This window comes from Nicotiana tabacum, chromosome 17, assembly GCF_000715075.1.
Source record: "Nicotiana tabacum cultivar K326 chromosome 17, ASM71507v2, whole genome shotgun sequence".
Classification (NCBI taxonomy): domain Eukaryota; kingdom Viridiplantae; phylum Streptophyta; class Magnoliopsida; order Solanales; family Solanaceae; genus Nicotiana; species Nicotiana tabacum.
In genome coordinates this window covers 116644451-116716539 of record NC_134096.1, presented here as the reverse complement: position 1 = coordinate 116716539, position 72089 = coordinate 116644451, and the positions used below count along the sequence as shown (strand labels likewise).

General features: G+C 37.8%; 4 protein-coding genes and 1 long non-coding RNA gene across 6 annotated transcripts in view; 3 read left to right on the top strand and 2 right to left on the bottom strand.

The window, feature by feature from the left end:
• LOC107830473 (putative E3 ubiquitin-protein ligase RING1a) overlaps window positions 1–2222 on the bottom strand; it is an 8990-nt gene extending 6768 nt beyond the window's left edge. Inside the window, exons 1-2 of the mRNA XM_016658039.2 lie at window positions 1985–2222; window positions 1785–1827 (exon numbers count right to left, since the gene is read on the bottom strand). Coding sequence (XP_016513525.2) covers window positions 1785–1827; window positions 1985–2105 — 164 coding nt within the window. The 5' untranslated portion in view covers window positions 2106–2222. The remainder of the gene's footprint in view (window positions 1–1784; window positions 1828–1984) is intronic.
• A 20282-nt stretch (window positions 2223–22504) lies between these two features.
• LOC107810609 (glyoxysomal processing protease, glyoxysomal) lies at window positions 22505–41174 on the top strand. Its single transcript, XM_075234917.1, has 14 exons — window positions 22505–22842; window positions 22941–22987; window positions 23097–23283; window positions 23621–23668; window positions 23759–23839; window positions 24357–24500; window positions 31763–31885; window positions 32041–32144; window positions 37451–37536; window positions 37621–37715; window positions 37805–38546; window positions 39727–39913; window positions 40299–40390; window positions 40585–41174. Exons 1-14 carry the CDS (start codon window positions 22777–22779, stop codon window positions 40845–40847), a joined length of 2265 nt encoding a protein of 754 aa, XP_075091018.1. The 5' UTR covers window positions 22505–22776; the 3' UTR covers window positions 40848–41174.
• On the top strand, window positions 32706–34215 carry LOC142171621 (uncharacterized). Its single transcript, XM_075234918.1, has 2 exons — window positions 32706–33866; window positions 34099–34215. The coding sequence occupies exons 1-2, from the start codon at window positions 32810–32812 to the stop codon at window positions 34185–34187; spliced, it is 1146 nt and encodes a 381-aa protein (XP_075091019.1). The 5' UTR covers window positions 32706–32809; the 3' UTR covers window positions 34188–34215.
• An 11873-nt stretch (window positions 41175–53047) lies between the features above and the next one.
• Window positions 53048–60957, top strand: LOC107802558 (uncharacterized). The gene is made up of 3 exons (XR_001651847.2): window positions 53048–53363; window positions 54756–54868; window positions 56296–60957. It is a non-coding gene; the product is annotated as an uncharacterized LOC107802558 (long non-coding RNA).
• On the bottom strand, window positions 55609–64295 carry LOC107802557 (squamosa promoter-binding protein 1). 2 transcript variants are annotated; one of them, XM_075234916.1, is made up of 2 exons: window positions 63792–64295; window positions 55609–56021 (listed from the first exon to the last, which is right to left on the bottom strand). In XM_075234916.1, the coding sequence occupies exons 1-2, from the start codon at window positions 64082–64084 to the stop codon at window positions 55898–55900; spliced, it is 417 nt and encodes a 138-aa protein (XP_075091017.1). In that variant the 5' UTR covers window positions 64085–64295; the 3' UTR covers window positions 55609–55897. The 2 variants fall into 2 exon arrangements, with proteins under 2 accessions (XP_075091017.1, XP_016481556.1); XM_016626070.2 differs by having other exon boundaries at window positions 55609–56015; window positions 63792–64267.
• Window positions 64296–72089: the final 7794 nt, after the last annotated feature.

Genomic DNA, 72089 nt, shown 5'->3' with positions numbered 1-72089 from the left:
TTTTATTTATGTATTTTTGATAACGGTGGACCGGTGGTATACATGCCAACTTGCGAGCACCACAACTAATCCACCGGATCGCTTGGGTAACTCTACCCATGGAAGGAATTCACCTAGTTTCGCCTCTGCTGAGATTCGAATCTTAGTTCCAGAAGTTGTTACTCTAACTCTCTGTAAAATGCACAAGTTCCAGAAAACACAAGTATTCGCAACACAATTAACTATTTTGGAGGAATTATTAGGAAGCAAACTGCATGGCCCATACAGTTGTTCTAGGTAATTACACATCCATCACCAGATCAAGGAGGACCAAGTAATAGAGTCATCAAACGATTTGTTTTAATTAGAATTCAAATGAAATTCTACAAGTAAATGCAGTGAAAATTTTCTGCATAAAGACTAGTAATATTTGCCACAATTTTCAAATCGAAAAATAATTTGTAAAGGAAACATGCACTTTTTTTTTTTGGGAAAAGTACATAATATGAAAATCCTAAAGAAAAATAGGGACATGAATAGATTTTTCTCTACAACAGCTAAATACACGTACAGAGTATAATTGTTAAGCAGGCAGCTTTAAAAGATAAGAGGAAATACACTTAACAAAAAAAACAAAAACAAAAACAAATGTGTGTGTGTGTGTGTGGGGGGGGGGGGGGAGAGAGAAAAAATTAAACTACATTTTCAGGATTCATTATTATGTATGAGCTAGAAGTTCCAAAATTTATCAAGATTCAAGAACAAAACAACTTGGTCAAAGCATACAATTTTATTATTGGAATAACAAAATTTCTAATTCTAAGGAACAATTTTGGTATTTATGCTAAGCAATCCTAGACAGGGATGCGTAGAAGAAGGTAATGAACACCATGTCTTTTGCTAAAGCTGGGCCCTAGGTTTTGCTCAAAGAAATGGAGTCAATTCTAGTTCTATCATGAAATGGTTCCAGATCCAAGAGGATGTTTACGATCAGGAAGTGATTTCTGTCTATTTAACCATGACAAGATATGAATAGCTTGGGTCAAAAGAAAACACCATTTTGGAATCCAGTCAATAATCTGCTCATGGAAGGAGTCTATATTTTCTGAGTTCATGTATAAGGAATCACAACGCAAATGCTTTCACAAAGATGTGATTTAAGGAGAGCAGATTAATGATTCAGGAGATGTGTAGGAGCATTTTTTGAAATGGCAGGTTACAGATGGAATCAGAACAAGATGAGTGGAATGTTCTAGATTATGCAAAACAGATCTAAGAAATTGAGTTCGCACAATCTAATTCACACAAGTTCATGACTGAAACCTGCAATATCTTCACATAACTCAAGCAGCAGGATTTCTTATAATCATATCCAACCAAACCTAATTTACCCTAGCAAATTATAGCTTCCACCTGCATCTGGACATGCCACATGCAAGCAAACAATATTATGTATAAAATCAAGCTGATCAAAATTCAAATTTCTTGACCATTTTCAAACAAATACTATCAATCACTCTCCAACCTCCAAACAAACAAAATAAGCCACGGGAAGAAGAACCTACAGAGCTCCTTATAGCAATGTTCATAAGAAGCAAAATTACAAACTGAATTGCAAAACAAAACTAGTAGATCTCAAACTATGCGCCATCTCTAACATTCCACAAGGTCCTTAAATCACCAAATCACATCATTGAACTACAACGGGAAATAATCGTATACGTGTCGCGCTTACGTATATATAAGATGCATTATTCCATCAAAACATATACAAATGGAAAAATGAAAGATTAAGAGTGCATTACTCATCTTTCTCGCCGCCGCTCGAACAAGTAGTTCCATCCGAATCTGAAAGTCAAAACACGGAGCAAAATATCATAAAAATATCATGATATGCTGAGTGAAACTCGAGTCACTGCTGAAAATTGTTTGCATAGACAAATAAAATGTAAACATACGAATCTACAGACAATTATATACAACGCATCTCTATGTATACACGTACCGGCGCTGTCGTAGGCTTCTTCGTCGTGATTTTGATTACCTTGTAACGAATCATCGTTTTTTTCGTCCGGTGGCGGAGGAGGAGTAGGAGGAGTGTCGTACGAACGCTTTTGAGCAGGCATTGACTATTCAAAGCTAAAAGTGAGCTCGCCGGCGACGGTGGCGTTGGTGTGTGGTGGTGGACTGGGAAGAGAGGTGAAAAGGAAAATAGCTTCGTCCACGCTGTTATGTACTGGTTTAAAATGTACAAGTGTTGAAGCACGAGATACAGGATTCTTTATTCGGCAATTTCTTTATTACTCTATTCTTCACCGTAAAACGGAAAAGCCAAGGAATTTAACGTGGAAATCTGGGTTTGTGTTTTCCTTTTTATTATTGATATTGATTTAAGGCCCTTTTAGTAAGAACGATGCCTTTTGCGTTTAATTTTGTTCTTTGGAACTTTTAGAAATTTACCTTGGAAGGCCTTATTGCTCCTCCATAAATAATTTAACACTACTATGCCGGTAAAGAGTAAAGACTTCAAGTTCCTTCTATAGTTCTATTCAATCAAAACAAGGTAAAAATAATTCAATGATAGATAAATTCCTTTTATTTTGTATTTCATGTTTGCACCCAATCATATTAATATTAATTTATCATAATAAGCAATTCAGTGATGTCAGAATATATATTAATTGAAAAAGGGCCAAAATTGCCTATTTACTATTTGCCTAGGGACACGTTTGCCCTCTATTAATAGTTTGGATTTTTTTGCCTCTGTCATTACAAAGTTGGCACATATTTGCACTCGTGATATGCGAAAGGTTCACTTTTGTCCTTTTTCACTAATGAAGCCATTAAAAAATAAAAAATAAATATGAAACAGGTCCAAATTACCTCTCAAACGTTTGCAAAATGTTTACCTTTGCTCTCAATATTAAATTCTAATTAATGTTTTCTCTTTTCACTAAGGGGTCTATTTTAAACCTCAATTTGTGCACATTAAAATCACAAAATAAATACTAGCAATTAATATTTCTCCTCAATTTCGTAACGGCAGGGGCAAAAAAATACCCAAATATTAACGAATGACAAAAGTTTCCCTAGGCAGATAGTACATTGTAATTTTAGCCATCTTTCGTATATTAATTATTAACGAATGGCAAAAGTAAGCGTATATACATGAGTAAATTTGATCCTTTTTTAGTATATCAATTAAGCATAATTAAATGAGAGAAATCTATGACAAACATATGTTATGCATATGTTGATTTGATGTGAATAGGAAATACATTAAATATTTATAATATATATATATATATATATATATATATATATATATATAAAAGTTATATTCGATATATAGTCAAGTGGTAAGTTATTAACAAGCCACTTGCCAATCTTAAGGAGATTGTCATTTAAGAACTATATATGAAATCTCATTTACTGTAACTAAATTTTTAATTATTTTAGTTTTGTTTTGACTCTTATATGACAATCTTCAATTCACTTTTGTTATGGAAATTTAATCTATATTAAAATTATCTTTTTTCTTTAAAATACTTCAATCAAAAAAAAAAAGAATCACCGAAAACATTCAAAAAAATTCTTAGTTAGAAAACAAAATCTTTCGGATAAAAAAGAAACTGAGAAAATTTACAGAATCTCCAACTCGAAGTCTAAGCTAACAACATATAAATGTCTCTATAATTTACTTTATTCGGTTAATTATCATGTGCAATCATGTTAGAAACTTTTGTTATCTTTTATAATTAATTAAATACTACTTCACATCTGGCAAAAACAAAATGCTCCATATAACTATAAAACTCTTTCACATCTAAAATCCTATAATTATTTAAATGTATAGATATATACAAATTAATTTACTTAATATATTAGTATATGAATAATATTTTTAATTAAAATATTAGTATTTGATGTATATTTAAGTAACCTTTTATCCAATTTTATTGTAGCAAAAAAGGTTTATATTAACAAATAAATACTTTAAGTATAATTAATATAGTGGTGGTATGAATTAAATGTCATTTCTTAGTGGCGGAAAAAGTGAAACTAATAAATTTTATAATTATTATTAAAATTAAAACAAAAGCAAAAATATTTTTATTTTTTTATTATGAAAACAAATCAAGTCAATGGACATAAAAAAAATTAAAACATAAATTTACAGGCAAATTGGATAAATTGATAGAAGCTTCAGAATTAAAAACAATGTTGATGATGGTTATACGAAGTCAAAAGAGAAATGATGGTTATACGAAGTCAAAAACATTGTTGAAAATAATTTAAAATGTGATATATATTATAAAAATGTAAATAAATTTAATAGACTAATTTTTTTTATATGATATATATAAAAAGATTTCAAGCAATATTCATCGACATGCCAAAGAACTTGATGAGTGGACCAATCACCAATGGACATTAAATCTCTATATGCAATTTATTACAAGAATTTAATTATACAATATATATATATATATATATATATATATATATATATATATATGAATTTGAATTAAAAGATAAACGTCTTAGGTCTTGTTATTAGCGAATATTTCTATTTTAATTATGCATTAATTAGTTATATATGTTATTTATTTTTTCTACTTTTAGGAGATTATTATTTATATTTGTTGATAGATACTGACACAAATTATAATAAGATTAAAAAATATACAATTTAACGCACTAAGAAAGCTGATATTTCTTTATTTATTTATTTTTGTTTAAAAAAATAGAAAAACGTAAAGATAATCGCAACACATGACCAACTAGGTAAAATTCGCATTAGCATAAAGAAATCTAAAATATATACTCATTATCGTCTTATTTTTCCTAGCTCGAAAAATGATCTTGAAATTCTTTTTATGGTAGATTCAGTTGAAATTTTTCAAAAAGGCATGTGGACTTAAATTAATAAAAGAGGTAAAAGAATATTTAGACGACTCTAAATAACTAAAAAAAATTTAAAAAATCGATGGCATTCGTTTAGCTAATGTATAAGATTGTCAACCAAAAATAATTTAAGACATGGAAAACTTCAGTTGATAATTAGCCAATTTCAAGTGGAAATATAATAAAATTTAATGTGAAAAAAATATTAAACAATGAATAATACAATGACGATATGCAAGGAACAAAAAGAGAAAAAAGTAAAAAACATAGTGTAAAATAATAGACAGATAAGACCCATTTAAAATTAAATCAAAAAATATATTTTAATTATAATGAGAAAAGTAATACAATGCATAATATCACACAACTAAAATCTTAAAATATAAAATCTGAAAATATTAAATAATGAAAGAATTGTAAATAATAGAATTAAAATTTTTTATTCAAAAAATTTAATAATTAAAATTAAATCTCAAAGTTTAGGGATAAACAAAGGAAAATTTTAATTGCTTATTATCATACGAAGGTTATAATTATTAAAAATAATTGATAGATTTTTATGTAGTAGGTTTTGAATATTTCTTATTGCATATCATACAAGAGTATGCTTTCGGAGAATGGATCCTATGTGAGACATATTGATGATGATCTCAATGCATAATTTTCAGACAATGGTTAAAAGGTGAAGACCTAAAAAATAAATATTTTAAAGCTAAAGAATTAATATTTTAACCGTTTTAAGGAAAGTGAATGGTCACTATATGAAGAAGAAATATTCCTAAAATAAATTCTTTATTTATTTTTGATGTCCTGCTTGTATCAAAAATTTTATGCTTTATTTTAATAACAATATTGATTTGCTCAAATTAAGCCATATTCAAAGTACAATTACGATATATATTTGTGGTAACTTTCTTATTACCCTGTGTAGTTGAAGTGCGAAGTGAAAAATATAGTTTCATGAAAAATATAATTTCATTCATGTCTGTGTGTTTACTAATCTCAAGCTTGACATATCTTTTTGATTTATCTATTTTTAAATCTCTATTTATTATAGGGCAAAACTAGAGTTTGATTTGCATTTATTACAGTTTTGTGAATGACACAATATATATAGATATCCTAAAAAAAATTAACAAATTAACAGTAGAACAAGCGAAAAAGAAAAAACAGTGAAAAAAAATAAATGCATTATGTAGTAGTAACAACGTAAAAATTCAAAGTTGAGAAAATAATTTTGTCAAAGAAAAAAGGTAAGGTTGAAAATCCTTCCCCCTTCCCCCAAAAAAAGTAATCCAAAACTAAAACAAAAAGAAGCTTATCATAATACAAATTGAGGTCAATTATTGTCTCACGTGAGATTAGTTTTGAAGAAATCAGTATTGACAGAAGCACAATATTATATTGCTCTTTCACGATTGATAAATAGAAGGGGCTGAAGATTTTATCATGATAAATAATAGACAAATAATGAATGAAGATATAAATGCAATGTATAATTTTTTTTGCAATTCCATTTGAGGTGCCAGTAAATCTGTCTTTCATCTAATTAATATGTATTATTATGTATTTTTAATTGTTCAATTCAAATTATTTGTAACACAAACTATAAGTATATTTTTATTTTGTATTTTCATATCATTAAAATGCTATAATGGTAAAGTTAATATATTTTTTTTTACTTTAAGTAATAAAATTTTGATATGAGAAATTGGATCAATTTAAACACAATGCAAGCAGACAAATAATTGAGCTTTATTTTATACAAAAATATCGACAAACTTTATTTTATACAAAAACAATACATCATTTCTAACCAAAAAATAAATAGAATTTATTAATGTTTCATTAAAATTTGTGCTTTGGAACATTTGCAGTAACTTAGGGAGAAGGTCATTAGTAAAGAACTAATGACTGTAATATTCTTAAATAGAACTTACGGAGAAGGTCATTTGCAGTTTGAGCTGTTGCACTTGGTTGCTGAATTAACCACATAGAAATTAATACTTTGTTAAACTTATTTTTTAGTTTTAATTATGTTTACGCTCAAAATCGAATAACAATTGAATTTGTTAGTGGTTATAAGGACAAGTGGATTAACCTGATACAAAGCGATAAATTGGATTGCGATTGAAATAAATAACGATAGATTAACTGTAAACCTCGTGAGTTGGATGATTTCGGCTTAGGAAAGCAGGCACCCTTGAATTGAATGCATTTTATTTGACACCAAAATATCAAAGAGTAAGAACTTAGAGAATGTATTGATTATCAGTATATGTTACAACGTCCTTCATGGATTGCCAAGTCCCCTTTATATATTGGGGGAGACCTACCATTTAGGGTATTATTTAATTGTACTATAAAAAACATAAGTTCTTGATTTTGAAGACCGTTGGTTCCCTTTTTGACTAATTCCGTGATTTCTGTTATAATGATTGGTTAATGACAAGAATCACGGACCCTTGTCGGATGAGTTGGCAAAACTTTCTTCGAGACTGTTAGAAACAGGACCGTTTACGCCTTCGGTAGATTCGAGGGCAAATCTGATAATCTCAATGGCTAGTTTTGATGATGCTTTGGGTCCAATCTTGAATATTATATTCCGCCCTCGGCTGACCATGTTGGATGTCAAATTGAACCTCGGACTTCGATTTTTACTCTATTACAGATGTACCGACCTTTGGCCCTCCGTTTCTCAAGCTCGATCGAACACCGAGCTCGGTTTTACCCGTACACAAATAGTCCCCTCGTTTTTCGGAGAGTAGGTGACGAAAAACGATATGAGCCTTAGATTCTCATTTCGATATATCATGACGTAAGAGACAAAATACGACGTCAAATCCCCTTGTTTTTCGGAGAGTAAATGATGAGAAACGATACGGGCTTCCGATTTTCACTCCGATAAATCATGACGACGGATTCATGATGTAAGTGATAAAAACAGTTGAAAACGTACCGTCGGTCCAGTCTTCAAGGCATTAAATGGGTGTCAGTTGATGGTCGGCCGCTATAGGAAGTGAACCGTCGTTTGAGAAAACTATAAATACCCATTTCATTCATTCATTAGAACTTTTACATTCAAAGATTTGCTCTTGTGTTTTGAGAAAACTTCTTCACTCTCATCTACTAGTTTTCTGAAAGCTTAAGTTCAAACTTCTTCCCTTATGTTTTTCTAAGAGTTCTTATAAATCATCTGCTAATTATACCTTCTCTTCTAGTTCTTTTGAAAGTTTATATAAGTTATTTCGCTAAGCATGCTTCCTCTTTTACCAACACTTTCTTCTACATTGTTTATAAAAGGGGCAAAACTTCAAAATATGCTCCTAAAAAAGAAACACCTTCTTCCTTGAAACCATCTGAAAATATTTCGTCTGCTGCTAGTGAGGAATCAACACCGGAACCCCCTCTAAAGTTGTTTGTCCCTTCGGGGTGCCCAACCGGGGCCGACTTCAAGATCGAAAAAACTCGTTTGGTACTGGGTCGGTACGAGTCGGTCTCGAGGTATATATGTACTATTACTGCCAGCATCCTCGATAAGGTCAAAGAGGACTGCAACTGGGAAGATAAACTCGTACTGGTCCCTACCCCAGAGGAATCGATCACCACCCACGTTGAGGTTTTTTTAAGTGTTCACAATTACCCTTTCACGCTGGGTCCTTTAGACCCAGTTATCATAACCTTTTTGCAAAAGGTATGAAGTGACACTTGGGTAAATCCATCCTTCATTTTGGAATATTGTTATTCTGCTTCGTTTCTTTGTGAGCAAGCTCGGGGGGTGTCCATTTACCCTCGACCACCTCATGCGCATGTATAGTCCTCGACTTTACCGAGGGGGATTAATCAAGCTCGTACGTCGAGCCACTAAGGTCTTATTCTCGAGCATCGATGAGGATCGGGATCGGGGCTGGTTGGGCCGATTTGTTCGAGTGAGGACCTCGTATTTAATCTCGACTGCGGACATGCCATTTCCCGAGAAATGGAACATGAAACGTAAGTGTAACTTCGCCTTCAAATTTTCTTTTATTGCTTTTCGTTTCCCTCCCTTCTCATCGATGTTATGTGATGATGCAGTTGTTGCCCGGATGCCGGATGCTGTTCCTCGACTCAAGGAGTGGGTCGAGGGCATTGCGACATAGAGACCTTATTCCGAGCACTTATGGCATGAGCTCTCGAAGGGCCGATGGGAGGCCCGTAACCATGGTGAGAATTTTTTTTCTCTAAGTTTTATTTGATCTTACTTTCACATCATCGATCTCTGAATCGTTTTACTTTCTTTTTGCAGGTTTACCAAAAGATGTTAAAATGAGGCCTCCATCAGCGATGACAACATATACGCCGATTCCCCTGCTCCGAAGCAGGATAAAGAGAAGAAAAGAGGAAAAACTCTGAGTTCTTCGAGCCCTGAAAAGAAGAGACCGAGGAAGTGGTTGGCATGTAAACTTAAGAATGCTAGCGTCCGAGAACTCTCATCGGACTCACTCCATCGGTTGAGGGATGAGTAAGAAGAAGAAGAAGAAGAAGATTCTGAATTGGTGACCCGCGTAAGAAGTGGCTCCGAACTGCCTCAAGCCATGGAGGCCGTAGAAGAAGTAGTGGCTGAAGTCTCTGAACCAGGGAGGGTCGAGACCGTTTTACCCCGAGCTAGGGAGGTCGGAAAAGAAACTATGACCGGTACTTCTCGGTTAAAAGGTAATGTGCCTAAGGAGGCGCTTGGGTGATCGATCTCTCTAGATCACCTTCGTTTACTGATTCTATGATAAATGAGGCTCAGACGTTGAAAGGTAACTTCGGCGAAGGGGCCCAAGGAGCAACCGATTCTTTCCACAATTTCTTCAATGGCCTGGATTCTACTACTTCGGATGATGTCACCGGGTTGGGCGACTTACCGGTACCAAAGAAGATACCGTCCCCGGGAGCTGGCGGGTCTTCTTCAAGCCCAAAATTAGTGAATCAGTTCCCAGCTCCGAGTGTTGATCCTACTCGAAGACGAGCAATTTATATGTCCATTCCGGAGGACGCCTGAGTTCTCTCTGCCCCGGTGGGGATTACCAGTTACCTTCGGTGCTTAGTGACCGAAGAGAATCAAGCTAGAATGAACGAGGTGGAAGTGCCCTGCCTGTTCAACGAAGCTCAATAGGCGCTGAATCGGGTAATTTCGAATGTCCCTCCATTATGTACTTACATTTAATCATGAACAATCGTAACATTGTCCTTTGTGCTTGCAAACCTCAGTGCTTCATCATGAGGCCTTTATCTGATATCGGGAGGAGTTCAAGCGTCACGAGGTCGTGACTCGGGAGCTTGCTAAGAAGAATGATGCTTACAAACTTCTTAGTGAAAGGCTCCATGCCGAGTTAGAAGCGTCTCGGAAGGAGCATGCCGATTTGGTCAAACAGGTAAGACGAATATTCGAACTTAGTGATGATGATTCATACACATTGGATAATGATTCGAACACACAGGTTCAAAAGAGACTTGACCAGATCGAGCAGCTCCAGGTGGAATAGACACGGTGAAGGTTGAGGCCGAAGAATGGAAGAAAAATATGGACCACCTGGCCTCGGAAAAAGAGACTGCCCGGGCGTAGTTGGCTTCGGCTAAGGTTCAGCTTCGGGCTATAAGGGAGAAATACTAGGTGCAGGTCAATACGATCGAGGGACTCCAATCTCAGTTGAACTCAGCTATTTCTGGTCAATAGAACCTGGCCAAGGAGCTTGAGGCGGCCAAGTTAGAGGTTGTTGTGGTCAGAGCCGAGGCCGATAATATGGTGGCCCAATATAAAGTTGATGCCGAGGCGATTCAGGACCAAGCAAAAAACATGGTGAAGCATGTGAGGTAAAAATCCCGAAGGGAGGCCCTCGAGGGAGTCCATGCTCAAAATTTTGACGTATTGGCTGAAATCGAAAATGCCAAGATATACGAAGCCAAGGCCAGGAAGCTGGCTTATCCCGAGGAAGATTCTGAGGGGTTTGAAGAGTCGGGTGAGTCCGATGGTGAGGCTCCCGATGAAGATTATGCCATTTAGGATCTTCTTTTTTTTTGCACTATCTTTTTGTCGAGGCCGTTCGGCCGTTGTAAAAAATATGTATCGGGGCTATTCAGCCATTGTAAAGAAATTTGACATATATAAAGCTTTTCCCTTTCATAGCTTTTTGCACTATCTTTTTGCTTTTATTTGTTTTTGCAAAGGTCGAAATGCCTTAGCATGAAATACTTAGGTTATGTTCGAAGGTTCGAACAATTCTTGCCATTAACGTTACTTTGTGTTAAGGCATTGTAGGGATTCGGTGTTACAGAAAACTTTTTCCCAAAATAATTTAGGTTTATAGCTTGCCGAGGGTAGCCTTTAGAACCGGTTATAAGAATTTTTCGAAGGCCTTGTTTTTGTTACGTATCTGAGCTGTGTTAATATGGTCGTAGCCTTTTTAGTTCGGGTAATACCAAATAAGCTTCATGCCCTCGAGTTTTATTAACTAAGAACGGCCTTAGCCTTTTAATTCGGGCAATGCCAAATAAGCTTCATGCCCTCGAGTGTTTTTAACTCAGAACAGCCTTAACCTTTTAATTCGGGCAATGCCAAATAAGCTTTATGCCCTCGAGTATTTTTAACTCGGAATGACCTTAGCCTTTTAATTCGGGCAATGCCAAATAAGCTTCATGCCCTCGAGTATTTTTAACTCGGAACGACCTTAGCCTTTTAATTGGGGCAATGCCAAATAAGCTTCGTGACATCGAGTGTTATTAACTCGGAACGGCCTTAGCCTTTTAATTCGGGCAATACCAAATAAGCTTCATGCCCTCGAGTTTTATTAACTCGGAACGGCCTTAGCCTTTTAATTCGGGCAATGCCAAATAAGCTTCATGCCCTCGAGTGTTTTTAATTCAGAACAACCTTAGCCTTTTAATTCGGGCAATGCCAAATAAGCTTCATGCCCTCGAGTGTTATTAACTCGGAATGTCCTTAGCCTTTTAATTCGGGCAATGCCAAATAAGCTTCATGCCCTCGAGTATTTTTAACTCGGAACGACCTTAGCCTTTTAATTGGGGCAATGCCAAATAAGCTTCATGCCCTCGAGTGTTATTAACTCGGAATGGCCTTAGCCTTTTAATTCGGGCAACACCAAATAAGCTCCATGCCCTCGAGTGTTATTAACTCGGAACGACCTTAGCCTTTTAATTTGGGCAATGCCAAATAAGCTTCATGCCCTCGAGTGTTATTAACTCGGAACGACCTTAGCCTTTTAATTCGGGCAATGCCAAATAAGCTTCATGCCCTCGAGTGTTATTAACTCGGAATGGCCTTAGCCTTTTAATTCGGGCAATGCCAAATAAACTTAATGCCCTCGGGTGTTTTTAACTCGGAATGGCCTTGTCCTTTTAATTCGGGCAATGCCAAATAAGCTTCATGCCCTCGAGTGTTTTTAACTCGGAACGACCTTAGCCTTTTAATTCGAGCAATGCCAAATAAGCTTCATGCCCTCGAGTGTTATTAACTCGGAATGGCCTTAGCTTTTTAATTCGGGCAATGCAAAATAAGATTTATGACCTCGAGTGTTTTTAACTCGGAATGACCTTAGCCTTTTAATTAGGGCAATGGTAAATAAGTTTCATGCCCTAGAGTGTTTTTAACTCGGAACGACCTTAGCCTTTTAATTCGGGCAATGCCTACAGTCCCTGAGTGAAGTGAATGTTCGAACTCGGGTTAAGGTGGCCCTTGGACTCGATATCCTTGGCTTCTTGAAAGATGTAAGAAATATCTCAAAGAACAAGATGTTTATATGCAAGGAAGAATTTTCTTTTATATTCTTGTACATAATAGTTGTACATGTATACATGTTTTGTGCCAGGGCTCGAGCGGTTTGAGCGGGCACGATTCATTTGACCGTTTGGCCCTTACAATAAATACTATTGATTGAGACCCTTCAATCACGACGTTTCTTCCCTTGTCACTGGTTCGTAGCCGGCCTTCGATTCTAAGTTAGCACGATTTACTTGTTGCCTCGTTAAAAACCTTGCTGGAAAATCCATTTTGGACAAAGCCGATTTAAGGAAAAAAGAATGCAACGCGTGCTTCAAACCTAGGATCTCACATCATCCGTGCAAGTGTTAGTTTGAAATGTAAAATAAAAGAAAGAATGATATTGTACCTTAATAGTAATAGCATTTTAAATGAGTTATATTCCAGTTGTTCGGCAATTATTCGTCACTCATTGTTTCGAGCTTGTAGGAACCATTTTCGGTGATTTTGACAATTTGGTACGGTCCGTCACAGTTTTGCGCCAATTTTCCTTCGTTCGGGTTTTGGGTGTTTAGTGTAACTTTTCATAGTACTAAGTCCCCGTTATTAAAATATCGAAGGCCGGTCCTTCAATTATAATATCTCTCAATCCGCTGTTTTGGGGCGGCCAACCGGACAAGGGCGGCTTCGCGCCTTTCATCTAATAGTTCCAGGCTCGTACTCATAGCCTCGTCGTTCGATTCCTTTGTTGCATGACGAAATTTGACGCTCGGTTCTCCGACCTCGATCGGTATTAAAGCTTCGGTGCCATAAACCAAAGAAAACGGTGTGGATCCGGTACTGGAGTTCGAGGTTGTACGGTACACCCATAGGACCTCAGGTAGCATTTTCTTCTATTTTTCTTTGGCGTCGATCAACCTCTTTCTGAGATTTTGGATTATGGTTTTATTGGTAGATTCTGTTTGTCCGTTCCCACTAGGGTGGTAAGGAGTGGATAAGATACTTTTGATCTTATGGTCTTCAAGAAACTTGCTTACTTTTCTGCCAATAAACTATTTTTCGTTGTCGCACACAATCTCGGCCGGTATTCTGAATCGACATATAATGTGGTAGCATTCGGTACTTCGGTTCGATATTTAAGAACCCCGATTCGGTATTTCGGTATTCGATTTATTAATTATGTATACCAAATACCGCACCAAAGTAGTTCGGTACGGTTCAGTATTTCTTATTTTGGTTCGGTACGGTTTCAGTTTGATACATTAACGGAATTGTGTCTTTTAAAAGAAAATCATTTACAAACGTGAATAGATAATATAAATGGAGAGTGGACAGTGGACACAATATGCTAAGCTAGCAGGTTGTATGAAGCATTTCACAGATAAGTATTGTGTGTGAAATATGTGGAACCAAACAATTGAAGAAGAATATTAACGAGCAGCAACAACCAACAACATCAACTAACGAGCAGCAGAATTCAAGTTTATACAGCAACTAACGAGCAGCAGAATGCAACAGTATCTAACGAGCATCAACAGAATTAGACTAAGGCCTAACGAGAGTAAGCAGAAGCTAAGATACTGCCATATAATTCTAAGTCTCTAAGCCTAAGGGACTAACTAAGGCCTAAGATATTAGGGAATTAGTGGGCTTAGGGGGTTGGGCTTAGGCTTATTGGGCTGGAAAATAGAAATAGAGGTGGGTTGGACTTAAAATATTTCGGCATTTCGGAATACCGAAATATTAAAAACTCAATACCGAGTACCGTACCGAAATACCAAAAAATACCGAAATACCGAAAATACTGATACCGAAATACCAAATTAATTCAGTTCGGTTCGGTTCGGAATTCGGTTTTTTGGATTTTATGCTCATCCCTATAATGTGGTCCCAGATAAAATCGATGACTTCTTTTTCTCTGACCTTTTCATATGCCTGTGCTTCCACCCATTTAGAAAAGGCAGAATACATCGACAACCCCTTAAAGTTATCCTCACTTTTCACTTTGACACTCAATCTTAAGTCTGTTATATTTAAACACTCCAACCACAGCTCGAATGTGTCATTTAGACACAAAATTTATAGGCAGCCAAACACAAAAGGTACGTGAACTTCATACGCCACACTGACGAATAAAACAAGGACATGTGGATTTAACTTAAGCAAATGTAAAAAATTGGAAAATAATTAAATATAAAAATGAGAACCCCACCCACCCGTTGTCATCTTCCCCCATGACCATTCCTTGCCGGCAAAATCAATTTTCATCTATTTTTTCCAACTCTTCTCGAGAAAATTGGTCCTTTCTTTCTTCGTTTTCTTCTTTTTCTTCACATTGGAGCTTTGGCCGATTTTTTTTAAAGATCCAAATATGATTTTCTCCTTCTTTAGATTCGCGAAAATTCGCTGGGAAAAACAAAGCTTCTACCCTTTTTGAGATGTAAATCTAATTTTTCTTCAGATTCAAGTCACAAAGTTTAATTTCGTTAATGTTGAGAAAAATAAAACTTCGCCGGAAAAAATAAAGTTTCGCCGGAAATGTTATTATTCAAAATTTTCTTCTTAATATTAATTTTGTTGCTATTAAAATATCTAAATATTGTTCAAGAGAAGATGGAGGTAATAAAGTTTTTCTTTCTTGTTCTTGCTACTTTTGGACAACTTGCAAGATTTTTGTTATTTTTTGTGCTGAAGAGATAGCGATGAGTGCAACTTACATGATGTTTTTGTGCTTCTGTGCTCGAGTTATTTGATGGTGTTGGGGCTGTTCGATTTAAGGGGTTGCTAAACATAGTTGTTTTGGGTGTTATAGTGAAGTTTGGTAAAGCTCACATGATGTTAGTTAACAGGATATGGTGGATTGATAAGATGGAGAGGTGAGAGAAAGAAAGTTACTTTATTTTTTTATTTTTTCTCTATTGATATTTATTCTTTGGGATTCATAACAATAGCATCTCACGCTTTCTAAAGAGGTGGGCAACACACAATATGCCACATCACTGAATTATATTTAAATGACATATTTTACTTGTGGTTGAAGTGTTCAAATGGAATGAACTATGATGAAGTATCTAAGTGGAAAGTGAATACAACTTTAAGGGGATGTCGATATATTCTGCCTTTAGAAAAATAGTCAGTCATAAATAAAATAAATTGAGCCTTACCGGGTGCCCGTGAAGGGGGCCAACGATGTCCATCCTCCATTTCATGAACGACCATAGTGACAAGACCGAATGTAGCAACTCTCCTTCTCGATGAATTATTGGAGCATGCCTTTGGCATCCATCGCATTTTCGAACGAACTCCTTCGCGTCTTTTTCCATATCGATCCAGTAGTAACCGGCTTTGATTATTTTTTGAACCAGTGATTCGGCGCCCGAATGATTTCCACAGGTACCTTCGTGGATTTCCCTCAAAACGTATTCGGTGTCTCCTGGTCCCAAACATATCGCAATCGACCCATTGAACGTTCTTCTGACTAAGGTTCCATCCTCGGACAAACTAAACCGGGCTGCCTTTGTTCGTAGGGCCCTTGATTCCTTTGGGTCAGAGGGCAGTTTTTCGGTCTTGAGATATTCCACGTACTTATTCCTCCAGTCCCAAGTTAGGCTCGTTGAGTTGATTTCGGCATGGCCTTGTTCCACCATCGATTTTATAAGATGTATAATTTCTCTTGACTTGATCTCGTTGTCTTCGACCGACGATCCCAAATTAGCGAGGGCATCGGCTTCAATGTTTTGATCCCGAGGTACATGTTGCAAAGTCCATTCTTTGAACTGATGTAATGTCACTTGCAACTTGTCCAAGTATCTCTGCAATTCGTTCTTCCCTGACCTCGAATGTCCCATTAACTTGGTTTACCACAAAGAGTGAGTCACACTTGGCTTCGATCACCTCTGCCCCCAAGTTTTTGGCTAATTCAAGGCTTGTAATCATGGCCTCATATTCGGCCTCGTTGTTAGTCAATTTCACAGTCTTAATAGATTGCCTAATTATTTTACCTGTTGGTGGCTTTAGTACGATGCCAAGACCGGACCCTTTTGCATTTGAAGCGCCATCTGTAAAGAGGGTCCAGATTCCTGAGGAAGTCCCCGAGTTAATCAATAACTCTCTTTCGACCTCGGGTATTAAGGTCGGCGTAAAGTCGGCCACTAAGTCAGCCAAAATTTAGAAATTAATGGTGGTCTGGGGCCGGTACTCAATATCGTAACCACTTACTTCCACGGCCCATTTGACTAATCAGCCCGAGAGTTCAGGCTTATGCATCACGTTCCTTAACGGGTAAGTTGTTACGACACATATGTGGTGACATTGGAAGTATGGTTTTAGTTTCCTGGAGGCGCTTAGCAAGGCGAGCGCCATTTTTTCTAGGCGGGAGTACCTAGTTTCGGCCTCACCTAAGGTCTTACTAACATAATATATCGGAAATTGCGTACCTAGTTCCTCTCGAACTAGGACTCCACTTATCGCTATCTCCGAGACCGCCAAGTACAAGTACAGTTGTTTATCTGTCTTTGGTGTGTGAAGCAGTGATGGGCTCGATAAGTATCTTTTGAGCTCCTCTAGAGCTCGTTGACATTCGGGAGTCCATGAGAAGTTATTCTTCTTTTTCAATAGTGCGAAGAATCGGTGGCTCTTGTCGGACGACCTTGAAATAAATTGCCCCAGAGCGGTTATGCACCCGGTTAGCCATTGCACGACCTTTACGTTGTTAACGACCGTGATATCTTATATGACTTTGATCTTGTCGGGGTTGATCTCGATTCCTTGGTTGGATACCATGAACCCGAGGAATTTACCCGATCCAACTCCGCACACACATTTTTCCGGGTTCAACTTCATATTATACTTCTTCAATATGCTGAAGGTTTCCTGCAAATGTTTTAAATGGTCCTCTGCAAGCAGGGACTTAACCAACATATCGTCAATGTAAACTTCTATCGATTTTCCTATTTGTTCTTCGAACATCCGATTTACTAAGCGTTGGTATGCGGCACCGACATTTTTTAATACAAACGGCATTACATTATAACAGTATGTGCCGTATTTAGTGATGAAGGAGGTTTTCTCCCGATCACATGGGTCCATCCGTATTTGGTTGTACCTAGAATAGGCGTCGAGAAAACTGAGGATCTCGTGGCCGGCCGTGGTATCGATCATACGATCGATGTTGGGTAAAGGAAAAGAGTTTTTGGGGCATGCTTTATTCAAAATTTTGTAATCTACACACATTCTTAGTTTATTCCCTTTTTAGGGACTACCACTACGTTTGCTAACTAATCCGGGTATTTAACCTCCTGAATGGACCCTATTTTAAGGAGTTTAGATAACTCGTCCTTGATGAAAACATGTTTGACCTCGGACTGGGGCCTCCTCTTCTGCCTGACCGAATTGATTTTCGGGTCCAGGCTTAGTTTGTGAGTGCTTATCTCTGGTGAGATCCATGTCATATCAAGATGGTACCAAGCGAAACAATCTATATTAGTTACAAGAAATTGAATAACTTTTTTCCTGAGCTCGGGAGTTAACCTCGTGCCCGGGTATACCTTCTGATCGGGCAGATGCTCGACCAATATAACATGTTCCAGCTCTTCGACTGTTGATTTGGTTGCGTCGGAGTTATTAGGGATTATAAAAGATCGGAAGACCCCGTAATCATCGTCTTCATAAGTCCCATGCTCATCCGATTGGGTTGTGGCCGGTGTCGGTGATTGCTATTTGGCCTCTTGGTTTGCGTCCGAATTTGGTTCTTTCGATGTTGTGAGTATTGATATTGGAATCACTTTTTCGACTGCAAAAATCTCTTTTGCGGTCGGTTGTTCCCCATATAATGTCTTAATCCCTTTCGGAGTTGGGAATTTTAACACTTAGTGAAGAGTTTAGGGCACTGCCCTCATGTTGTGGATACACGAGCTTCCGAGGAGGGCGTTATACCTCATGTCTCCTTCGATCACATAAAACTTGGCCTCTCGTATGGTTCTGGTGATATTGACCGGTAATGTTATCTCCCCCTTAGTGGTTTCACATGCCATATTGAACCCGTTTAGAATTCGGACTGCATGCACGACTTTGTCTCGTAGACCGAGCTGTTCCACGACCCTCGACCGAATGATGTTGACTGAGCTACGTGGATGAATCAACACACGTTTAATTCTAGTTTTATTTACGAGTACATATGTTACCAGTGCATCATTGTGAGGCTGTATGATTCCTTCTGTATCCTCGTCGCTGAAAGATAAAATTCCTTCTTATACGTAGTCTCGAGTTCGTTTCTCCCTAGTAGTGGATACTTTGGTGCGTTTCAACATCGACCCTTGTGGGATATCGACTTCACCGATGATCATATTTATGACGTGTTGAGGTTCGGTATCTTCTTGTCCTGTCTGTTTGTTAGAATCCATGTTTCTAAAGTGGTTCTTGGCTCTGTCGCTCAAGAATTCTCGAAGGTGCCCATTGTTGAATAAACGGGCTACTTCTTCTCTCAATGGTTGACAATCTTCCGTTCTATGACCGTGAGTGCCATAATATTTACACATCTGGTTAGGGTCCCTTTTGAGCTGGATCGGATTATAGAGGTCGAGGCCATTTGGTATAATTGATGTGCCCGATAGCTGATATGATGGCGACAACATCGACATTGAAGTTGTATTCTGATAGCCTCGGTGCTTCTTTAGGCCCGATGGACCTGTCAAAGTTATTTTTGGTTATGAGCCCCCGGTTGCTTCGACCTTGATCATTTCTCCTTTCGTTTCTTACAGGGTTCCGCCCGGACCCACTGTTCCTCCGATCTCCATTATATGGTAGATATAGATCCCTGTTTGATCTTGGTTCACGATCGATGTCTCTCTTGTCTCTATGAGGGTTCTGACGGGATAAACAAACCCCGAGTGGGCCCCGAGTTGATCATCTTCAACTCTGATTTTTGATTGATACTGGTTATGTACATCTGCCCAGGTAACGGCAGAGTATTCTATCAGATTCTGCTTCAGTTGGTGTGAAGCCATCGAGCTTCGAATATTGAGTCCCTGAGTGAAAGCTTGAACAGCCCAATCATCGGCGACTGACGGCAGATCCATTCGTTCTATTTGGAAACGGGACATGAATTCTCTGAGCATCTCGTTATCTTTCTGTTTAACGTTGAAAAGGTCTGATTTTCTGGTTTCGACCTTGATGGCACCAACATGTGCTTTCACGAAGGAGTCTGAAAGCATAGTAAATGAATCAATAAAATTAGGGGGTAAGTTGTGATACTATGTCATAGCTCTTTTTGACAGGGTCTCCCCAATTTTTTTTAGTAGAACAGACTCGATCTCGTCGTCTTCTAAGTCGTTCCCTTTTATGGTGCACGTGTAAGAAGTTACATGTTCGTTTGGATCGGTTGTTCCGTTATACTTAGGTATTTCGGGTATACGGAATTTCTTGGGGATTGTCTTTGGAGCCGCGCTCGGAGGAAAAGGTTTTTGCACGAACTTCCTGGAATCCAATCCTTTCAATATCGGAGGTGCTCCTGGGATTTGATCTACCTTGGAGTTGTAGGTTTTCACTTTTTTATTGTTCGCTTCGATTTTCTTTTCCCCTAATTCTATTCGCTTTGTCAGTTCCTCGAGCATCTTTATAATCTCGGGGTTAGTACCCGATTCTTGCTCATTTGACCTTACTATGACCGGTTCATTTCTGCGGGTGACTTTACGGGGCAGATCAGGTTCAACCCTGCTTGACGTCTGACTTTGGCTCTGCAACTAAGATATCGCCACTTGTTGAGCTTGCAACATTTCGAAGGTCATCCGTAGGCTGATCCCGTCTTCTTCATTGTTGTTTTGTGTGTTTTGAGCGGCCGATCGGGACCCACCATGGATGCTATTTTCGGGGTCGACAGGCAAGTTGGCGTCGATCGCCACATGTGAATTAACATCAATCGGATATGCGATCGAAATTCCTACAGGACCAGCGGGTGGCCCTACGTTACCGGGCGCTATGTTGTTATTCTCACCCTGATGACCAGACTCGTTGTCGATATGTAAGGGTGCTAATTGAGAGTTTGACATTTTTAGCATAAAATCAAAGATACTTCAAAGAGCAAGCGTAAAGTAGTGTGTGTTATGAAGATTTGTATCAAATAACTAATATTATCCTTAGCTCCATGGTGGGCACCAAACTGTTTACCCTCAAAATCGGATAACAATTGAATTTGTTAGTGGTTATAAGGACATGTGGATTAACCTGATACAAAGTGATAAATTAGATTAAGATTGAAATAAATAACGATAGATTAACCGTAAACCTCGTGAGTTGGATTATTTCGACTTAGGCAAGCAGGCCACCCTTGAATTGAATGCACTTTATTTGACACCAAAATATCAAAGAGTAACAACTTAGAGAATGTATTACTTATCAGTATATGTTACAATGTCCTTCATGGATTGTCAAATCCCCTTTATATATTGAGGGAGACCTACTCTTTAGGGTATTATTTAATTGTACTATAAAAAATATAAGCCCTTGATTTTGAAGACCGTTGGTTCCCTTTTTGACTAATTCCGTAATTTCTGTCATAATGACTGGTTAATGACAAGAATCACGGACCCTTGTCGAATGAGTTGGCAGAGCTTTCTCCGAGACCATTAGAAACATGGCCGGTTATGCTTTCGGCAGACTCGAGGGCAAATCTGATAATCTCGATGGCTAGTTTTGATGATGCTTTGGGCCCGATTTTGAATATTATATTCCGCCCTCAGCTTACCATGTTGGATGTCAGATCGAACCTCGGACTTCGATTTTTACCCTATTACAGATGTACCGACCTTGGCCCTCCGTTTCTCAAGCTCGATCGAACACCGACCTCGGTTTTACCCGTACACAAATTACATATTTGAATTTTTCAAACTCGGCTTAGAAGCAAAAAATTGAGCATAACTTGCTTGCAATTTTTGTATGTTTTGAGTTAATTATACTACCAAATAAATAAAAAAAGGACTGCACTTGATCAGATATATAAATGAAAATGACTAAAGTTACTAACTAACTTGATATAATAAGCTTATGAGTATAATGCTGCCAGAACCTCTTGTGTGACTTACATTGTCACATTTCCCTTTAGTCAAAAGATTTTAACTTTGCTCCTTAAAAAAATGAAAAGCTCTTCCATCTTTCAATTAACCAGGGTAAGAAATTGCATGTTTAATGTATTCATTAAAATTAAAGTTTTATTTTAATCTAAAACTATATTTATTAGCAAAAAAAAAATGCTTGTTTTGTATGTTTTATTTTTTTGTGAAAATTTTTCTACACAAAATTTAAAAATATGTAATCATGCGTTGGAAATATCATGGAAGATTTTTGGAAAATATTTCCCATGGCTTCCATCCCTCTGCTAGAGAAGTTGTTTTTTTCATTATTTACAGAAAAAATATTTTATTTTAAGTAAATAATTTTTAAAACATTTAAGACAATCAAATATTAAAAATTAATCCTCTTAGTGTCGGGCTTTATCTACTGGTTATTGTTTTGTTATTCATCTATTTTCTGGTTCTGGTGATACTGTTATTTGTTTCATGGTTTCTATTGATGGTACTGGTATATTGCCTCTTTTCGTTTTTTTGATCAGGGTCTTTCGGAAACAACCTCTCTATCCCCTCTGGTAGGAGTAAGGTCTGTGTACACATTACCCTTCCCATACCCCACTATTAGATTTTACTGGATCGTCGTTGTTATTGTTATTATAGTAAATAAAAAAAATTGAAAGATATTTTTCAGAAAATAATTTCATTCTTACCAAACACAACTTTTTTTTCTTATTTTTACGTTTCTTATGTCCAAAGTGAATTTGCGCTGTATTCAAGTTCATGCGTCAAAAAGAAGGAAAAAGAACACAGAAAAAAGGGGGAAAATATTTTCCCTGCGATTCCCACTCTAGTCAACCCGAAAAATACAAAAACAAAAAGAAAAGGAAAAAGAACCGGAAACAGGACTAATAAATAAATATTTAATACTTGGTAAAAAAGCAGATAGTTCCGCTTGCCTCGAAAGTGGTGAACCGCAATCCAACTGCCGTGGTCAGCCCATAGCTTCCCGGCAACCATGTTTGGATTCACCAAATTATTGCCATAATTAAGCTCCCAGCGGCAGCAGACCCCTAAATTATTCTTGTCATGGGTCTTCCTGAAGTGGTCGATGTTGCCCGCAATTATGCCGTCATGGTCAGAATTCAAGGCCCGGTGAGTCCCTTTTCTTAAGTCAAGATACTATAATTTTAAATCACTTTGCTTATTTTACTAATTGGTTTTTGAAATAACAATAATTCTTCTTCTTGAAGGACCCGAAGGGTCTAAAAATGCGAAAACATGCTTTCCACCTGTACAAGTAAGTGATTTTACATAGCTCTCTCTCTCTATTTTTGTATATTACAGTTGTTTATTTTATGTATTTTGAACTGAAAATTTTAAATTTGGGTTGTAATTTTGTGGTGTAGTTCTGGGAAGACGACACTATCAGCATCTGGGATGCTTTTGCCCAGTTCCTTTGTTAATGCTTCAGTGTCTAAGCAGATTCAAGGTGAAAGCAAGTTGCACTCTTTTGGAGGTCACTTCTTGGTTTTAACTGTTGGTTCTGTTATTGAGCCATTTGTTGTACAACAGGATAGAGGGGACATATCAAAGGTTGGATCTTTAGTCTTTTTTCAGTTGATAATTACTCCCTCCGTTTGGTTTCATTGTATATGATGGTGTTTGATCGGAGGAGGAGTTTAATAAAGAAAGAACCACTTTTGACACATATTTAATTACATGTGTAAGAAGTTATGTAGTTGTCTTTAACATGCCATGTCAATTCCTATAAGAGCATGCCATTAAGTGCAAAACGAGAATTACAAGATTAAAAAAATTCTATGTATAGAAAGGTAGTTTTTTGAATGGATGTAGTATAAAATGGAACAACATGAGTATTTCTTTGTCGTTATGCTTTTTCATAATTCTTTTACGATGTACCATCTGGCAGGATAAGCCGGAGCTGATTCCTGGTACTCAAATTGATATACTGCGGGAGGTATTTATTTGAACCTACTGAAGAAAATACGTTTTTTTAGGTTCATTGATATATTAAATTGACATTGGATGTCCTACTCGTGGTTCACAGGGAGGAAATACATTGCAGAATGATATCAAAGTGACTAACAATGAGGGTTTGAACTGGCTACCTGCAGAACTCCTAAGAGTGGTAGGCTTTTAGTAGGAGACCGAAAAGGATTTTGTAATCTGAATGCTGATTATCATAAAACCTGTAACTTTATCATATATATGTTTTTTATTTGCAATATTGAATTGTTAAGTGCTCTCATTTTGATGCATGCATATAAATTCTAGTTTGATGTCATCTGGTGTTTTGTGAACAAAAGTTTTTTGACACATACCAAAGTACCTTTAGAAGTTGTGGTTTTAAACATTTCATAACACTTCTATGGCTATAAGATCATGTCATTAAGGTATAATGGGAAGTTTAAAGTTTTAAGATATTCCAAATAGAGAAGGGTTCTATTCTTTTTGGAACATACTAAAAAAGAAAATGTGCCGTATAAAATGGAGAAGGAGTACCTAGTTTTGAACCCCTTTATCCTAGTTTTTAGCATGGGTTAACTTATCACTTTTATGGCTGGTGTTCTTCTTTGTCGCTATTTTGTTACTGATGAAACGTAAAAGTTGCACTTGACACCGTCTATCTGGTGTTCTTGCTGAAGGTTGAAATCCCTGTGTCATCTGCTGCTGTCCAGTCCTTAGTTGAAGGTTCGTCTAGTTCAATTGAACATGGGTGGGAGGTTGGTTGGTCCCTAGCTGCCTATGGAAATTCCCGTCAATCATTTACTAACAATAAGCGGACACAGGTATGATGTTTCCTATGTTTGGCACTTACATGCAGTAAATGTGTACCCATAACAATCTCTGTACTTTTATGTATAAATGAGTAAATGTGGTAACCATAGTCTCTGTATCTTCATCTATATATGATTGGTACAACCTATTGATAGATGTGTCTGAGCGTCTCACTCGCTTTCTAAATACTCCTGACACTATCTAGCTGTGTTATTATTGAATAAGGTGATTGTTTCATTAATGCACAACATAGTCATAAATGTAATGAAACAATAAAGAAGAATATTGCAAAGAAAGAGAGAGAATTCTTATTGATTTGAGATGAATTACAATGGAATAGATCCCCTCTATTTATAGGGAAAAAGTGACTTAGCCACCAAGTAACAAACCCTAAAATCTCTCTAAAATATAGACATTCACCTTAAATACAATTCTATTTATAACATTCCCCCTTGAATGTCTATTCAACAGATAATGTGCCTCGTTAAAACCTTAACTAAAAATAAACCCAGTGGAAAAAAATTCTAGTGAAGGAAAAAGAGTACACATGTTTAATAATACGTTTTTTGATTGACTCGTTAAAAACCTTGCAAGGTAAACCCAGTGGGACAAAACCTTGTAAGGGAAAAAGAGTACAACGCGTATCAACTCCCCTGATGAGAGCATCAATTCACATTTTTAAGCCTTCGCATCCCAATCTTATACACTAGCTTCTTGAAGGTTGACGTCGGTAGAGATTTGGTGAACAAATCAGCCATATTATCACTTGAACGAATCTGTTGCACATTGATATCACCATTCTTTTGAAGATCATGTGTGAAAAATAACTTTGGTGAAATGTGCTTTGTCCTATCTTCTTTTATGAATCCTCCATTCAATTGGGCTATGTATGCTGCGCTGTCTTCATACAAAATCGTGGGTAGTTTGTCACACTTCAAACTACATTTGTCTTGAATAAGATGTATTATAGACCTCAACTATACACATTCTCGACTTGCTTCATTAATAGCAATTATCTCAGCATGATTAGATGAAGTAGCCACGATTGATTGCTTAGTCGACCGCCAAGATATGACAGTGCCTCCACATGTAAACGCATAAGCCTGTTTGAGATCGAGCCTTGTGTGGGTCGGATAAATACTCAGCGTCGGCATAACCAACAAGATTGGGACTGCAATCATTGCCATAAAATAAGCCCATATCGGTAGTCACTTTTAGATATCGCAATATGTGTTTGATTCTATTCCAATGTCTCCTTGTAGGAGCAAAGCTATATCTTGCTAAGACATTAACTGAAAAAGTTATGTCATGACTTGTAGTGTTAGCAAGATACATTAGTGCACCAATTGCACTAAGATATGGTACTTGAGGACCAAGTAGCTCTTCATTCTTTTCTTGAGGTCGGAACAGATCCTTATTCACATCAAGTGATCGAACAACCATCAGAGTGCTTAATGGATGTGCTTCATCCATGTAAAACCGTTTTAATACCTTTTCTGTGTAGGCAGATTGATGAACAAAAATCCCGTTTGCCAAATGTTCAATTTGCAAACCGAGACATAATTTTGTCTTTCCGATATCTTTCATATCGAATTCCTTCGTTAAATAATCAATTGCCTTTTGGAGTTCTATCGGAGTTCCAATACGGTTTATGCCATCGACATATACGGCATGTACAACAAATTTCGATGTTGTTTTCTTTAAAAAAACACATGGACAAATGACATCATTTATATAACCCTCCTTCAATAAATACTTACTAAGGCGGTTATACCACATTCTTCCTAATTGTTTTAGACCATACAAAGATCTTTGCAATTTTATTGAAAACATTTCCCGGGACTTTGAATTATGTGCGTCAGGCATTTTAAATCCTTCGGGAATTTTCATGTATATCTCATTATCAAGTGAGCCATAAAGGTAGGCTGTAACCACATCCGTTAAATGCATGTCAAGCTTTTCATGGACAACCAAGCTAATGAGATAACGAAACGTTATTGCATTCATAACAGGTGAATATGTCTTTTCATAATCGACACCAGGCCTTTGTGAAAATCCTTGTGCAACAAGGCGTGCCTTATATCTTTGCACCTCATTTTTCTCATTCCTCTTACGTACAAAGATCCATTTATAGCCAACAGGCTTAACATCATTAGGTGTTTGGACTACATGCCCAAAAACTTCACGTTTCGCAAGTGAATCCAACTCGGATTGGATTGCTTCTTGCCATTTTGGCCAATCACGTCTTTGTCGACATTCTCCAACAGATTGAGGTTCAAGATCCTCACTATCTTGCATAATGCTAGATGCAACATTATATGCAAAGACATAATCCACCACTATATCCAATCGATTCAAGTCTCAATATCAATTGGGTTTAGTGATAGTTCCTTATTTTCTTGAGTCAAGCTCATTGATTTTCTCTTGAATCTCAGGATTGGTTAGATCGTGGATTTCTTCATGAGACTCTTTCGCAGTGTCATCCTGATCATTTCTTTTTCTTTTTCTAGGATTTCGATCCTTAGAACCCAATGGTCTGCCAGACTTTAGGCGTGTTTTTGACTCATTAGCTATGACACTAGAAGATTGTCCAACAGAGACATTAATAAGGATTGGAACATTCTCTGCAGGGATATGTGATTTCGTTATCCTTTTCAGATTCGTAAATGCATCTGGCATTTGATTTGCTATTTTCTGTAAATGAATAATCTTTTGCACCTCTTTTTCACAAATAGAGGCACCTGGATCAAGATGAGACAATGATGGATTTTTCTACAAAATTTCATGTTTGGTTTCACCAATTTCTCCCCCTAATTTTGGGAAAAGTGTCTCATCGAATCGACAGTCTGCAAATCGAGCAGTGAACAAATTCCCCGTTAATGTTTCGAGGTAGCGAATAATGGAGGGCGATTCAAACCCAACATATATTCCTAACCTTCTTTGGGGACCCATTTTGGTGCGGTATGGCGGTGCTGCAGGCATATATACTGCGCATCCAAAAATTCTTAAATGGGATGTATTAGGTTCATGACCCAAAACTAATTGCAACGAAGAATATTTATGATAATTTGTCGGTCTGATACGAACCAGCATTGCTGCATGCAAAATGACATGACCCCAAACAGAAGTGGGCAACCTCGTTCATGAGTAGTGGTCTTGCTATTAACTGCAGACGTTTAATCAAAGACTCTGCAAGGCCATTTTGAGTGTGAACATGAGCTACAAGATGTTCCATTTTTATCCCAATTGATAAGCAATAATCATTAAATGCTTGGGATGAAAACTTAGCAGCATTATCGAGTCTAATAGACTTAATTGGATTATCGGGAAATTGTGACCGTAATCAGATGATTTGTGCCATTAATTTTGCAAACGCCAGGTTGCGAGATGACAATAGGCACACATGCGATCATCTAGAAGATGCATCTATTAAGACCATAAAGTATCTAAACGACACACTAGATGAGTGAATAGGTCCACAAATATCCCCTTGTATACGTTCCAAAAATGTAGGGGACTCAATCCCAACCTTTGTTTGTAATGGTCTAATAATTAACTTGCCTTGATAACAAGAAGTGCAAGAAAATTCATTATTTAAAAGAATCTTTACTTTAATGGATGCCCATTTGAGTTTTCTATAATCTGTCTCATTATAATTGATCCAGGATGTCCCAATCGATCATGCCAAATCACAAAAGTATTGGAATCATTAACCTTTTGGTTTACGATAGAATGTGCCTCAATTACACTAATTCTTGTCCAATACAGGCCACAAGACAAAGATGGGAACTTATTAGTAACCCTTTTCTAGCCAGATACATTCTTGGTAACGATGAGATATTCAAGGTTATTCTCATCTATTGTCTCAATATGATATCCATTTCGGCGGATATCTTTAAAACTCAACAAGTTCCTATTGGACTTGGAGGAGAACATTGTATTATCTATTATCTATGATAAGTATTGTTCCCCTATGCAGAGTTATAGTAGCTCTTCCAGAACCTTCAATTAGATTACTACTACCAGAAATTATAGTAACATCTGCCTTACACATACTTAAATGAGAGAAATATTTCTTCTCTTTTGAATATTGTATGTGTCGTACATGAATCAATTAAGCTAATATTTACAATTGAACTTTGATCCAAGTTTGCTTTGAGAGATATCCATATTTGCTTCCCATGGTTTGACATACAAAAGATGTATATGAATAAATATTAGTATTTTCAGAGAAAAAGGAAAGAAATAAAGTTAAACCAATGATGCAATAATGACTTTTTAATGCAATTTCGAGCAAACTCAAATTATGACTACAAATACTAAGTCAAACTCTCTAACCAGTATAAATACTCAAAGGTATAGAAGTTATATCATATATGTTGGTTGAAATAATTAAGTGATATATATTAAGACTTAAATATATGTGCAGAGAAAAATAGCTAGTTATGTGTATCAATGACGCAAGCTATAAATATGACGCAAGTCATTTCTATTCATTTGGTTTAAAAATTGACGTTTAAGAAATCAATTTGAAACAAAACAGTGTCAAATAGTTTTACCAACAAGTATGTTTTAGAAAAACCATTTGCTTGAAAACAAATATTATAAGTGCGGCATATTTTTTCAAGGTTCATCAACATTATCGAACTACTGTTGGTACTTTAAATAACTGAGTCATTATTGATAGAAAAAAAAGATCCAACATTTGTTTGGTACTACAAGTAAATATCGAAAAATCTGTTATAGAATACTAGAACTATATTTAATTAAAATGAACTAACACTATTCCATAAAATAAATAGTACTAATTGATACTAATGACTACTACTCATGTAAAGAACTGTGATTACATAATGTTTATTCACTAGTTGCTACGAATATGCAAAAAAAACATTAATCAAACTACTCAATCATCTTTAACCACGAATCCATCACCGATCAAGTGGTCTATTTTTCCATCAGGGTGCTAAAAGAAATCTGCCACATCCAAGTGGGCGATGTCAAATTCATTGTCATAGACAAAATTAACTTTATGACCTTTATTCTTTAGAGATGCTTGATAAAGTTCAACCAAATGTTTTGATGTACGACATATATTTGCCCAATGCCTTTTTCCACCGCAACGATAGCATTCAGTTTATGAACTCTTTGCCTTTGGCTTCTCATCTTTTCCTTTCCACTTTTGGTGGTTATTTTTCTTTGCGGGGTGATTAACACCAGGAAAATTTCTTCTTTCGCCACGGTCACGACCACGGCCTCGGCCACGAATAGGGCCACGATCTTGTCCACGCTTAGCATAATGGGAATGCACCTCATTCGCTTCAAGCAATGGTGTAGACCCAATAGGTCGATTATCGTGATTTCTCATGAGCAAGTCATCGTTTCGTTCAGCCACAAGGAGAAGAGAAATCAACTCAGATTACTTCTTGAAACTTTTCTCTCGGTACTGCTGTTGCAGGACCATATTGGAGGCATGAAATGTTGTGAACTTTTTTTCAAGCATATCATAGTCTGTGATACTATCTCCACAGAGTTTCAATTTAGAAGTAATTCTGAACATTGCAGAATTGTATTCAGAAACAGACTTAAAGTCTTGGAGCCTCATATGAGCCCAATTGTATCGTGATTGTGGAAGTGTGACCAACTTTAAGTTGTCATCTCTTTCTTTTAAGCCATTCCACAGAACACGTGGATCTTTGACTGAGAGATATTCTATTTTCAACCCTTCATCAAGGTGATGACGCAAGAAAATCAAGGCCTTGGCAGTCTTGGGTAGATGCTTTATTTTTATCTTTAATGGTGTCTCCAAGACCCATTGCATCTAAATGGATTTCAGCATCCAACACCCATGTCATATAGTTCTTGCCGAAATTTCACGGGCATCAAACTTTCTTTTCATAATATCAGTCATAATTAAAAGAGGAGAAAAGTTATACCTTAGTCTTCTCAAAGGGCTTCTTGAAACGGTAGAGTCTCGTGCTGATAACGTGTAATGAAACAATAAAGAAGAATATTGCAAAGAAAGAGAGAGAATTCTTATTGATTTGAGATGAATTACAATGGAATAAAACCCCTCTATTTATAGGGAAAAAGTAACTTAGCCACCATGTAGCTAACCCTAAAATCTCTCTAAAATATAGACATTCACTTTAAATACAATTCTATTTATATCAATAAATAGGATTAACATGACAATACTTCCATTCAAAGATAATTAAATGTCGCTGAGACCAAGATAAGCCAAATTCTCTTGCATGCATATTTTGATCGGATGCATCCTTGGTCATTTTTCATGAGCTAACTTCTGCTATGATCCCACTTTGTGGTTCAAATTTCAAAAGACTTCATCAAATAACTATAATTTTATCAGGCTAACATTTTAAAGTTCTATCAACTGAAAGGCACATTTATCATTCTTAAATGACTAAATAAATCATGCACCTATTTCTTTTGAGCAGAAATGCCATTTTATTTCCATCTTATGTCTAATCATGACCACTTTGCACTTTCAGGGTTCTGTTTTTTCTTTTCTCTTTTCTGGCATAAGAGCAGTATGGATTTGAACTAAGATGTGTTGCACACCACTTACTTCTTCGAGTTGTGGAACATGCAAGTTTCCTCCATATATTTAGCATTAATTGCATTATCAGTTGAGTTGTTTCCAAGCAGAACCTTTTATATGTTCTATAACCTCTTTTCATAGGAGAATAAAGGAAATTCATGTAATGAGTTCCTTATTTCATGCTCCCTATATTTACAATAGAGTGACATCATATTGTTTCATGTCTCTACTCATGCCAAAATAGTTGCCTCTTTATCATCATAGAATGTCTCACCACCTAATTCCAATTCAAAGATTAATGATTGGATATCACCTCCCCGCGTCTGAATACAAGGTAGTCTACCACCCCTAAAACTTGGAGGCATTTCTTAAAATAATTCATATTATGAACTCCAACTCAGTAAGCTACTCCGGTTACATATTTGTAATTGTATAAGCATTCGGCAGTGTTATTGGAAAGGAGCACATTTGAGTCTCACGCTGTCAAGTGCAAAATGGCATGACATAAGGAACTCTTACCGTGGTGTTCTTCGACGATGGCATCTCCAATTGTCCCTAGCACTATGTTCAAGATGGCCCAAGCAATGTTTGCACAAAGTATTCTAGTCTTCATAGCCAAAGGTCTATGAGATGATAGTCTCAAAGGACCACGGAGATTGATTTTGTAGATTGACTATTTTTTTAACAGGAACTGTCAACTTATAATTTCAGGTTGAGCAAATTTCTTTCCCAAGTCAAACTCCAATGATGGAGGCGCAGTCCAGCCTGCCAAGTGTGATAGGAACATCAACTACAAGAATTGCTCTTCTCAGAGTTTCTTCAAATCCATATGAGGTTTCAGGCTTTTACTGCACTAAGTGGCATCAAACTTGTGAAATGAAGCATGGCATTGCATTTTGCTGAATGGGCTTGCTTTTTTGCTGGTAATTTTTGAAAGCTCCATTTAGTAGGTTTTTGATGATAATGACTGCATAGGTATTTCCTTTCAGGACTTGCCTACATTAAAAGTGTCTACTTGGAGTAGGAGAGGTGATCTTCTTCTGGGCATGGGTTCTCCTTTCGGCATCTTGTCTCCCAGTCACTTTTTCAACAGGTAGTTGCTTTGCTATTGTTTCCGTTAGTTTGCACATCGGAATAAGAGTAATATGTCCTTATAAAGTATAGTTATAAATAAGGACCTCTTGTATTGTATTGAGTATCTAATATCAATAATATATTTCCTCCCGTGCTTTCTCACATGGTATCAGAGCAATCCTGAGAGATTTATCGTTGTGCATAAATTCCAGCGACTCCGGGAAGAGAAATCAGTCAACCAGAAGTCTTTTTTTCGGCAAACATAGGTTTGCCTTAGTAAAAAAAAAAGTCATTTTTCTTCAGTGTTGTGCAAAAACCAACACCACCACGAAGTAGATCAGCCTCCGGCGACCAACCCATAAAAATATCTCCGTCAGAAGACCCTCCACGCGCTCCCACGCGCCGCATGAAGAAAATTTTCCGGCGAAGTTCTGACGTCACGCGCCGGCGCGTGGGGCCCTTTCCGGTCACTTTTTGGAAAAATTTCCTTGGGACAGATTGTTCGCAAGGGAATTCCGAGCCTACCCCTTCAGGTTACACCAAATTCCGACCACTTTTATATTTTTCCGGCGTGAATAATGTTTTTTTTCCGGCAGCTATAGTGAGATTCCGACGACTACATTATTTCCTTACTCTGTTTCAGTGGATTACAGTTGATTCTCTCTTATTTGGTAATAATTTGCAATGATGTCTTTGAGATTTGATGTTTTTGGGTCTAGAAACATGAGTTATGGAAGCTCTAGTGTTATGATTACCTCGGAACCTTTAATGAGAAGTTCAAACTACTTAGCTTGGGCTTCGTTTGTCGAATTGTGGTGTAAAGGTCAAGGTGTTCAAGGTCATCTAATCAAACAGTCTAGCGAAGGAGATGAAAAGGCGATAGCACTTTGGGCAAAGATCGATGCTCAGTTATGTAGCATCTTGTGGCGATCTATTGATTTCAAGTTGATGCCCTTGTTTCGTCCATTCCAGACATGTTATTTAGTTTGGGCAAAGGCTCGTGCCTTATACACTAATGACATATCTCGCTTCTATGATATGATATCGCGGATGACAAACTTAAAGAAGCAGGAATTAGATATGTCTACTTACTTGGGTCAAGTACAGGCAGTCATGGAGGAATTTGAGAAGTTCATGCCAGTTTCTGCTAGTGTTGAAAAACAACAAGAGCAGCGACATAAGATGTTTCTAGTTCTTACACTCGCTGGACTTCCTAATGATCTTGATTCAGTATGCGACCAGATTTTGGCTAGTCTGACTGTCCCCACAGTTGATGAATTATTCTCTCGATTACTCCGCCTTGCTGCAGCACCAAGTCACCCAGTGATCTCATCACAAATACTTGATTCCTCTGTTCTCGCATCCCAGATAGTGGATGTTCGGGCGTCTCAAACTATGGAGAATAGACGAAGAGGAGGTCGTTTTGGAAGATCTAGACCCAAGTGTTCTTATTGTCACAAACTTGGACACACTCGTGAAATGTGCTATTTCTTACATGGTCGTTCACCCAAAAATGCTTACATTGCTCAGACCGAGACTACAGGTAATCAGGGATTTTCTTTATCTAAAGAAGAATATAATGAGCTCATTCAGTATCGTGCAAGTAAGAAGACATCTCCACAAGTAGCCTCGGTTGCTCAGACTGATACTTCTGTTGCTGGTAATTCTTTTGCTTGTGTTTCCCGGTCTAGTACTTTTGGACCATGGGTCATGGACTCAGGCGCTTCTGATCACATCTCTGGTAATATATCACTTTTGTCGAATATTGTATATTCACAGTCTCTTTCCACTGTTACTTTAGCCAATGGATGTCAAACTAAGGCAAAAGGAGTTGGACAAGCTAATCCTTGTCTTCTATCACCCTAGATTCCGTTCTTTATGTCTCTGGCTGTCCTTTTAGTCTTGCATCTGTTAGTCAGTTGACTCGTGCCCTCCATTGTATATATTTTATTGACGATTCTTTTATTATGCAGGACCGCAGTACGGGACACAATTGGTACAGGACGTGAATCAGAAGGCCTTTACTACCTTAACTCACTCAGTCCTTCCACAACATGTCTAGTTACAGATCCTCCAGAACTAATCCACAGACGTTTAGGACATCCGAGTTTATCCAAACTTCAGAAGATGGTGCCTAGTTTATCTAGTTTATCTACATTAGATTGTGAGTCGTGTCAGCTTGGGAAACATACCCGAGCCTCCTTTCCGCGTAGTGTTGAGAGTCATGCAGAGTCTGTTTTCTCCTTAGTTCATTCTGATATATGGGGTCCTAGTAGAGTCAGTTCAACCTTGGGATTTCGTTATTTTGTTAGTTTTATTGATGATTATTCAAGATGTACTTGGCTTTTCTTAATGAAAGATCGTTCTGAGTTATTTTCTATATTCCAGAGTTTCTGTGCTGAAATCAAAAACCAATTTGGTGTTTCTATTCGCATTTTTCGCAGTGATAATGCCTTAGAATATTTATCTTCTCAGTTTCAGCAGTTTATGACTTCTCAAGGAATTATTCATCAGACATCTTGTCCTTATACCCCTCAGCAAAATGGGGTTGCAGAGAGAAAGAATAGGCACCTTATTGAGACTGCTCGCACACTTCTAATTGAATCTCGTGTTCCGTTGCGTTTTTGGGGAGATGCAGTTCTCACAACGTGTTATTTGATTAATCGGATGCCTTCATCTCCCATCAAGGATCAGATTCCGCATTCAGTATTGTTTCCCCAATCTCCCTTATACTTTCTTCCACCTTGTGTTTTTGGGAGCACGTGTTTTGTTCATAACTTAGACCCTGGTAAAGATAAGTGTGTCTTCCTTGGTTATTCTCGTGTTCAGAAGGGATATCGTTGTTATTCCCCTGATCTTCGTAGGTACCTTATGTCAGCTGACGTCACATTTTTGAGTCTAAACCTTTCTTTACCTCTGCTGACCACCATGATATATTTGAGGTATTACCTATACCGACCTTTGAGGAGTTTGCTATAGCTCCTCCTCTACCTTCGACCATAGAAGTTTCACCCATACCAACCGTTGAGGAGTCTAGTGTTGTTCCTCCTACATCCCCAGTCACAGGAACATCACTCTTGACTTATCATTGTTGTCCGCGCCCTACATCAGGCCCAATTGGTTCTCGTCCTGCACCTGACCCTGCTCCTACTGCGGACTTGTCTCTTCCTTGTACACCGATTGCACTTCGGAAAAGTATACAGACCATACTTAATCCTAATCCCCATTATGTCGGTTTAAGTTATCATTGTCTGTCATCTCCCCATTATGCTTTTATATCTTCTTTGTCCTCGGTTTCCATCCCTAAGTCTACAGGTGAAGCGTTGTCTCATCCAAGATGGTGACAGGCTATAAGTGGCGAGATGTCTGCTTTACATACAAGTGGTACTTGGGAGCTTGTTCCTCTTCCTTAAGGTAAATCTACTGTTTGTTGTCGTTGAGTTTATGCAGTCAAAGTAGATCCCGATGGCCAAGTTGATTGACTTAAGGCCCGTATTGTTGCCAAAGGATATACTCAGATATTTGGGCTCGATTACAGTTATACCTTCTCTCCCGTGGCTAAAGTAGCATCAATCCGCCTTTTTCTATCCATGGCCACGATTCGTCATTGGCCTCTCTATCAGCTGGACATTAAGAATGCCTTTCTTCACAGTGATCTTGAGGATGAGGTTTATATGGAGCAACCACCTAGTTTTGTTATTCGGGGGGGTCTCGTGACCTTGTATGTCGCTTGCGTCAGTCACTTTATGGTCTAAAGCAGTCTACTCGAGCCTGGTTTGGTAAGTTCAGCATGGTTATCCAGGAGTTTGGCATGAATCGTAGTGAAGCTGATCACTCTGTGTTTTATCGGCACTCTGCTTCAAGTCTCTGTATTTATCTGGTAGTCTATGTTGATGATATTGTTATTACTGGCAATGATCAGGATAGTATTACCAATCTGAAGCAGCATCTCTTCCAGCACTTACAAACTAAGGATCTAGGTAGATTGAAGTACTTTCTAGGTATTGAGGTTGCTCAGTCTAGCGCAGGTATTGTTATTTCTCAAAGAAAATATGCTTTAGACATTCTTGAGGAGACATGGATGATAGGTTGCAGACCTGTTGACACTCCGATGGATCTGAATTCTAAACTTCTGCCAGGACAGGGGGAGCCGCTTAGCGATCCTGCAAGCTATAGGCGGCTGGTTGGTAAATTAAATTATCTCACAGTGACTAGACCCGACATTTCTTATCCTGTGAGTGTTGTAAGTCAGTTTATGAATTCTCCCTGTGATAGTCATTGGGATGCAGTTGTCCGCATTATTCGGTATATAAAATCGGCTCCAGGCAAAGGGTTACTGTTTGAGGATCGAGGTCATGAGTAGATCGTTGGATACTCATATGCTGATTGGGCAGGATCACCTTCTGATAGACGTTCTACGTCTGGATATTGTGTTTTAGTAGGGGAAAATTTGGTGTCTTGGAAGAGCAAGAAACAAAATGTAGTTGCTCGGTCTAGTGCAGAAGCAGAATATCGAGCAATGGCTATGGCAACATGTGAGCTAGTCTGGACCAACCAATTGCTCAAGGAGTTGAAATTTGGTGAAATCAGTTGGATGGAACTTGTGTGCGATAATCAAGCTACCTTTCCTATTGCATCAAATCCGGTGTTCCATGAGAGAACTAAACACATTGAGATTGATTGTCACTTCGTCAGAGAAAAGATACTTTCAGGAGAGATTGCTACAAAGTTTGTGAGGTCGAATGATCAGCTTGCAGATATTTTCACCAAGTCCCTCACTGGTCCTCGTATTGGTTATATATGTAACAAGTTCGGTACATATGATTTGTATGCACCGGCTTGAGGGGGGTGTTAGTTTACAGATATGTAGATAATGTAGTCTTGTCCCACATTGGAATATGAATAATATGTCCTTGTAGAGTATAGCTATAAAAAAGGACCTCTTGTATTGTGTTGAGTATCTAATATCAATAATATATTTTCTCCCGTGCTTTCTCACAGTTTCTATCATATGTTGGAATTACTACTTTCTTGTATCTTTCCATCCTTGCTTGTCAGCATCAAAATGTATGATGACTGAACATTTGTGCTGTGTTAATAGACTCTCTGAATCTGAAAGCACTGGTGTAATTCTTGTTGCTAGTGCTAAAGATGTTTTAGCTCATTTTTCCTTGAGTAAGCTGTATAAGCTGTATCTGGTGTATGCAGATGTTGTTCGATGATTATTTGTCTGCCAAGTTGTGATCATACTTAGGATTAGTATTCGCTTTGATTCTTGTTACATCTCCTTGTTAAAGCTCAATTTGGTCTTTTGTTGCTATGCAGCATATCAGTTGGGTCCATTGCAAACAGCTATCCACCTAGTCCACAGAATAAAGCACTGTTGATTGCTGACATCCGTTGTCTCCCTGGTTTGAGCTTTTGCCTTGCAACTTTAGTTAATTAATCCTTTCCATCTTTGGGTACCTGATAACGTATGGTGCCTTATGTTTCAGGAATGGAAGGTAGCCCAGTGTTAGGGGAACATGCAGAGCTTATTGGTGTTCTGTCTCGGCCACTCAGACAAAGGGCTACTGCTGCTGAAATTCAGGTAAACATTTCATAATGTGCTCTATGTTCTTGCTGAGATCTATCTTCACATAAATTGCTTTAATTTGAAATTGAAGCATTGGGTGGCAGATGGTGATTCCATGGGAAGCTATTACATCTGCTTGTGGTAGCCTGCTTAAAGAAGAGCTACAAACTAGGAGAAAGATCCATTTTGATAATGGAAACCTAATCAGTGTTAAAAATGAATCACCCTCCAATAATATTCGGAATGGACCTTCCAATGATACTCGAGAGCATCTCCTAATAGATCCTGTTCCCCCATCCTTGATTGAGAAGGCAATGACATCTATCTGCCTTATCACTGTTGATGATGGAGCATGGGCTTCTGGAGTTTTGCTCAACAAGCAGGGTCTTCTTCTTACAAATGCTCATCTTCTAGAGCCATGGAGATTTGGAAAAACATCTGTAAACGGTTCAGGATATAACACCAAATCTGATGTAGTTCTCATCCCTTCTGATCAATCTGAGCATCCAGGGGTTGAGAAATTTGACATTCAGAGTAGGAATAAACATTTGATTCAAAAGGAACTAAAAACTCCGCATTTCTTGGTTGACAATGAGCAAGGTAGCTTTAGAGTTAACCTGGCAAAGACAGGCAGTAGGATCATTCGTGTTCGCTTGGATTTTATGGATCCCTGGGTATGGACAAATGCAAAGGTAGTTCATGTCTCCAGAGGACCTCTGGATGTTGCATTACTACAACTTGAGCTAGTTCCTGATCAGCTCTGTCCCATTACTGCTGACTTCATGTGCCCGTCCCCTGGATCAAAAGCATACATTCTCGGACATGGGCTATTTGGACCACGATGTGGTAAATCTTGCTTTAGATTTGTTGTCTAAATAAAATATTTTTGCCTTTACTTTTATTTTGACACACGCATCACAGTAAATCTGAAATTTTAGAATATTCTACAAAAACTTTGTTTATCTTGAATTTCTCTCTCTTCCACCTTGCTTCTCTTGTGTTAAGAATTTGTTGAAGTGTCATTATAATCAATTGCAGGATTGGGTCGTATTATATCATTTTCATGTCCTTGTTACTGCTGGAATACTTGATGTTTCTTCCTTCACCAAATGATGATCATTTGATGACTGATTGAGTAGTTATGAGGTGATGTCGACGCCTCCGCAAGGGAACTTGAGGTGTCTTCCAATGGAGAAATAATAACCAGATTGGTCGGGAGGGCTCAAAACTGGGTAATCTTTTAGGTGAAGACATTGTTTACTGATACTGAATTTGATTTGTAGTCCAAGTCAGTGTTTTGATCTTCTGGTTAAAAAAAATTGCACGTCAGATTAAGAATAGCGAGGTTGTTGTAGGGCTCAAACAAGGCTAGCAGAACAAGGAGAAAGGTAGACGAAATTAAAAAGAAGCGTTTTCCTTTCGTGGGCTAATAAAAGCCATAGGCACTAATTCAGATCTTCATCCATAAGAATGATATATACCTAATACCTATGCTAACAAAGTGGAATTGGGGAATCAAATCTAGAGTTTTGAAGTCACTTATCAGTTATCACGAAAAAAGGTAAATTTCTGGAGCATTAAATTGATGTTTTCTATTGTGAAAGCAAGTACAAATGATCAGCTTTAAAGAATGGGATTTTTGAATAGGAAATTCCTGGTAACTCACTTATTCGAGTCGGGCTGTATCTCAAGGATATTTTAATAGTAGCTAGGTTGTTGCAAGTGCTACTATTGTTTATTGATGCAATCTTAACTTGTCTGTTCCATCTTTTTTCGTTGATACAGATAACTTGTCTGTTCCATAACCTTTGCTGAACATAATTTTCTGGAACTGACTATCTTTGTGCGCCCAATAGTACTAAATCATGTTGTTCTGGAGGTTAAATTGCTTTTCATGTGAATAATTTTGTTAAGTTCTTTCATTTTGAACATGATATACTACGTATATTTATTTCATATGTTTCATACCTATATTAGACTTCTTTAGTTGTATTTGTAATTTGTCTTACTTTTTCTTATAATATAGACTTCCTTCCATCTGCTTGTGTGGGTGCAATAGCTAAGGTAGTTGAAGCCAAGCGGTCTCTGCTCAACCAATCAAGTTTAGGAGAACATTTTCCGGCAATGCTTGAAACAACGGCTGCTGTACACCCTGGTGGTAGTGGTGGAGCTGTTGTTAATTCAGAAGGACACATGATTGCCCTTGTAACAAGGTAATTAACTTTTGGATGACAACTGGGGATGCTTATAATTGAGGATATTTCTTTTTCAGCTTATGTATATTTACATGTGTTTGTTCTTGAAGTTCAATCTAATGATATTGTGGTACACTGCGTCCTGGAGTACTTTGAGAAGTCCTTGAAGAAAGATATTCCTGTTTGAATGTATATTAATTGTCCTTACCAAAAATGTATATTGGTTATACGCTTTTCATACAGGAAAAATAATGGTGTCCAATTTGAATGATCTCATACAGAAGATCTTTTAGTCATCTCATTTATGTTAATCTTCACATATCATGGTCTTTCTATAGTTTTTCCATCTATTAATATCTTTCTTGTTGAAACTTCATGTCTTGTAGTTTTATTTTTGATGCAGTAATGCTAGACATGGTGGAGGGACGGTCATTCCACATTTGAACTTCAGCATTCCATGTGCAGCTTTAGAGCCCATCTTCAAGTTTGTTGAAGGTACTTTATTCGACTGTTCCTGATACTTCCATTTTCAGATAATGGGTGGTCTTTTCCCGTATGAAGAATAAAAGCAGTAACATTTGATCTGCAAGCTCTTAATAAGTTTTGCAACTCTCAAGAAATCAGTTCCGAATAACACTTGGTAGGCACGATACCAACGTCTGATATTTCTGTTCTGTTCTTCCTGACAGACATGCAGAATCTATCATTGGAATATCTTGACAAACCAGATGAACAGCTTTCTTCTGTGTGGGCATTAACTCCGCCTTTATCTTCCAAGCAAAGTCCCTCTATGCTTCATCTGCCAATGCTTCCTCGAGGAGATAGTGATGGTGATACAAAGGGTTCTAAGTTTGCAAAGTTTATAGCTGACAGCGAGGCAATGCTGAAGAGCGCAACTCAACTTGGCAAGGTTGAACGTCTTTCAAATAAGCTCGTGCACAGTAAGTTATGATAGTGTACCATTGGTCTCACAAACAAGTTAGATAGCAATAAGGCGCTACAACACTGATGCTTCAAACGCCCATGACGACAAAAGGATCACCAAAGACTGGAGCTATGTATCATAGAAGCATCATCCGAAGCTGGGATTGTATACCAAGATTCTTCGTTGTCATAAATGTTAGTTGCCTGAATGTGCAACCAGGGGTTAAGACGAGCTTGTGATGAATAAGTGAAATAGATTATAGCCATACTTGTACAATAAATGTCAACTGTACGTATTTGATCTTGAGGATTTATTCTTTTATGTATAAAATTTGGGTGGAGGGGTGTATTTGCATTTGGTTTATGAGATAGTTGTTATTCACCCCCCACTTCCAACCAAGAGGTTGTGAGTTCGAGTCACCCCAAGAGCAAGGTGGGGAGTTCTTGGAGGGAGGGAGCCGAGGGTCTATCGGAAACAGCCTCTCTACCCTAGGGTAGGGGTAAGGTCTGCGTATAAACTACCCTCCTCAAACCCCACTAGTGAGATTATACTGGGTTGTTGTTGATAGTTGTTATTCACTATGTATTACTCTAATAAACAATAAAAACCATTAAACTTTCTGAAATAGAAACAAAAACAAAAAGTTAGTAGAACCAGTTGCACGAAATAAATTCAGGAAAAACAATATTGGAATAAATCGAGCCAATTGAATGCACAGTGTGTCCTTAAGGAAATTATTCCCCTCAAGTACCCGAGGTGTTGGAATATTATCCTCCGGATAGAATGATTTAATTTATCAGCGTATTGGTACCAAAAACTCCGGTGAATTTTGAACCACTCAATGGTCGCAAAACACACTCGAAAATATTGTGCTGAAGAAGAAGAAGAAGATAATCAAAAAATTTAGTAAGTAAAGATTCTGGGATTCAAGACATATTTATAGACCATTTGGCACTGTTTCTGAAAAGGTTTGCAACCTTTCAGAAATAGCCATAACTATTTGAACAGGTGGGAATGTTTCTGTTGAAATATTGCGGGAAAAACAGAAAAACGGATTTAAAATAATTCGGGAAAGAAAACGGGCCGGACCGGACCGGACCGGATCGCGGGTTATTCGGATTGAATTTTCGTTAATTAATTTAATTAATTAATTAAATAATTGAAAGGAACTTTGTCCAAAAAGATTAATCAATCAATCTTTGACCAAATCCGAATCCGAAGCCGAAGCCGAGCTGAGCCGAGCGAGCATCAACGACGACGACGACGCGATGCTTGCCTTCTTCTTAACTCTTTAAGAGCTAGAAGAGGAACAGTTGTATATATACCCATCAAAAGCCTTTTCTTCCTCCAATATGGGACAATGTCCCTTTGCCAAGGAGGGAAACTCAAATATTTTATTTTTCCTCCATTTCCCATTCACCCTCTTTAAGCTACACCAAGCTTAAAATTAAGCTAAACCAAGCTTAAAAGCCCAACAATCCCCCACATGAATGGGGAATGACTATAAAATAAAGGAATGCACAGACGCGTGTGTGTTTTACATGCAAGAATTAATTGCATCTGGATAAGTAGGTTTCCCTTTGAACTTTCCGTAGTGAACTTATATCGGATATACTCGGTCAATCGGTAGATTTGATATCTTTGAACTGTCAAGCTTTGTTGTATACCTAGACAACATAAGTCACACAATTAACCCTTGACCATCTATGGTTCTCACGGTTGTGTTCGTTTCAGCCATGAACACCGCCTGGTTTCATGAGTGCTTAGAGAATGGGTCTTTACTTTCATTTCCCTTGAAGCGGCTTACACTTCACACTCACATAAGTGATTTCTAAACGTGTAATCCTATAGACACACTATCTGGTCATATCCTGCCAGACTTAGCAAATCATTAAAAAGCTTTAAGCTTTATTGACTCATAAAAAAACCTTAATGCTTTACCTCGATTTCTGAACATTGTCTTCATCGCGAGAATGGGTTGAGTTATTTGACAATGTTGAACCTCCATTCATAACTTTGTTTGATCTCTTTGAACCTAGCTCTTGGGATCTCCAGTCTGCTAGGTAGAGTTACCGCCATAATGACTTGTCCTAGGCCTTAACCCCATTCCCTTTGATGATCATTCACCTGCCTCTCTAGATAGGCCTTTTGTAAGTGGACCTGACACGTTATCTCTCGACTTTACGTAGTTAATCGTGATAGCACCACTAGAGAGTAGTTTTCTAACGGTATTGTGCCTCCATCGTATATGATGAGATTTTTCGTTATACATAACGCTCCCTGCCCTACCTATTTTCGCTTGATTATCACAATGTATACATATTGGTGCCAAAGGTTTGGGCCAAAATGGAATATCTTTCAAGAAATTTCGGAGCCATTCAGCTTCTTCACCGGCCTTATCTAAAGCTATGAGTTCAGATTCCATTGTAGAATGGGCGATGCACATTTGTTTGGATGATTTCCAAGACACTGCTCCACTCCCAATTGTGAAAACATATCCACTTGTGGATTTAACTTCAAATGATCCGGTGATCCAATTTGCATCACTATATCCCTCGATCACGGAGGGATATTTGTTGTAATGCAAAGCGTAATTTTGGGTATGTTTCAGATACCCCAAAACTCGTTTCATTGCCATCCAATGTATTAGATTGGGATTACTTGTAAATCGACTCAGATTGCTAATAGCACATGCTATATCTGGTCGCGTATAATTCATGATATACATAAAACTTCTCAATACTCTTGCATAGTCCAGTTGTGAGTCACTTTCACCTTTATTCTTTTGAAGTGCATAACTCACGTCAATTGGAGTCTTGACAATTTTGAAATCCAAATATTTGAACTTGTCAAGTACCTTTTCAATGTAGTGAGACTGTGATAATGCTAGACCTTATGGAGTCTTGTGAATTTTGATTCCTAAGATCACATCAGCAACTCCTAAGTCTTTCATGTCGAATTTGCTAGCCAACATGGGCTTAGTAACATTTATATCTGTCATATTTTTGCTCATTATCAATATGTCATCAACATTTAAACAAACAATGACTTCATAACTTGGAGTATTTTTAATGTAAACACATTTGTCATACTCGTTGATTTTAAACCCACTTGTCAACATTGTTTGGTCAAATTTGGCATGCCATTGTTTGGGTGCTTGTTTAAGTCCATAAAGTGACTTAACAAGTTTACACACTTTCTTTTCTTTACCAGGAACCACAAAACCCTCAGGTTGTTCCTTGTAAATCTCTTCCTCTAATTCTCTATTTAAGAAAGCTGTTTTAACATCCATTTGATGGATTTCAAGACCATACACGGTCGCTAGTGCCACTAACACCCTAATAGATGTTATCCTCGTTACTGGCGAGTAAGTGTCAAAGTGATCAAGACCTTCCTTTTGTCTATAACCTTTGACAACAAGTCTTGCCTTATATTTGTCAATAGTGCCATCAGCTTTCATTTTCCGTTTAAAGATCCATTGCGAACCTAAAGGCTTATTTCCCGGAGGAAAATCAACCAATTCTCATGTATGGTTATCCAAAATTAATTGAATCTCACTATTGACTGCCTCTTTTCAAAACGCTGAATCAGAAGATGACATAGCTGCTTTAAAAGTTTGAGGCTCATTTTCAACAAGAATGTCACAAAATCTGGTCCAAAGTAAATAGATGTTCTTTGACGTTTGCTACGCCTTGGATCTTCTACACTTGGAGTATTTTCCTTTGGTTCTTCCCGAAGTCGTTTAGGTCTTTCACTTAACGACTCGCATTCAGTTTTATATGGATAGATATTTTCAAAGAATTCAGCATTATCTGATTCCATTACCATATTAACATGAATTTCGGAATTATCGGATTTATGAGCCAAAAACCGACATGCTTTACTATTTGTAGCATATCCAATGAAAATGCAATCTACAGTTTTTGGTCCGATTTTAACCCTTTTAGGTAAAGGAACTTGTACATTTGCTAGACACCCCCACACTTTGAAATATTTCAAGTTGAGTTTTCTTCCTTTCCATTTTTCATATGGAATAGATTGCGTTTTGCTGTGGGGTACTCTGTTGAGTATTCGGTTAGCTGTAAGGATAGCTTCCCCCCCACAAACTCTGCGGTAATCTGGAACTTATTAATAAAGAAGTCATCATTTCCTTTAATGTCTGATTTTTTCTTTCCGCAATTCCATTGGATTGAGGTGAGTAGTTTGATGAATAATTCCATATTCTGAACATATTTCTGCAAACGGAGATTCATATTCTCCACCCGTATCACTTCTAATCATTTTGATCTTTTTATTCAATTGATTCTCCACTTTATTTGTGTATTGCTTAAATGCTTCAATTGCTTCATCCTTACTACTAAGCAAATAAACATAACAATATCGAGTGCAATCGTCAATAAAAGTAATAAAATACTTTTTCCCACCTCGAGATAGTGTCGACTTCATATCACAAATGTCAGTATGAATTAAGTCTAAATGATTTGAATTCCTTTCAATAGACTTATAAGGATGTTTTACAAACTTAGATTCAACACATATTTGACATTTATATTTATTACACTCGAATTTAGGCAATACTTCTAAATTAACTAACTTTCGCAAGGTTTTGTAATTGACATGTCCTAAACTAATATGCCATAAATCATTTGACTCCAATAAATAAGGAGAAGCTAAAATTTTATTCATACTGTCATCAACCATTACATTTAGTTTGAAGAGGCCCTCTGTGAGGTAGCCCTTTCCAACATACATTTAATTCTTGCTTACAACAACTTTATCAGAAACAAATACACATTTGAATCCATTCTTAACAAGTAAATAAGTAGAAACTAAATTCTTCCTAATAGTAGGAACATGAAGAATGTTGTTGAGCGTTAACACCTTGCCGGAAGTTATCTTCAGGAATATCTTCCCATAACCTTCAATCTTGGTTATTGCAGTATTTCCCATGGAAAGCTCTTCTTCGGGACCAACAGTAGAGTAAGTCGCAAATGCTTCTTTGACAGCACAAATATATCGAGTGGCTCCAGAGTCAATCCACCACTCCTTCAGATTTCCAACTAGGTTGCATTCCGAAAGCATTGCACGCAAATCATCAATGTCATCATTCTTCTCTACTATGTTGGCCTGTGCCTTCTTCTTATCCTTTTTTGGGAGACGACAATCAGGGGATTTGTGACCAACTTTTCCATAATTATAGCAGCTACCCTTGAATTTTTTTTTGTTATGCTCCTTAGTTTGTCCAGAAGACCTCTTTCTCTTCTTACTTTTTGGACCAGTCTCCTCAACGATATTAGCTCTCATGATCGTTGAATTTCCACGAGACTTCTTCTCGGTTGTTTTGTTGTCTTCCTCAATCTTGAGACGAATCACAAGATTTTCCAACTTCATTTTTTTTGCGTTTGTGCTTAAGATAGTTTTTGAAATCTCTCCACGAAGGAGGCAATTTTTCAATCATTGCAGCTACTTGAAATGCTTCATTCACGACCATACCTTCAGCAATAAGGTCATGAAAAATAAGTTGAAGCTCATGAACTTGGGTTCCAACAGTTTTGTTGTCTGTCATTTTATAGTCTAGAAACTTGGCAGCCACGAACCTCTTCAAGCATGCATCTTTAGTCTTGTACTTCTTCTCAAGTGCGTTCCATAATTCTTTCGAAGTATTCATCGCACTGTACACATTGTACAAGTCATCCTCTAAAGCGCTTAAGATATAGCCTTTGCAAAGAAAATCTGCCTCTTTCCACGCCTCAACAATCATGAATTTCTCGTTGTCCGGCATGTCCGCAGCAGGCACTGGAGGTTCTTCACTAGTGAATTTCTGTATACCAAGTGTGGTAAGCGGTTACGAGGCTATTGTCGTTGCTGCAACAGTCGTAGAAGGATTTTCGTTATCAATTGCCATTTCTCACAGTCAATAATAGAAGAGTTCAATTAATGGCAGAAAATAGAATGATAAACAATACTGTAATTAACAATAACTAGTACGTTTAATAAATAAAAAACCAAAGTCTTTTATATTTGTTTCACAGAAAACGATGAAATTTTTATGTTCTTCAAATCGTTTATGAATTTCAATACGCTGATGAAGTTTTTATATGTTCAAGTCATAATAGTAAAATTCAGAAGGAGTAGAAAACCACACAGGTTTCAATCTCCACAAGCAGAATGCAGAATATAATAAAACTAATTTCCTTAAGATTGTTATTCACTTTGTATTACTGTAATAAATAATAAAAACCATTAAACTTTCTGAAATAGAAACAGAAACAGAAAGTTAGTAGAAACAGTTGCACGAAATAAATTCTGGAAAAACAATATTGGAATAAATCGAGCCCACTGAATGCACGGTGTGTCTTTAAGAAAATTATTCCCCTCAAGTACCCGAGGTGTTGGAATATTATCCTCCCAAGATAGAACGATTTAACTCACCAGTGTATTGGTACCAAAAACTCCGGTGAACTTTGAACCACTAAATAGTCACAAAACACACTGAAAAATATTGTGAAGAAGAAGAAGAAGAAGAAGAAGAAGAAGATAATCAGAAAATTTAGTAAGTAAAGATCCTGGGATTCAAGGTATATTTATAGACCAAATGGAGATTTTTCATTGTGCCTTATTCTTGCTATGGTCTGGGGCTGGCAACTGAGCCGGGCCGGGACCGGGATCGGTCCAGACCTGCGGGCTAAATGGGTTGGGACCATTTGGCCCGCGATTGGTGGGTTCGTGCCAGTCTCGTGGGCCGGTTTTACCATCTAGGACCATTTGGACTGGGGCCGTTCGATTTTTTTTTTTTAAAGTCGTTTGATTTACAAATAATGAAAAAGTCTTCAAAAAATAGTCATTTAACCCCCAACTAATTTTTAACCCCAAACTTTTTATTATTACCCCTTTTTCCTATTTTCTACTATAAATACTATCTCATTCTTTTATTTTTCTTCTAAAATTAATATCAATCTATCTAAATCTCTCTCTATTTTTCTTCAATACTTGCTATAATTGTTTACTTTATAAAAAAATTGAAAAATTGTGAGTTGACGAGCGCAAAACACGCACTGAAATTGTGCTCGCTATTCAAAGATAGTATAGTACAATATCGTGTCCACATAGATTGGATTTAAATAGTATTCTCGTAGTTTCTAGCTTATCGACAGTTGAGATTTATATTATTAATAATAAAATTTAACTAAGAATCTAAAATCTACAGCTATTGACTAGTGACTATCGAAACAAGGAATAAGCAATTAAGGTTATCAGTGGAAGAGGATAGGGCTTTGACAGAATAAGTGCAAGATAATTGTTCGGGATCTAACTCTAGATAATTCACTTCTAATTTTTAAGCGAGTCTCTCAAATTCACTCTATTATTAGTTCAAACGTTCAGCAAAAACTCCTCTCTCGATTAAGTCTTAACCTCACGAGATGAACCAATTTAAGCACTGTGAAGATATGTAAGAATGCGTAGTGGAACGGTCTTTAGGAAAACCTCTTTCGATTATTCTCCTAACTAGATTTAATCAATGATTCAACTAGCCCCTCTTCGATTACTTAGAAGAATTTATTAACTCAGCCAACAATATAATGCAAAGATATCACAAGTTATGTCTCTTTTGATTACAAGAACAAGTGAATATAGATGCAACAATTAAATCTTCCAAAAACGATTCAAATACATAAAAATAGAGTTATAATCCACAAACAATCATCAATACACCAAATCCATCAAAACCCAAAAGGATCTACTCCATAGACATAGAGAAGTTCTTCACAAATGTAACTAAAGTATAGGAAAACATAAATTCAATCCAAACCCGGATCTTGAGTGAGGAAGGAATGATGAAATCTTTGTGCTTGTGTTCTTCCAACTCCTCCTTAGGTCGAAAATGTGTCAAAAGTCCATCTAAATGGTATTTTGGTGTATTTAAGCCGTCCCAAAATAAATCCCGGACGAAACTACCCCTTTTTAGTGGAAATGGAAAGTCACTCTAACATTTTTGTGCTACCGCGCCACACCCCGTGCCGCATCATACGGTGCACTTATGGAAAATTCCAAAACAATTTCAAAAATCATTTATGGGCACATTTTGCACTGATGCGTCGCGCCCCGCGGTGCCCTATGCGGCGCGGCAATGGACAAAAGTAGAGGACTTGCATTTCTGCCTAAACAAACTTCAATATGCAAATCACTTTGTTGGACACGTTGGTCAAACGTCCTATTAGACCATGTCTTGGGGGAATTAAATTTCTAAATAGAATTCGGTGACATATTGTCCCCTATTTTGGCTACCATGCCATGATAGGCCATTTAAATGGCTTTAAGCATTTTTCCTCTATATTTTAAATGTGTATTCGGTCCTCCATATTCGAATACGATCCCGATTTAATTCATTGGGTTTCTACTCAGATTTTAAAGTTCTAAATTATTTGATTTAGCTCCAAATTATCTTCTTAACTCGGAATTATTTCCTACAAGGCATAAAATGGATAATAAGTGAAAATCACTATCGTTTAAGCTCAAACACACGTAAAATATAGTAATTAGAGTGCAATACTATAGCTAAAATACGAGTTTCTAGCCTACCATCATGAGTTTGCTACTGTTGCTTACTTTATTAAAAAAAATAGTCAAAAAATATTGAGGTTGTTAGTATTTATAAAAAAATTATGAAGTTGGTGAATTGGAATTTTCAACAAGTTGTTTGTCAATTCGGTAAACTCGTTCCAACTCTTAAGTGTTAATATTATAGTTGTGTTTGTTTTATTTAGTTGCTATTACTTGATTAATTAAGATGTCTTCCTTAAGAAATATTTTTTGGCATGGTAAAAGTAAGAATAAGGTAAAATCTAAGACTGCGAAACTAGTGGTACTGTTGTTCTTCCTCCCCCGCCCCCGGCTCCCCGATCCAAATCCTGTAGTCGTCCTGCACCTACTATTCTTGATACGGATAATAGTTATTACAATTTACCGACACTAAATCTTGCCATAATATTGCACCCAGTGATTTTTTACACCATGAATTAATGAATGATCTCTACACTAATGATTATACTACTATTAATAAAAAATATGATGAGGAAATTGATTTTGATAAAACTCAACCGGACGATGATACACCCACTAGTCATGTTCCTGATGTTGATCCAACTAGTAATAACGCTGCTAATTCTAATGATGACCCAATTGATACTCCCATTACTGTAACTACTTTTTCTAAAGAACCTACCAAACGGATGGAAACATATGTTGTTTGGCCATTTGTTTACTCAACTAGTTGAAAAAAGTAAGGCTAAGTGTAAAACATGTGGTCTAGAGTTAGCTTTTAAATATGCACCAATACAATCGGGGACATGAAGTTTAGCTAGACACAGAGCTAAACACCCTAATGATAACGCCAAATATCTTCGTATGAAAGCTCTGACCTAGGGGAAAAGTGCACCTAGTCCTAGTCAGACTGACCCCAGTGATATTTGTTCAAATCAATTTCAACCAGAAATTAACACTGTTACCGCTGGTATTTTATATTATGATCCAAGAAAAGATCGGGAAGAATTGGCAAAATTGGTAATTGTTATGTGCTTACCCTATAGTTTTCCTTCTAACTCTGCGTTTGTGCATTACATTAGAAAAATTTATAATCCTACTTATAAAGGTTTTCCTCGCACAACCGTAAAGAGTAATATTTATAAATATAAGTATGAATATGAACAATCTTTGCGCTACTTATTTACTCATATAAGTTGTCGTGTTGCTATTACAATTGATATTAGTGAAAGTAATAACGAATGTGATTACCTTACTGTTACATGTCATTGGATTGATGAGGATTGAAAAATACAAAAATACATAATTGCTTATAGAATAATTGCCTCACGGCACACATGGGAGTTTATTGCTAGCATAGTTACTGATATTTGCAGATATTTTTGCTTTAGTGATAAAATAATATCAGTTTTAATGGATAATGTCATTAATAACACAAATGCTATGGACTTGCTTACCACTACGCTATATCCCACATTTAGTAACATTTTTCATATTAGATGTATTTGTCATATTTACTACTTAACTGTGGGTGATGTGGTATGAGAATTTTAAATATTCAAATTGAAAAGATTAAAATAGCTCTTAACTGGCTTTTTCATTATAATCGTAGAAGTAGACTTAGAGAATATTTTAGAAGGTGCGATGATTGTGGCCTAAGAGAAAGAAAGGCTCCTAAACCTTGTCCAACTAGATGGAATTACATGTATGAAAGTTTGGTTATTGCATATGACTATAGAAACCCCATAAGTTCAATGTTTAATGCACATGTAAGTGATGATAACGATTACCTTATGAATGGAGATTTGGCTTATGTTAAAATGCTTGTTGATTTTTTAGAAAATTTCATAATGCTACAAAAGAATTTTGGGAAAAATATTATGCTACTATTTCTAACTGTTTATTTTATATTGTAGAACTTGCAAATTTGTTTGCTCATTTATTTCAGGGTGAGAAAGTTTATCAACTTGCTATTGATTCTATGAGAAGAAAGTTATAAAAATATTTTTTCCCTATTCTCGCTATTTATGGTGTTGCTAATTTGTTAAATCCTTGTATGAAATTAGGAGGTCCTCAATTTGGGTATGAAACTGTTTATAAGGGTTTAACACTTGAAGATGATTAGGAGCCTAAACTTTCGGAAGCAATAGCCTCAATTAGAACAAATGCTGAAACTATTTATTACGCTTATCAAGTTGCATTAAATCAGGCTAGACCAAATGTTGCAACTCCTTCTTCTTCTGATTTTCAATCTTCTAAAAGAACACAGGGAGTAAGAAGACTTAGTGTTTGGGCGGGGTTTATGGATTCTTTTAATTCTAGTAGTAATAATTATTCACAACTAAATGAGTTTGAAGTTTATTTGCCGCAAAGGCTCGAGGAAGTGAATCCCGATGATACCTTTGATATTTTGCAATGATGGAAGGAAAAAGAAAAATACTTTCCGGTTCTTTCAGTCAAGCAAGATTTCAAATCGGTAATCATATATAGTCTATGAGAGATAGCTTGGAAAAATCAGTACTTTTCAGAGATTGGATCCGTTCAGAAAGAAGAAATCTTGGACTGGATGAATCACAACCAGATATAGACGAAGCTTATGAAGAAATGCTAGCTGAACTTGTTGAGAATGCTGATTCGTCGGACAATGGAAGCAGCAATGAACAAGCTACTTTTCCGCCACTACCAACAGAACTTCCTCCGAACCTTGAAGGATTTATGAAGTTTGTAATAGATAACTATGGAAAGGCAAGTTTTTAGAATATATTAAATATTATATTTGCAAGTTTATTTTCCATCACAATGACTTGTAAATTAGGAGTTTAAATTTGAATTCAAAAATTAGTATGTAACTTGTATTTTTGGCACTTCTTGATTAATTCTTTTTCTTCTCAATGGTGGTATTAGCACCTTGTTGTGCTCATTCCATAGGGGGAGGAAGACTAAGAAAGATGTTGCCATATTTTTTATTGCTATAATAAAATTACAAGACATTGCTTTGAATATTTTTTTACAATATTTTTGTCTCGAATTTCAATTCAAAAATCAGTATGTAAGTTGTATGAAATTTGCAAGCAAACGGCCCCAACAACTATTTTTGAAAATTAGTCATTGGACCAACGACCATAATTTGAAAACTTGCAAATTAGGAGTTTAAATTTGAATTCAAAAATTAGATTACAATTCTATAATAAAATTACAAGGCATTGCCTTAGATGTTTTTTAACATTTTTTTTGTTTCTAAGTTGTATTTAATTTAAAAAAACTAATTTTTTATAGTCGTTGGGCCCATTTAGCTTGTTTGGACCGCAAGCCCGACCCGTTTAGTCCTGAACCATGAGCTAGTGGGCCCGGTCCCTAGTTGGTTCCTACAAAAAGCACGTTTAGCTCCGGACCGTTTGAACCGTTTATTTTTGGACCAGACCCCGGCTGGGACCGCGGCTTGTGAGACTGGCTCATTTGGCCTGTTTGCGGCCTGGCCCGACACACTTGCCAGCCTTAAGTATGTCCGGAAGAATTCCAAAAGATTGTATACCAAATATTAGAAAAATTAACAGAAATAAAATAGATTAATATACTTCATAATAAATGAAATAAAAAAAGATAAATTAAATTATAAAGCTAATTTACGTCATTTGTGATTAACGTTCTTTTAAGATTTAAATAAATCAAATAAAGTTGACGTAAATACTGGGTAATTTTTCCGACGGGGAATGGTAATGATTTGAGTGACAAGCACGCCGCCGGTACACGATAACACAGCGTCAATGCATCCCCCCCCTCCCCCCCTACAACCCCAAAATCTTGGAGTGTAGTAACAATGAGCTAAAAACCTTTCAAAAAACCAGCGATAGAGAGAAAGCTAATACTAGTTGAGTTGTTGGAGCAAAAGAGAAGAATTGGAGATGGAGGCAAGCTCCGGTTATTAGGACTATGTGGCAGGTCTTATGGCCGGAATTTATACTGTTATTACCGGTCATCCTTTTGAATTTTGATACCGTCAAGGTGCATTCTTCAACCCTAATTATTGCCCCTTTGCGAACTTGCATTTTTACGTTGCTCAATAATTGCATTGATCTTTTGATTATTTAGCTGATATGTATTGGTTTTAACCATGTATGTGGTGTAAAATAAGTGTACGGTATAGAGACCATTACAGGTGGAGCCAGAAATTCATATAAGGGAATTGAAAAAAATACTAGAGATTATTTGATCCTCTGATTTAAAGCAATTTTTGAACCCCCTTGGCCACTACCACTAGAATCTTTCCTTATGTCTAGGGGATTCAACAGTTCATATATAATGATAAAAGTTCAGTTTTGCATTATTTGTGTAGTACAATTTTCAGCGTAAGGGATTCTATTAAACTCCCTTGCCTTCCTTTAGCTCTGCCCCTGGAGAGCATCTAAGACAAATTATTGAAGGCGTGGGTAAATTACTAAGCCTTGGCCATGGCAGAAGATTTAGAGCAGTTGCGCCCGCATATAGCAACTCATGCTTAAACAGGCTTGTTTCTTGTGATGCTGTTTAGAATCTGCAGAAAAGAGGGATGTACATTTATGAAAGATTTTTTATGTGTGAAAATGATGTTGAAGACACCACGTATCTCTTCCTGCATTGTCAGTAGCCCTACAACTTTGGAATCTTTTCTTTGCATCTTTGGTGTAGAATGAGTCATGCTAAAAGCTGCTAGGGAATTATTGATGTGCTGGAAAAGAAAAGGACATGGCTCAAAAGGTTAAATTGAAAAAGATCCTTAAGCAGGCACTTGTCAATGCTGTTTTCATGGAATAAAATTTCTCTTATTAATAGAAAATCTGTTTCTGTCATTCTAGTTTCCAAATGCTGTGTTAGTTTTGGGAAATTGAGCAAAAATACTCAAGTCCAATACTCAAAAATCCTTGCTATGCAATATAAGTGGACAACGTTATTCTTAAAACTCTTTATAATCAAGTCGTTCATCCTTGCTACTGAATATGATTAAATTAGGGTAACAAATTAGGCGCTTTCTTTTTCTTCTCTTTTCTTTTTTCTTTTTTTCAGGGAACAACATACTCATCTTCTCTTTTTAAATGCTTGATAGTTGATGATTCTTGACGTAAAACTTTGTTAAGCTCTTAGTAAAACAGATTATTAGATGGAAAACTAACTTATGTGGGGAAGTACACCATTAACTAAAAAGTGCGTGAGAACTTCTAATCTTGTTTGGTGGGAGCATCATATAGGTTATGCTTGATCAGCTGTTAGCAATTCGCAGTTCTGTGTATGCACCTATTGAAATGAAGTTAAGTGCTTGACGGCTAGAGCAACTATGAATTTTGAAAAATTCTAGCATGTATTTGTCAGGTATATCATTTCGTAGATGTTAGGATAGCTTGTGATACAAAGTCTATGCAGGTGCACTATTTTGACACACTGTTTTCTCGGCCCTGGCACAAGCCATTTTAAGGGCTAAATATCACTAAGGAGAAGAACTCCAAACGATGTTAGCACAGTTTTGAAGATATCTGGTACATGGCTTGTCCTATAATTTTATCTGTTTTTCCATTGACGGCCAATTTGAAGTTTATTTGTTAATGCTTAAAAAAAAATGTTTCTTTCTTTTTTCCTTCTTTGGCAACTGACCTGTATATTTCTCTACTTGGTAATAAAATTCTTTATTTACCCAAAAAATAAATGGTGATCACTTGATATTTGTGTGCATATTCTTCAAAGTTCCACTCACCTTTGTTTAGTAGATTACTGGTCTCATTTATATTCGATGATGTACATTAAATTAAAAATGTTAAAGCGTAATGCTTTTAGCTTATGGCAACGTACATTGACCTCAATCAAACATACCGTTTGCCAACTCTAGTATACCTGATTTCAGTCGAAGCTGAAAGATGCCTCAATTTAACAGGGCATGTATACCTATTTATCTCGTAGAATTTATGCTTATGACGTTCATTCAGAGCTGTTCTGTTTGCATAAAGCAAGAATCTAAGCTATGGAAGTACAGTGACTCAAGGGCTTTGTCTAGTGGTAAGAGGTTCAGCTCGTGATGTGTGGGTTAGGGACACATCACGGGTTTGAACCCAGCTGTAGATAAAAGTGGAGAAACGTAGAGGGGCAGACCCATTATCTATTGAGTTTCGAACCGTGCACCACTTTCCCTCGGGGATTTTTCGGTTATAAAAAAAATTATGGAAGTACATGGATTATAACTACAAGAAAAAAATAAAAAATAGAAACGTCATAAAGCGAGATGGAATGTCAACACGGAAGACTTTCATGCACCATGTGAAATGTATACAGGCTATAAATATTTCATTTCGAGAATACTAGCAGACAATTCATCAACTTATTCTTTTAGTCCTTCCCTTTTCATAAGGAAATGGAAGAATTACTAGCTAGATACTTGAAGGTGACAAATAACAATTTGTTTAGAAACCAGAAATTGACAGAAGATAGAGAGCATGCTTCAGCTTGAACTTTAGAGGGATTCACTGTGCATCAGTCCACAAGTAGGCGATTCCCTGCCATTTGCTGATGCTGCTTCAGCTTGAACTTTCTCCATGAGAATCATATGAAGTTTTACGGCGGCGCTCATTATGACCTGCCAAACGCCTCCGGCAACTCCTTTTAGCTTCATCAAACTCTGCTAACTGATGAAATCTGGACCTCATCATGCGAACAAAATGAAAATTCACATTAAAAGCTCTGCTTTGTCCTGCTCATTAGAAAATGGTATACTCCTAGGCTTGGGAACTGGAAAGCAGCTGTTTAGAAAATACACGAGATGGCTGTGACTGCAGCTAGGGTTTCTTGTCCGATTAGATACACTACAGATGACTTTTTTAGGATACCTCGTCTGTTGGATGACTTGAACTAAAAAATTGTCAGAAGGATAAGTTCTGATTGTAATAATGAGTTACGTATTTGTTTCCCTTGCCAGTGTTAATCTCTGCCTTTCAAAGGAAACAAAAGAATCTTTTTGCTCAAAGAATAGAATATTAGAGGATTGGCCCCGGAAACATGTTTGGAGGACCAGAATGCCACTCAAAGTAGCATGCATGCCTCACATGGACTGCCTTCAATGAAGCTGTTTTAACACAGGACAATCTTAGCAGAAGGAGCATTACTTTAGTCATCAGATGTTATATGTGCCAACAGAAATCAGAAAGTGTTAACCATCTGTTTCTTCATTGCCCAGTCACTTCTGATATTTGGAACTTCTTCCTATCCATTTTCGGTATAACTTGGATCATGCCTCACACCACCAAGGAAGCCTATATTAGCTGAATTTTTTGGAGAGTTGACAAAGCCATCAAAAGAATATGGAGAATGATCCCAGAAGTCATATTTTGGATTGTTTGGAAGGAAAGAAATGGTTGATGTTTTGATGGAATATCAACTCCAACACATTCCCTAAAAGCTACTCCCTCCGTTTCAAATTAGATGAGGTACTTTCCTTTTTAGTCTGTTCCAAAATAAATGACACATTTTTAAATTTGAAAATAATTCAACTTTAAACTCTTTATTTTACACATTTTACCCTTAATGGAAAGCTTTTATAACCACACAAATGTCATGGCTCCACAAATATTTTACCCCTTAAGCTTTTAAGACCACAAGTTTCAAAAGTCTTTTTTTTTCCTTAAATTTCGTGCCGAGTCAAACTAACTCATCTAAATTGAAAAGGAGGGAGTAGATGTTTAGTTAGTTTGTTCAGTTGGAACTTTCTTTCCCCTGTTAATAGCGTAGACACTTTTTTGGATTTTGTTAGCTCCCTAGTTATAGCATAGGTACTGGAGCTTACAATGTTTTTGTCTTTTGTATGGGAGCTAACATAATTTCTGTTCTTGTAATTTGGCATCTTCGTCATGCCCTTTCAATGATATTATCTTACTTCATCAAAAAAAAAAAAAAAGTTCTTTTGTAATCCAGCTGGATTGTTTGCTTTTGTACCATCTTGGTACCTTTATTATTAAAATCTTACCTTATCGAAAAAAAAAAAGAATCCTTTCTACACCAATTTCAGTTGGAAAAGTTTCGTCCTACTGCCTAAACAAGGGACAAGCAAGAGGTCCCATCCCTGATCACATGAATTGACTATTCTTTAGGCTAGTTTTATTGATTCACATTTTGTCATTCAATTTGAAGAAGCACTTAGGACAGTGAAATCTGTCCAAAGAAGAAGTCATCATCATTGCTTGATTTGGATTTGGTTCCACTGTTCCACATCAAGGGAATCTGGAGGCTGTCGGTTGTCTCTTAACTTAGAAGCAACCAATGTCTTATTAAGCACATTGCATAGTTATAGTCTAAGAATGTCAATGAATTTATTTGGAAGAGCCACTAATGTCCTAGATTCTCTGCTATATGAATGATTTAAAACACTGAGTTTTTCTTTTTCACCGCAGTCTTGTATAGGGTGAAATATGATATGACACGTGGTTATCTAAAGGAAAGACACGTGGAACCCAAGACGGGGATGGCCGAAGACCGAACGCAACCATTCCGCTCGTCACCGGAAGGGATAACGTTCATAAAGGTGTATTAAATGCTCTGCGCCCGGTAGCATTTAATAAGGAATATTCTGCAGCATTAAGAGCGACGAGCCGTTACAGAGAATTTAGTATTTATGTTCACCGTTACATCTTCATCAATGACCTCATAATTGACATTAAAGGAGGGCACGATCCTAGGACCTCCTCCCCTAGACACAACTATAAATAGTGAGCCCAGTTATCATTGTAAAGGACACGAATTTTCTCGCTAAACTTACACTACATTTTATACAAAGCTTAATACAATCTTATTTTTTCGCTTTTTGATTTCATCATCGCTGTACCCGGTAACCTTGTTCCCGGAACTGTCATCTCTGCTGTTTCATCTACATTTTAAGGCTAAGTATTATACATTTATTCCATTATTGCATTATTTCAGGATCAAATTAGTTCATTTGTCTAGAAACCACGTATAAATTTAACTGTACCGTTTTATGGGTAAACAGTTTGGCACCCACCATGGGGCCTAGATAACCGTGCAATTAAATTGATCATTGCCTTTTTTACTAATGTGATTTGATTATTTTGTCTTAGAAAAAATCACAAAAAATGGCAGATAACACTGTTAACAAACACGCACAACCCTGAAATTCGAGGGGATCAACTTCATTTCGAGGATTCAATCAGTGACACCCGCAAAGAGGGGAATGACGTCATGCCGGTGCATGACAGGCAGAACCCTCGACAGGTTCGGGAGACAACTCCCGATGATGCTGATGAGGAGCATGTCGTGGATGCGGTAAGGGTCCTGCAAAAGCAATAGGCGATCATTCTAGGCCATCTTACACGGCAGGATAAGGTTATGACGTAGCTGAAGCAGGCGCTATCGGGGGCTTCGAATAATGCAAATAGACGAGATCCAATTCCTCCCGGTGTTCCTGCAAACCAAACAACGCAGAGAGTCGACAACAACACTCCCAGGGGTGAAGTTGGCTCCGACGGAGCTGGGGGAGCGGATCCGGTCTCAACAACGAGAATGACCCGTTCAAGAATGAACTTTTACGATTTATGAGGGAAGTAAACGCCCGCATGGATCAAATCCCGGGCGCGCCACCAGTATTGAAAGGTCCGGACTCGAAGAAGTATACTCAATTGCCGTACAAGCCGAGTGCGGCACCAGAACTAATCCCAAAGCGGTTCAAAATGCCTGAAGTGCCAAAGTATGACGGGACTTCAGACCCACATGAGCATATTACCACCTACACAACGGCGGTAAAAGAAAATGATTTAGCTCCTCACGGAATTGAATCTGTGTTGCTAAAGAAATTTGGAGAAATTCTCACGAAGGGAGCTCTAACGTGGTATTCATTATTACCCGAGCATTCCATAGATTCCTTTGAGATGCTCGCGGATTCTTTCATCAAGGCTCATGCCGGGGCCAGAAAAGTACAAGCCCAGAAGGCCGACATATTCAGGATCACACAGGGAGAATCCGAATTATTACGAAGAAGTTCGTTACCCGATTCTAGAAAGAAAGAATGTTGCTCCCGGTTGTCCCGAATGAATGGGCAGTTGAAGCATTCACCAAAGGATTGAATCTGAGAAGCTGAAGGAGAGCTGCTTGAGTTTCAAGCAACAACTTGGGCAGATGTCCACAACCGGTACGAGTCAAAGATAAGGATCGAAGATGACCATGTCAGTTCTACATCATCGGCCAAAGGACGGGAGAAGAGCAGAGAAAAATAAAAGGATGACCACGACGCGGACAAACAGACTTCGAGGGGCCAGTTTTTACCTTACGAGAAGACCGAAGGCCGTGGCAGAAACTTCCGGGCAGCAAACAAGTTCACCATTGACAGAGGGACCGATCGTGGTCGAAACAATAAATCACTTCAGGATAAAGAGACGTCGGAGTCTCGGGATCCTTCTTATCCCAAGTTATCAGAATGTAACTTCAACGTTAGTATAATGAAGTTGGTGTCAGTCATGAGAAACATTAAAGAGGCACGATTCCCGACACCTATGAGATCCGATTCCAGCTAGAGGGATCCCAACTTATGGTGTGAATCCCACGAGACGAATGACCACCGAATAGGGGACTGTCGATACCTCCGGGAAGAGGTGGCAACACTATTGAAGAATGGTCACCTCAGAGAATTCTTCAGTGACCAAGGTAAGAACAATTATGGTCGTAACAGAGACAAGGCGGAACCTTCGAAAGCAGGAGAAGAACCCCTACGCCAAACGATCAATATGATCTTCGGAGGGAATGAGATTAAAGGGGTCACCTTTTCGGCAGCGAAGAAGACGAAAGTATCAATAACCCATAGTAAAAGACTCCGGGAAGACGATATCACTTTCACGTAAGAGGACGCAAACGAATTGTTGTTACCACACAACGATGCACTGGTAATTTCTTTAAATGTGTTGGATTTTAAGATTAAACGTGTTCTAGTAGATCCAGGAAGTTCGGCTAATATCATACAATGGAGAGTATTGGAGCAAGCTAAACTCACCGGAAGCATTATTCCGGCAACGAAGCTCCTCGCTGGATTCTACCTTGCGAGCGTGACGACCCGGGGAGAGATTTTGCTGCTCACGAACGCTGAAAGAGTAATGAAAACAACTCTCGTCAAAGTAGTAGATGGTGACATGAGATACAATATCATCCTGGAAAGGCCATGGTTAGACAAGATGAAAGTTGTACCCTCAACATATCACCAATTGCTGTAGTTTCTAACGCCCGAAGGAATCAAGCATATAAGAGGTGATCAACCGGCAACAAGGGAGATGAATGTAATCTCGGTTTCCAGTAGCAAAGGGAAGGAGTACATGGCATAGCAATTACAGGAACCGGTACCTACTCCCGAGCTAGAAGCAGTTAGCCCGGGAGCAGAGTCGTCAGAACATTATCAGGTGCAGAGATATTTCCAAGTTCCAGAAGAGACGGACGCAACGAAGTCCACGGCGGAGGAACTGGAGCAAGTTGCATTGTTCGAAAAATTCCTAGAAAGAAAATTCCATTTGGGGATAGGACTGCACCCGGAACTCAGGTCTGGTTTTATTGAATTCATTAAATTTAATGCCGACTGTTTTGCATGATCGCACGAGGATATGACAGGTATCCCGACGGAAGTAGCCGTGCACAAGCTGAGTTTGGATCCCAACGTACCTACGGTAAGACAAAAGAAACGCCCTGTTGCCGAGGCCAGGAATAAATTTGTCAAAGAAGAGGTAACCCGCTTACTTAATATCAGTTCGATCCGAGAGGTAAGATATCCGGACTGGCTAGCCAATGTAGTAGTAGTTCCTAAGAAGAACAATAAATTTCATATGTGTGTAGACTATAAAAATCTTAATAAGGCGTGCCCGAAAGACTCGTTCCCACTGCCAAATATCGATCAAATGATTGATGCCACCACCGGGCATGAGTTGATGAGTTTCCTCGATGCTTATTCCGGGTACAACCAAATCAAGATGAATCCGGAAGATCAGGAAAAGACTTCGTTTATAACGAATTTTGGTACATATTGTTACAATGTGATGCCCTTCGGGTTGAAAAACGCCGGAGCCACTTATCAACGGCTCGTAAATAAGATGTTTGAAAAGCAAATAGGAAAGACTATGGAAGTTTATATAGACGATATGCTCGTTAAGTCTTTGAATGCATGTGACCACCTTAAGCATTTGCAAGAAACATTCGATATCCCGAGGAAGCATAACATGAAACTTAATCCCGAGAAGTGCGCGTTCAGGGTCAGTTCTGGTAAGTTTCTGGGACTTTTGGTCTCACAAAGCGGAATTGAGGCAAACCCCGACAAAATCAAGGCCATAGAGGATATCCCGGATCAATTGTCGAATGTAAAGGAAGTCCAAAGGCTCACAGGAAGATTAGCAGCTTTGAGCAGGTTCATTTCCCGGTCGTTGGAAAAATGTCATCGCTTCACACTGCTAAACAAGAAAAATAATTTCGAATGGACACCGGAGTGCTAGTAGGCTCTAAGGGACCTGAAGAAGTACTTATCAAGCCATCTTAAAACCGTCAAGTACAAATTAATTAAAGGACAAATTTCATTGAAATACCGAAAACACTCTCCATGCCAGCTGAAGCCCACATGTTGATCCTAGAAAGCCAAAACAATTGCAATTCCTAGAATACCCCTACTACTCCAAGCTCCTTTCCTTAGCGGCTTCTACAGTAGTAATATAAGTCTTCGTTGCTGATTAAATATCTCTCAAAACTAAAAGAAGGTGAAACATTGCTAGTCTACCACGCAATTTCAGAAGTTGCGGTAAGTGCGATTTTAGTCCGGGAGGACGAAGGTACGCAATTTCCCGTTTATTACGTTAGCAAAATTGTAACGGGAGCAGAAACTCGCTACCCACATTTGGAAAAACTGGCCTTAGCCCTCGTAGTCGCCGCTCAGAAGCTGAGGCCCTATTTCCAATGCCACCCGATAGCTGTGGTGACTACTTTCCCTTTGCAGAACATCCTCCATAAACCCGAGCTCTCGGGCAGATTGGCCAAATGGGTCGTCGAAATGAGTGAATTCGACATAGAATATAACCGAGGACTGCAATTAAGTCACAAGTCTTGGCTGACTTTGTGGCCGATTTTAGTCCGGAACTACTGCCTCAGGCAACCAAGGAGGCAGTAGTGGTGTCGGTATCGACATCAGAGGTTTTATTTATGGACGGAGCCTCGAACGTAAAAGGGTCTGGGCTCGGAATAGTTTTAATCACGCCTTCGGGAGAAACCTTAAGGCAAGCCATCAACACGATCCCTTTAACTAATAATGAAGCAGAGTATGAAGCTTTGATTGCAGGGCTCGAATTGGCCCGGGGACTTGATTCCGAGGTTGTCGAAATCAAATGTGACTCGCAGCTGGTGGTGAATCAGGTCTACGGGATCTTGATACCAAAGAAGAAGGTATGCAACAATATGTGGTAAAGGTCCAGGCTCTTTTGGCACGATTCCCGGAGTGGTCAATTACTTATATCCCAAGGGAGGATAACGCAGAAGCGGATGCATTAGCAAACTTAGGATCATCGAAGGAAATAAAGGGATCGGAGTCCGGGACGATAGTACAACTGATGAACTCAGTCCTGGATACGGATGGTTACTATGAGGTAAATTCGACTAGTCTGGTCTGGGACTGGAGAAATGAAATAATCGACTATCTCGAGCACGGGAAGTTGCCCGAAGACCCCAAAGCATCACGGGCATTACGCGCCAAAGCTGCACGTTATAGCTTCAAGAGAGGCCAATTGTATAGAATCCTTCCAAGGCCCGCTGACCCGGTGCTTAGGAGCATCAAAAGCTAATTATGTCATGAGAGAAGTCCACGAAGGGATATGCGGCAAGCACTCGGGCGCAGATTCTTTGGTGCTGAAGTTGGTATGGGCACGATATTACTGGCCTTGCATGGAACAAGACGCCAAAGACTTCGTACGAAAATGTGATAAGTGCCAACGCTACACACCACTAGTACACCAACCGGCAGAACCCTTGCATTCGGTTTTGTCCCCATGGCTGTTCATGAAATGGGGGATGGACATCGTCGGACCTTTACATTCTATAGTTAAATTGAATACTGTGCCTGTAGCATATTGTAAATGGATTATTGGCCTTGCACTTTTGTCTCCATGTGTTAGTTCTAGCTTAAGTATTGGTATTTGTTCTTGATATATGAGGATTCCAATATGTTGCATCAAATGAATCAGCACCCAAACTAAAATTATATTCTTCTTTATTTATTGGCTAATACAACTTTGTTAGTGTTCTCTTAGTAAAAAAAAAGTGTGTGTTAGTGTTCCTCGCGACTTTCATCTAAGAGAGAATTTTGGGGTGCACATAGTTGCTTTTGAGATAGTTCCACTATACAACTTGAAAGGCACAGATAAAATTAGAGATTTTCATTAGAAAGTCGGGGTTACTTACCTGCTACATTGCTGGCAGAAGCGTTGCTGGATTCCACTAATAAGTACTACCGGAGCCTTTGAATGAAACTCGCACACCTTGTGGCGGCGATGGTATGGCTTGGCATCTGCCATATCTGCAGTGCACTGCTCGATCTGGCAAGAAGGGAGTGCTGGCCCACCACTAGATTGCTTCCTTCCGGAGAGAGTCAATACCCTCTTCCTTTTGTTATCCTCTTCAACATTTTCATGTTCCTCCTCTTCCTCTTCTGCTTCATTCATGCTTCTCTTCCCTTCCCATTTGTTATCTTCCATCTCTCTAAGGAGAAACTAGTTGTGCCAAAGTAGAATGAGGAAGCCAGACGAAAGATTGTGAAACTTGAAACCAAGGTAAAAAAACAAAGGAAAGTATGTGTGAGGACCACCAGTTCCATACTTTTCCTCCTATGTGAAGTCTAGTAAGTGGAGATGATTTGGTGCAAGTATGAGCTAAAATACCAAGTCTGATAGGTGTTTCGTACAGAAGGGGGGGCCAGAAAGGGGTGTGGGTGGGAGTTGGTGGGGTGAATTATATTGAAAGTTGAAACTACTCTTACTGGTCCCAACTTTCCACGCATTAACCTTTAACATGATTTAGCTTTAACATAAAGAGAAACGTGACCTTACATAACATAGTACAAGAGATGTGAAGAGCATTTATGATGACTTTGCTATCATTTGTTTCCTGATATTCCATGGATTTCACTCCTAGTTTAGTTACTCCACTAACTTTTTATTAAGGTTTTTAATTGGGCAGTCAACAAGCTATTCAGCAATCAGTCATTCACTGTTTGAGGATGTGGAGAAGCTGATGAAACATCCAATTTGGTGCTTGGTGGTTACCAAAAGTTATTTTGGCATTTAGTCTTGGAGTTGTGTCAACCATGGATCAAAGCCAGCGGTTTGCAGTCAACACACACACACACACACACTCCATTTCAGACTTCTGTTACGTGGATCCTTCATTTACCTTGATGTAGCCATGTCAAATGGGTGTGATAAGGGTATGGGTACTTCGTGATGATCATTTAAAATACACTCAAAATTAGCAAAAAGCTCGACTTACTCATACCAGATACTTGCACATATCAGTACCCAATACATACCCATAAACGAATCTGTTGAACATAGCTTCAAATTTTTTGGTTCAGTTAAAGGGAAAGGAAAGTTAAAGTGTGTCACCCTCTATTCATTTACCTCCTCTAGCATAATTACCTTTTTGTTGTGCGATAAAATGTAGAAAGTATAGATAGAGACGATCATTTCTCTCCCTCAACGGTCAAATAAGCTATTTCTGCTTTTTAAAGCCAATCCAAACGGGATCTTAAGAGGGAATCAAAAAAGTTGGTGTTGGATGGTGGCACATTGCTCTTTCTGCCCTTCCTATTTTCTGGCAGACCAAAGAGAGTTAGGGAGATCCCCCTCCCCCTCCCCAATCCCTTCTTCCAACCTGGGCTTCATGAACCATGTTACATGTGCTCATTTAGCGTATGTAATAGTATTTGGTTGCGTTATATTTTTTTTTTGAATGAAATACCCATACGGCCATAACCATGTGACATAGTTTATGAACAATTTAGTTGTTTTAGCAGTTTCGGAGAGGAGCCTACTAAGCTATTATCTGCACTATCAATTCATCATAGTGCAAGTTGGTATCTCAGTGTCACTGTCGGGCCAGTAAAGTGATTGTTGCATTTCTTGAGTGCCATTTGTTGCACAGGCGGCGGTACCATTATCACTAGATCTCTTAATTCATCAACCTAAAGCTATCATTTTATCTTGCATACTTTCATTACTCTAAATTAATTAACAAATGTGGGCAGTATCCCTATTTGGTAGTCTTTTTTCAAGAAAGGACAATTCCTGTATTTTTTAAAATATTGTTGTTGATGGAAAGTGAACGGCAAATAATAGCATGGTCCAGTGAGTCGATATACTAGCCCTGTATGGTTTTCTGCGTGCTAATTATCTGTATAACTTATGATCTGGACGTTGCTTTATGGTTTCGTATCATAATTGCTCTTTTGTTTTGTTTTGTTTTGTTTTGTTTTGTTTTGTTTTTGGGTGGATTTAGCTTCGCCTAATAATATCCAGAAGTTGGCACCTAGCATTTTTGGTTGTACTGCTTCATCAATCATAGTTATAGGCCCTAGTTGTTAAATTGATAGTGCACTGGCTCAAGGACAGCTCTGTGGCTCTTAGCCATTTATGGATTATTGAATTATAAAGTTCCAAAGTAAATTATTGATGATTAATTATCAGTTTTCTCTTTAGTTTCCAATCCTCATAGATATGACCGTAAATCTTAATTGGTCTTAATTTATAACTTAACTAGTAAATTTGTTCGCGATTATCAAAATGAAAAACTAAAATATGGCTCAATAAGTAACGGCATATAAAAGAGATTTAATTTTTACTAATTAAAAATTTCTTCGTGATTCTACTATGAATATTACAATATGGAAGAGAGTGCGTGAAAATTTACAACTCAATCGAAAATCAGTCATCGATGAGACTTTGTATTACTTGGGAATTGAAAAGTTGAGCTCTTCACATATTCAGAAAATGGATTGGGAATTACTGGAGATAAAAATCAAGAATTGGTTGAGTGCTGTGAAGATTGCAGTTACTACTCTGTTTCACGACGAGAAGATTCTCTGTGACTGTCTTCTCAGACTCCGACAACATAAGAGAATCGTGCTTCTCGGAGATTACTAAAGATGGTGCATTGACTCTGTTCTTGTTCCCTGAAATGGTAGCTAAATACAGAAGGTTATCACTGGAGAAGATGTTCAGAGTGTTGGACGTCTACGACACCGTTTGTGAGCTTTGGGTTGAAATCGAATTGATTTTCAGCTTTGATTGCACCAGTAAAATTTCTTTCCCCTCCGCTACCGTTGCCACACAGAGGGTAGAAAAACAAATAGAGGAGAGGGGTAAAATGAGTTAAGGGCGCTGAGGTGGCATGCCATGTGTCATCCACCTCATCAAATATTAATGCCATATAGGATTTAATGTCCACATTGGACAAAGTTAACGGAAGAGGGATATATTTGAATCAATAATATTACGGAAGGAGTATATTTGGACCCAAAGTATAATAAGAGGTATATTTAAATATTTTTCCATAGTATAGGGGTATATTTGGCCCTTTTCCGTAAATGTTATTACAGGCCAAAGATTTATCCCTTAGCTTTCAAATTAGATTCAGTTGCAATATACTAATGTTTTACTGAAAAGGGATTATAGCAGTATGATATGAAAGAACCAATTTCATGTTGAGCATAGTGTCAATGCTTTGGTTATTGTACCATTCATCAGATGCAGCTTTATCAGATACTTTGGTTACACTAATTCCAACTAAACATGACATTCGCTGATCCCAAAATGAATATTCAAGAACATATAAGAAAATTCGCCATTCATATTGATAAATAATATGCTCCTAATGTGAATACAACGCAAAGTCTATTCCACGAAATTCAATTCCTTCTGACGCCTTCAAAATTCCATCAAGATGCACACGGAAATGAAAATAACGAAGAAATCAAAAGGAATTAGAATGGACAAAAAACACACTAATGAAAATGAAGAGGCATAAGACACACCAAAAATTAAAAAGACAACACATTAAATATAAAATAAAGGAAGGGAAGATCACTGTAACGACCCGACTTGTCGTTTTAAGAATTAACGTCCCGTTCAGTGACTTAAGGTATCGAGTAGCTTCGGAATATGTATTATGACCCGCGGGTGTGGTCGAGTTTGATTTTCGGAAGATTCAGAATTAAATTAAAAGAACAATTCTTATTTAGAAGCTTAAATGGAAAGAGTTGACCGACGAGTTGACTTTTGAGTAAACGACTTCGGAATAGAATTTTGATGATGTCAATAGCTCCGTATGGTGATTATGGACTTAAGAGCGTGTCCGAAAATTTTTTTGGAGGTCTGTAGAAGAATTTGGCTTGAAATGGCAAAAGATGAATTTTTGGAGATTTGGACAGGAAGTGGACTTTTTGATATCGAGGTCAGAATCCGATTCCGTAAGTTGGAGTAGGTCCATAATGTCAATTATGACTTGTGTGCAAAATTTGAGGACAATCGGACGTGATTTGATAGGTTCCGACATCGATTGTAGAAGTTGAAGTTTCAAAGTTTATTAAGTTTGGGTGCGATTCATGATTCCGATGTTGTTTGATGGGATTTGAGGTCTCGAGCAAGTTTGTGTTATGTTATGGGACTGGTTGGTATGATTGGACGGGGTCCCGGGGGGGCTCGGTTGTGTTTCGGTGTGGTTTCGGATCATTTCGGGTTGTTTCGGAACTGTTGTATCTGGTATCTGATTTTCTTCTTCGCAAATGCGAAGAGGAGTTTTGAGGCCGCTGGATTTGGCCTTCGCGAATGCGAAGGAATACCTAAAGAACTTACGCGAACGAGAGGGGCCAGTCACGAACGCGTAGAAGGAAGGAGGGGACTATGCCTGGTGTCATTAGCCTTCGCGAACGCGAAGCAGTAAGGCTTGAGGGCATCGCGAACGCGAGGGCTTGAACGCGAACGCGATACTATGCATGGGCAGACCTTCGCGAACGCGTCACTAGCCACGTGAACGCGAAGAAGAATTTGAGGCAGCTGGGTTTTTGGCCTTCGCGAACGCGAAGAAGGCCTATCTGGGCAAAATTAAAAGTCCCAAAAATTGGGGTTTGAGTTCATAACAGAAAATCAAATTGGGAGCTCGGTAGAAGGCAATTTTTGGAGAGATTCTTGCGTGGGGGTTTGGGGTAAGTGATTCTTATCCAGTTTTGATTAATTTTCATGATTATGTCTTTGAATCCATCATTTAATGGGTGAATTAAGTTGAAAAAATTTAGAAAACCCTCTTGGTTTAAATTTAAGATTTAGAGGTCGATTTGTTATTGAAATTCAATAAAATTGGTATGGTTGAACTCATATCAGAATGGGTGTTCGGATTTCGTAAAAAATATGTCGGGTTCCGAGAGGCGGGTGCCCCCGCGTTAACTTTTGTTGACTTTTTGGAATAAAATTTTATGTCGACGTATTATTATCCGGAATTGTTTGCGATGAATTTTAATAAAGTTGTACAATTAATTTGGATAGATTTGAGCTGTTCGGAGGTCAATTCAAGTAAGAAGGTGATTTTGAAAAATCGGCATAACTTCAAAAAGATAAGTGTCTTGCTTAACCTCGAGTGGGGGAATTACCCCTTAGGCATCGAGTCTTATGTGCCATTCATAAAATGTGAAAAGCCGAGTACGCGAGGCGACGAGTACGTACTCGAGTTTATATGTGCAAAATTTATTGAGTTAAAGTCTTGAGAATATTGTGTAGTAAATTGGATAATTGTTGGCATATATAATTATCTATTTGCCAGGCCTCAAATCACATTTATTGAATTTATTTTATATGACAATTTGATGTAATTATTACTTGTATATCTATGTGAATTCCGTGAATTTGATGGTTGATATTCTTGGAATTTAATTTTCATTATGAGTTTTCCCTATGCAAATAATTAATTAAGCAAGCTTAAGAATATGTGCTAATATAATTACCTAAATTTGAATTAATGAAGGTTTTGCTTTATGCTGAATAATTTCTATCTCTGTTGATTGTTTTTGTGGTGTTATACACATTGTGTGGAGCCTTCGGCTATTTGTTATGAAATTAATTGATTTGGTTGTATCTTTGGAATTTGGTTATGGCCATTGAGCAAATTGTGATATGAATTGGTTTTTGTTATGTTGCCGTGGTAATTTTTCATATAAATTATTGTGTTGTGTGAGTTGTTATTTTGAGGATATAATAGTGGCATTCCATTGTTGATATTATGTGGGTATAAGGGTGGCATTTCACTGTTGTTGTGTTTGTTGGAGTATTGTCTGGGCGGAGCGATAAGGGTGGCTATAGGAGAGATAAGGGTGGCAATAGGAGCGATAATGGTGGCTATTGATATTGTCAGGGCGGAGGGATAGGGGTGACTACTATAGGAGTGATAAGGGCGGCTATAGGAAAGATAATGGTGGCTATTGTCAGGGACGATATGTGATGATGTGGAGTTGTGGTGTTGGTGATTTTCATGTGATGTTACGACTTTCTTGTGTTTATTTTTATACCTTGTGCAATTTGTCTTGTTGTTGGTAAATTGATAACAATCTGATTTATGTTAAAATTGAGAGCCTGTGGCTATTGCCAGGCGGATTATAAAATGAAATGTGGGCATGAGGCGCCGTGAATAAATAATGAGGATATTTGGCACGTGAATTGTCCGTCTAGTTGTGATGTAAAATAAGGGCACGAGGTGCCGGGAAAATATGATGATTTCATTATGGGCATGAGGTGCCATGGAAATATGAAAAATGGACTGAGACCCGTGTTTACGAAAAACATGAAAATGGATTGAGACCCGTATTTTTATGATTATGAAATGAGGTGTCACATGGTGACTTTTTAATTGAAAGAATTATATTCAAAATATTTATTTGGAAGGATTCTTATTTAGAAAGTATTACATGAAAGAATTGTATTTGAAAAATATTTATTTGAGGAAATTATATTTGAAGAGATTTATTGAAAGAATTATATTTGAAAGAGAGTTATTTGGAAGAATTATGTGTTTTAGATATTTATTTGAAGGACTTGATTTAACTGGGTGTAATTGTATTTGTTAATGGTGTTCTTGTTATCTTACTGTGCATATCATTGGTTATTTTATGTTGCCCTTATTGTTATCTATTTTCTATTATTTTTTATATTATATTGCACATGCTATTAGACTAGTGAGTGTTTTGACAGTACCTCGTCTCTACTCCACTGAGGTTAGTCTTGATACTTACTGGGTACCGACCGTGGTGTACTCATACTACACTTTTGCACATTTTTGTGCAGAGCCAGGTATTGGAGATATCGGACTTGAGCAGAGTTAAAGCAGGATCGTAAGGATTCAAGGTAGAGCTGCTTGGTCGTCGCAGTCCCTTGGAGTCTTTTCATTTCATTATACTGTTAATTTTTAATCAAGTAGTATTATATTTGGTCCTCGTGATCATCCTATGTATTCAGTTAGAGTTTGTGTCTCAGTAATACCAGTCTTGGGTGGTTGTATATTCATATTTGTTTCGCTGTTAGTTTTGATTATTTATTTAATTAAAACAAATGGCTTCAAAATGTAATTGAAATCGACTTACCTAGTCTTAGAGACTAGGTGCCATCTCGACGCCTGTGGTGGGATTTTGGGTCGTGACAAGTTGGTATCAGAGCTCTAGGTTCATAGGTTCTATGAGTCACGAACGAGTCTAGTAGAGTTTTGCAAATCGGTACGGAGACGTCTATACTTATCTTCGAGAGGCTACAAAACTATTAGAAAATTTTCACTTCTTTTATTCCTGTCGTGCGGATTTGTTAATTGTAGAATTTGAGCCTTTGTATCTATATTCTCTCACAGATGGTGAGGACACGTGCTACCGGGTTAGCTGAGCAGGCATCCGCACATACTGCTTGGGCTGCAAGAGGCCGGGGCCGAGGTAGAGGTCGAGGAAGGGCACGTGCCGCGACTAGAGCACCTGTCAGAACAACAGTTGAGGAGCCGACAGTAGCTCCAGTTGGGGGATAGGTACCAGAAGCACCTGTTGTTACCCCCGAACTTCAGGAGACTTTAGCACAGTTCCTGAGTATGTTTGGTACATTAACTCAGGCGGGATTAATCTCTGTTGCACCAAATATTTTTCAGATTGGGGGAGTAGCTCAGATTCTTACCACAACTCCAGAGCAGCAGGTTCACGTTGGTCAGGTTCCAGGTGCAATACCGGTACAACCTGTTATTCTGGTTCGGCCTGAGGTCAGGTCAGAGGCATCAGAAGAAGAACAAAAGAGACTTGAAAGATTTAAGAGGTATAGTCCACCTACTTTCAGTGGCACAGCTACAAAGGATGCCCAAGGATTTCTAGAAAATTATCACCGTATTCTCCGCACCATGGGTATTGTGAAAGTGAGCGGAGTTGCCTTTACTACATTTCAATTGTCAGACGCAGCGTATCGGTGGTGGCAAATCTATGAAGAAGGTAGACCAGCCGATGCAACACCACCAACTTGGGCTCAATTTTCGAAAGTGTTCTTGAAAGAGTTTGTTCCCCAGACTCTCCGAGATACGTGACGCACAGAGTTTGAACGGTTGCGTCAGGGCACTATGATAGTATCAGAATATGCTATCAGGTTCTGTGAGTTAGCCGGTCATGCACCTATCTTGGTTCCTACAATCAGAGAGCGGGTC

Excerpts from the sequence above, each read along its gene's own strand:
- LOC107810609 (XM_075234917.1), top strand. The coding sequence starts at position 22,777 with ATGGGTCTTCCTGAAGTGGTCGATGTTGCCCGCAATTATGCCGTCATG. Across the intron at positions 22,988-23,096 it reads CATGCTTTCCACCTGTACAA|TTCTGGGAAGACGACACTAT; the intron begins GTAAGTGATTTT and ends TTTGTGGTGTAG. Across the intron at positions 31,886-32,040 it reads TTTCTTCAAATCCATATGAG|GACTTGCCTACATTAAAAGT; the intron begins GTTTCAGGCTTT and ends ATTTCCTTTCAG.
- LOC107802557 (XM_075234916.1), bottom strand. The coding sequence starts at position 64,084 with ATGGAAGATAACAAATGGGAAGGGAAGAGAAGCATGAATGAAGCAGAA. Across the intron at positions 56,022-63,791 it reads TTCTGCCAGCAATGTAGCAG|GTCCAGATTTCATCAGTTAG; the intron begins GTAAGTAACCCC and ends TCGCATGATGAG.
- LOC142171621 (XM_075234918.1), top strand. The coding sequence starts at position 32,810 with ATGATGTCTTTGAGATTTGATGTTTTTGGGTCTAGAAACATGAGTTAT. Across the intron at positions 33,867-34,098 it reads CGCTTCTGATCACATCTCTG|GACCGCAGTACGGGACACAA; the intron begins GTAATATATCAC and ends TTTATTATGCAG.